The sequence below is a fragment of the Hyperoodon ampullatus genome, assembly GCF_949752795.1.
Source record: "Hyperoodon ampullatus genome assembly, chromosome: 14".
Lineage (NCBI taxonomy): Eukaryota > Metazoa > Chordata > Mammalia > Artiodactyla > Ziphiidae > Hyperoodon > Hyperoodon ampullatus.
Genome location: NC_136927.1, coordinates 83253141 through 83316367, shown reverse-complemented (window position 1 = coordinate 83316367; position 63227 = coordinate 83253141). Strand labels below are relative to the sequence as shown.

Here is a 63227-nt window from a genome sequence, read left to right as displayed (position 1 = left end):
TTAGTTTCAAATGAGTTTCTTTTAAAAGTGAATTTAGTTCTATCCTTTGTACTATCAAAAATGAAAAAAATTTGCATATGTACTCTGCACGATAATGTGAAATAAAATACACAGAGCTACAAGAAGGGGCTGTGGAGACTGAATGGGCAGGCATATAGGAAGCACTTTGATGGACATCAACGATTCTCTGGCTATGGATGGGAGAAAAATCCATCACCGGTTTGTTGGAAGATGGGCTCAAATAAACGCAGGCCAAATGATAGGCCATTGCTCCACTGAGGCTCTGGAGGCCCACCCCAATCCTGTCCTCAAGAAAGCTTTCTTCTTTATTTTTTGTTTCCCGGCATCGAAATATATTTATACACAATCAGCAAACATTATATTTTCATTAAAATTTTGAAAAAAATTAAAAAGTAAAAATAAAACAGAATGAAATTTCCTGGACTAGTGTAAACCATGCCTTAAAAGCATTGGTGAACTGCAAATGATTTTAATCATCCGTTGGCTCCAAACTTGTATTTATTTTGTATCTAGCTGGAGAACCAACTGCTTGTGGAGACCATCAAAATCATTATTCTCCATTCAAAAGAACTTATTGAGATGAAATTCGTACAAGAGAAAGTAACCCCTTTAAAGCGAACAATTCAAGGACAGGTGGTGGGTTCACATCTCCTACTGAGTTTCTCCTCTCCCCTCACCCCCTTCTCTGTTTCTCCCTCACCTTCCCTTGCCCTCCACCTGCCTTACAGGAGAGGTTCTGGAGAGAACTTTAGACTGTCTGAAGAGCCGGGAAGGATGTAAAGCTGTTCGGGAGTCCAGCCCCCTCTTGCTTCCACCAAGCCGTGTCTTCCTTCTGGCCTCCTCGTATCTCCTCCACAGCCCGCCCTTCACCCCTCAACGTCTTTTACTCCACTGACCTCCATTTCTCACCCCCTGGCCATGGCCTGGGCTCACTCCTGTTCTCCATCACGCCCGCCGTGTTCCCCCCTCCCTCCCTCTCCTCCCACCCTTCCTCTCCTCCGCCATCCACCCCGCGCTCAGCGCTCGGCCCTCCGGAGCCTCCAGCGGGTTCCCTCCTCCCCCTTCCACACGCTCCATCTCTCAAAACCCCTTTCAGTTGGTTCTCTCCTCCCCTCCACTCCCCCCCCCACCACCAGCACCCCCTGCAGGTCCCCCTCCCCTCCCCCCCATCCACCTCCCCCCAGGTCTCGGCACCCCCTGCAGGTCCCCCTCCACTCCCCCTCATCCACCTCCCCCCAGGTCTCGGCACCCCCTGCAGGTCCCCCTCCACTCTCCCCTCATCCACCTCCCCCCAGGTCTCGGCACCCCCTGCAGGTCCCCCTCCCCTCCCCCCCATCCACCTCCCCCCAGGTCTCGGCGCCCCCTGCAGGTCCCCCTCCACTCTCCCCTCATCCACCTACCCCCAGGTCTCGGCACCCCCTGCAGGTCCCCCTCCCCTCCCCCCCATCCACCTCCCCCCAGGTCTCGGCACCCCCTGCAGGTCCCCCTCCACTCTCCCCTCATCCACCTCCCCCCAGGTCTCGGCGCCCCCTGCAGGTCCCCCTCCACTCTCCCCTCATCCACCTCCCCCCAGGTCTCGGCACCCCCTGCAGGTCCCCCTCCCCTCCCCCCCATCCACCTCCCCACAGGTCTCGGCACCCCCTGCAGGTCCCCCTCCACTCTCCCCCCATCCACCTCCCCCCAGGTCTCGGCGCCCCCTGCAGGTCCCCCTCCACTCTCCCCTCATCCACCTCCCCCCAGGTCTCGGCGCCCCCTGCAGGTCCCCCTCCACTCTCCCCTCATCCACCTCCCCCCAGGTCTCGGCACCCCCTGCAGGTCCCCCTCCCCTCCCCCCCATCCACCTCCCCACAGGTCTCGGCACCCCCTGCAGGTCCCCCTCCACTCTCCCCCCATCCACCTCCCCCCAGGTCTCGGCGCCCCCTGCAGGTCCCCCTCCCCTCCCCCCTCATCCACCTCCCCCCAGGTCTCGGCGCCCCCTGCAGGTCCCCCTCCACTCCCCACCCCCCCATGGGCTCTCAGCACTACCTGCAGCGTCCCCTGCAGCTCCCACCTCCTCTCCTCCACATTCCGCCTGCTCCATCAACCCCTCCCCTGGCCCCGCCCCTTGCACGCCGCCCCACTTTCCTGCCCTGCGCCTGCGTACTGCCGTTCTTGACCCTCGAGGCCAGGCAGCTCGCTGGCGGCCGCAGGCCTGCAGCACGCGGCACGAGGTGGAGCTCACCGGGACTGGCCGGCCGGGTGCCGAGGCCACGCTTCCCGGGTGAGGGGCCGCCCCCGGGGGCCAGACTCCAGCCTCTTCCAGAGCCGGAGCTGCCCCGCGTGGGCGCAGGCAAGAGAGGTTCTGGTAGGTGGCGAGGAGGGGGTCGGCCAGGGTGGAGCCAGGAGGGGGGAGGTGCCCCAGACCAGGAGGGGCGCATGCTAGACCTGAGGTCTGCACAGCCAAGGCTGCATGGGTAGAGGCTCGAGGCAGAAAGCCTCCGTGGCTCAAAGGGTGCTGAACCTGCAATTGTGCCCTGGTGGGAAGCTTGTCCAGGCCTCCCTTCTAGGCCTAGAAGGTGCATTTGCTGGAAGGCTGCCCAGGGTCAAGCGTTCCAGGCCTGGAATGTGCATTTGTTGAAAGCCTGCCCAGGCCCAAATCTGTTGGTTCTAGAATCTTCTGGACAAATACCTGCTTTAGTCTCAATCCTACTTAGTCCAGCCCCTTCTAGGCCTAGGCTGAGTTAACTTAGTCCTGAGCCATGTGAGCCCCAAAGCCTTTGGGGGCTGGAAACTTGTCAGGCCGTGATCAGCCCCAAAGCCTGCAAGGCCGAACCCATTGTGCCCACCCACACGGCTTGCTTCTTTCTCTGACAGACCAAGTCACAATGTCAGGGACCGAGATCTCTGTCCCTCTGGAGCAGTTCACCAAAATCAAAGAACCAGAGTTGATAACAGAAAAAACCCTGGAGGAGGAAGAAGAAGGCGTGTGCAGAGTGAGGGAACACCCAAGCTCTGAAGAGCTAGAGGCCGAGAGCACCCACGGGGCCCTCCAGGCCAAGATCCCGGGGGTCGAGCTGGAGCTCGTGCTGGCCATCCTGGAGGAGGGCGAGAAGCACATCCTGACCCTGCAGACGGTGCACTTGACCTCCGAAGATGCGGAGCTGCAGGACCTGGCACCACAGCACAAGGAAGAGGTGCAGGTGATGGTGCAGCAGGCTGGTAGTGGGTTGCAGTTGCTGGTGTGGCTTGGGGAGGGGTCCCCGCAGAGCCTGCACCGGTGTGTCACCATTAGCATCCAGGAGGAGGTGTACTCGCTGCAGGAGGTGGAGGTGATGCAGTTCCATGTTCTGGAGGAGAACGTGACCGGGGCCAGTGAAGACAGTGAGTGTGCAGTGAGCCTGGCAGAAAGCTCTGGATCTATAAAGGTACAACTGGTTTTAATAAAATGGGGGGTGGGGGAGGAAGCCAGAAAACTATTTTTTAAAGTTACCCTTCATGCAGCATTATGTATGGACAAGCAGTTTAAAATTTGCAATTTAAAATTAAATACAGTAAAAATATTTCCCAGGAAAATCTTGGGGGACCTCATGTTGTTGTTTTTGTTTTGTTTTGTTTGCGGTACGCGGGCCTCTCACTGTTGTGGCCTCTCCCGTTGCGGAGCACAGGCTCCGGACGCGCAGGCTCAGTGGCCATGGCTCACGGGCCCAGCCGCTCTGCGACATGTGGGATCTTCCCGGACCGGGGCACGAACCCGTGTCCCCTACATCGGCAGGCGGCCTCTCAACCACTGCGCCACCAGGGAAGCCCCCTCATGTTGTTTTTTAACAGTTTAAAAAGTTACACTAATTAGAATACGATGAGATTCATCGAGTTTTTAAATTGTGCTGTTTCGCCACCGAAACCCTTGATGCTTAGTAATTACAGTTTAAGCATTTTGGTTGCAATGGACAATCTTCTGTGCTTCTTTAATTTGTGTTTTTCTCTATGGATTCTATGGTTTCATCAAAGCAAAGAGTTGAATCAGGCTGTAATTAATAGTATTGTACTTGTTTGAATACCTGTTTTTGTGTATTAGCCTGAGAAAGGTCAGGAAGAGGAACAGCTGCTGGCTGAAGGTGGATTCAGTGAAGAAACAGAAGAGTGGTTTCTTCTTGTGGAAGTGAGACCAGGAGATGAAGGAAGAGATGAAATTGTTCTGACAATTGCAACCTTAAATATTGAGAAACCGGCGCTGGGTCAAGCACATGTTGAAAAAGCCAACGCTGCAAAAAGTCAAAAAAAGGCAAAGGGTAGGCCAGTTCATTTGTAAGAGACTCTTCAAACAACAGGGCTGCTGATTCTCTTTAGGGGAAGGGGATGGCATGGCAGTTGAAGTTTGAAGTGGTTGCCTTAGTCGCTTTCAGAATGTCAGGAAATGGGAGAAATTTTGAACATTCTGTATTGTGAATCAAATCCAAAAGAGTTTTGCATCTTGTGGGCAAATGTTTTGAAAGCATAGAACAGAGGCTTCCGAAAAGGGCCATATGCACATAAATAGAAGTTTGGGCCCCATCAGCCCCGGGGGGTTAGGGGGTCTGACAGAGACCAGAGCAAGTGCTTCAGGCCCTGGAGAAGGAAGGAGTGATGCCCAGAGGGCAGCAGAGGTGCCCTTTAAGGGGAGGGGATGTTTAGGTGAGGCCAGGAAAGAGGATGACTCTGACCCTCGAAAAGTATTTGTTCAGCTTTTTAAAAAGTATTAGTTTCTCCCTTATTTAAATCAAGAGAGTCCACCCTTGAAGTTTCAACTTTTAGCTCATTTATAAAAAGTCATATCTGGCCACCCTCGGCTGTTTCCTCCTTCTAGCAACAGCTAGTCAGGGTTAGAAAGAGACTCAGCTTAGAAAGCCACACTGCCACCACTGTCCCTTCTTATGCGTGGTTAACGTTATTCATTTATGCTGATTGCCTCTGGCTTCAGTAGCTGGTTGCATTCGTAACCTTTGCTATATATTAGTTTCTCATATATTTAAATCAAGAGATTGTACTCCCAAATTCCCAGCTCCTAGCTCATTTTCAGGTTTTTTAATATATTCACAATTCTGTGCAAGTGTCACCACTGTCTAATTCCAGAATATTTTTATCACCCTATAAAGAAAAGTGTACCCATTAAAGTCACTTCTGGGCATTTCATTTAATGGACTCATACCCAGGTAACACGTGGCCTTTTGTGTCTGGATTCCTTCACTTACCATAACGTTTTCAAGGCTCATCCACGTCGTAGCATGTGTCGGTACTTCATTCGTTCACCCCTGAACAACATTCCATTGTATGGATACATACCGTATTCTGTTTATCCAGTGATCTGTTGATCCAGATTTAGGCTGTTTTTACCTTTTAGCTATTGTCCATGGTGCTGCTACGAATATTCATGGACAAGTTTTTGTTTGCACACCTGTTTTCAGTTCTTTTGGGTGTATACCTAGGAGTGGAATTGCTGGAAACTTTATGTTTCACTATTTGAGGAGCTGCAGCTGCACCAATTTTACATTCCCACCAGCAATGTAGGAGGGTTCCACTTTCTCCACATTCTCACTATTGTCCATTTTAAAAAACTACAGCCATCCTAGTGAGTGTGAAGGGGTACCCCATTATGGTTTTCATTTGCATTTTCCTAATGACTCATGATGTTGAGTATCTTTTCATGTGTTATTGGCTGTTGGTGTGTCTTCTTCAAAAACGTTTATTCAAATCCTTTGCCCATTTTTAAATTGGTGCCTGTGTTAGCTTCCCAGGGCTGCCATAACAAAATGCCACAAACTGGGTGGCTTAAAACAACATAAACATATTCTGTCACAACTCCGGAAGCTGGAAGTCTGAAATCACAGTGTTGATACAGCCATGCTCTGTTGGAAGGCTCTAAAAAAGAATATGCTCCATGCCTTTCTCTTAGCTTCTGGTGATGCGGCAACCACGGCATCCTTGGCTTGTAGATGCATCCCTCCAAGTCTCTGCCTCTGTTGTCACATAAAGTTCTCCATGTGTCTCTTTCTGTGTCTCTGTTCTCTTCTTATAAGGGTACCAGTCATATTGGATTAGGACCCGTCCTAGTCCAGTGTGATCATCTGAAATTGTCTTCAAAGACCCTATGTGCAAGTAAGGTCACATTCATAGATATTTGCCATTAGGACTGCAACGGATCTTTTTGGGGAACACAACTCAACCCCCAAACCTTCTATTCCAAGTTTGTTGACTGTTTCATCATGAAAGGGTGTTGGAATTTGTGAAGTGCTTTTTCTGTACCTATTGAGATGATCATGTAGGTTTTTTTCTCCCTTTCTTTTGTCAGTTTGGTGTATTACATTGATTGATTTCCATCTCTGTTCAGCCTCTCTTCCATTACTGTGATAAATTCCATGTGGTCAAGGTGCACAATCTTTTAAATATGCTACTGGATTTGGTTTGCTAGTATGTTGAAGATTTTTGCATCAGTATTCATAAGGGATATTGGTCTATAGTTTTGTTTTGGTGTCTTTTTTTTCAGTATCAGAGTAATACTGGCCTCATGAAATGAGTTGGGAAGTGTTTCCTACTCTTCTCTCTTTTTTTTTTTTTTTTAAGAGTTTTAGATGTTAGGGGAGTTTAGATGTTTTTTAAGAGTTTTAGATTGATGTTAATTCTTTAAGTCTGGTCTCCAATGATGCCATCTGGCCCTGGGGGTTTCTTTGTTGAACGTCTTTGGATTAATGACTCAATCTCTTTATTGATTGTAGGGCTATTTAGATTTTCTATTTCTTCTTGAGTCAGTTTTAGTAGTTTGTGTGTTTCTAGGAATTTTCCATTTTGTATAGGTTTTCTAGTTTATTGGCACACATTTGTGTATTCTCTTATAGTCCTTTTTATTTCTGTATGGTTGGTAGTACAGAAATAGTAGTACACTTTGCTTCCCGGTTTTAGTTATTTGACTTATCTTTTTTTTTTGGTTACAAGTCTAGAGAAAGTGTCATTGTTGGTCCTTTAAAAGAACCAACTTTCAGTTTCATTGGTCCTCTCTGCTGTTTTCTTATTTTCTATCTCACTTATCTTCACTCTAACCCTTATTATTTCTTCCTTCTGCTAGCTTTGGGTTTAGACTTCTCTTATTTTTCTAGTTCCTTAAGATGTAAAGTTATGTTATTGATCTGAAATATTTTTTCTTTTTTAATGTAAGTGTTTACAATTAAAAGTTTCCTTCTGAGCACTTTAGCTATATCCTGTAAGCTTGGTATGCCATGTTTTCACTTTTATTCATCTCAAGGTATTTTACAGTTTCTTTGTGATTTCTTCTTTGACCCATTGGTCCTTTAGGAGTGTGTTGTTTAACTTCTATATATTTGTGAATTTTCCAAATTTCCTTCTTTTATTGATTTCTGACTTCATTCCATAATGGTCAGAGAGCAAATTATTTCTGTCTTTTAAAATTAATTGACACTTGTTTTCTGATTTACGATATGGTCTTTCCTGAAGAAGGTGCCCTACGTACCTGAGAAGAATGTATGTTCTCCTGTTGTTGAGTGGAGTGTTCTATAGCTGTTTCTTCTGTCCAGTTGGTTTATAATGTTGTTTAAGTCTTCTGTTTCCTTGATGATATTCTGTCTAGTTCTCTTCATTGTTGAAAGTGGGGCATTGAAGTCTCCAACTGTTATTGAAGCATCTCTTCCTACTTTCAGTTCTTTCAGTTTTTGCTTCAAGTATTTTGGGGATCTGTTATTAGGTTCATGTATGTGTATAATTGTTACATCTTCATGATGGTTTGACTCTTTTATCATTGCTTCATGTTCTTATTTGTCTCTTGTAACAATTTTTGTCAAAGTCTGTTTTGTCTATTAGTATAGCCACCCAGCTTTCTTTTGCTTACCATTTACATGGAGCACCTTTTGTTCAGTTACCACATTAGGTGAGAAAAGGATGTGTGTAGTTACTTTGTATTTAAGTGGAACTTGAACACCTAAAGAAAGGTTTTTACAAATACATAAATTTTGTCTCTCCATCCTGCAGAAGTAAAACGAACCTTCCACTGTGACATCTGCACGTTCACCTCTTCTAGAATTTCGAGTTTGAATCGTCATATGAAAACTCACACCGGTGAAAAGCCCCATATGTGTCACCTTTGCCTGAAAGCTTTCCGTACTGTTACTCTCCTTCAGAATCATATCAACACCCATACAGGTAAACAGCTGAGAGGGATGTTTCCCTTGAATGATGTGTGTTGAGGCTTAGGTAAGAATGCAAATCCATCTGTTTGTATATTAAAATAATACATTTTTTTAGACTTTAATTTTTTTTTTCTTCAATTTTAGTTAAAACCGTTGGATGTTCCAAAGATTTTTCTCATATCTTTCCGGGGCATTTGTGGTTTAAAGAGCCTCTTAATTTTTAAAGCATTTTGAGACTGAGTGTCATTTATAAGTTATGATTCCCTAGGAAAATTGTGGTTAAATCTTGCTTAAAAGAATAAACTATGTGATTTTACAGGAACCAGGCCCTACAAGTGTGGTGACTGTGACATGGCATTTGTCACCAGTGGACAACTTGTCCGACACAATCGTTATAAACACACTCACGAGAAGCCCTTTAAATGTTCTGTGTGCAACTATGCTAGCGTAGAGGTAAGTTCACTCTTAAAGTTTCGTAATGTCGTATTAAGAAGCTGCTGTAAAAGTCATGTTAAGTCAAACTACTAGTAGAATCTCTTGTAACATCTCTGCAGGCAATAATACTCATGTTGCTTCCTAAATTTAATTTTTTAAATGTGATTTCCTTTTTTCTTTGATTATGGACTAGTGAAAGCAGTATGTAGAGCTGTACAAATTACAAATAATCTGTGGTCCTTGAGAAATAATTCTCATATTTGTTAAAAAGTTCTACCCTGCATTCTTTGTAGGACTCCTTCCACAAAATCAAAGTGTATTTGCTCTAACAGAACAGAGATCCAATCTGAATTTTTGCTGAGATTTTTGAGCTTTCCTCAATGGCACTTGATTCGATGCAAAGCAATGTGCTTAAAGATTTAAACATGGCCATTTCCACTCTTAATGACAGAGGCCAACTTTTTAAATCTTCAGTTATAAGTCGTGTTCATTTCCACTAGATCGGTTTATTTATACCTTCCAGCAGATTTAGCACACCCTCAGTGAAACAACAGAACAGCATATTTACTTTTGAGTGTCACTTTTGTACAATTAATCTTTAAGAACTCCACTATCTAGCAGAGCGCGTGCTGGGTCCTGATTTTGAGCCCCATTGGGAAAGGCCGATACACTTGAATTGAACTGAGTTAAAGGGGATGTGGCTAACGTTTAAATACAGTAGCGATGAAACTGCGTTTCATCAACTAGGAAATTTCACAGACAGGGCAGAATTTGATTCCAAAAAAAAAAAAATTTTTTTTTTTGCTATAACTATTTTTAAAAATTATTTGTCATCTGAGTTAAAGGTTGAAACTGTACTGTGAAAACACAAAATGAGGGTTTCAAAGAACAAAGCCATCTGAGAATCCTGAGCCTAGAATAGACTTTTGTTTGGTGTCCTGCCAGTTCTCAGTACAAATTTCCCACGTTCGCTGAGACCCTTCTCCAGGGTCGACCTTGACATATGGACCCTCTGTTTCTGCCATCACCCTGTTTTTTGCATGTTCCAAGTCCTAGCATGCTGGTCTGCACTAAGGGGGAGTAGCCAAAGCCCCCCACCCTGACGCCACCCCTTTATGCATGTGCCAGCAGGGATGTGTGAAGCTGGGATGCAGAGTCCACCAACTTGTGAACTCCCCTCGTGCCCCCTCCTACCTTTCAAAGCCGTCCAGAGAAGGTTTACACACAGCCTTCTTGGATCACGCACAGCACTCAGCTTATCAAACCTCTCGCTACAATTTTAAAAATTCCTTTTGTTTTGCTTTCCGATACACTCAGAGATATCTTTTTTTCTTCTAAAAATCTAAGCTAAATTTTTTGGTTTGGGTCTTGTTCTCCATTCCGAGTCTTCCTTTGTTCTCGAATGTTCTTTAGGCTTCTGGGTACTTGCCGCACGTTAGGGAACCAGGCCAAGTGGAGCCTTCCTAAGATCACAGACAGGCTGCCGAGGGCTTTCCCACGTCTGTAGCCCAAGCATGGTTCATGACCTCTGTTTCTGCTAAAGGTAGAAAAGAGCCTGAAATAAGTGAATACAGAATAAGAACAGTCCTAGAAGGTCACTACAATAAGCCAAAAACATGATAAAATGGGCATGTTTGCCTTTTAACTAATTGCCTATGATGTGTAATTAATCAAATTAGAATTTATTTTCTTCTACTTAAAAGTTCTTACAGACTGCTACTGTGTAGAACCTATTCTTTTTTTATATATAAATTTATTTATTTGTTTATTTTTGGCTGCATTGGGTCTTCGTTGCTGTGCTGGACTTTCTGTAGTTGCCGCGAGCGGGGGCTACTCTTCGTTGCAGTGCACAGGCTTCTCATTGCGGTGGCTTCCCTTGTTGCGGAGCACGGGCTCTAGGCATGCAGGCTTCAGTAGTTGCAGCACACGGGCTCAGTAGTTGTGGCACGCGGGCTCAGAAGCTGTGGCTCGTGGGCTCTAGAGCACAGGCTCAGTAGTTGTGGTTCGCGGGCTCTAGAGTGCAGGCTCAGTAGTTGTGGTGCAGGGCTTAGTTGCTCCGCGGCATGTGGGATCTTCCCAGACCAGGGCTCGAACCCGTGTCCCCTGCATTGGCAGGCAGATTCTTAACCCCTGTGCCACGAGGGAAGTTCCCGCGTAGCATCTATTATTATTATTTTTTTTTTTTTGCGGTACGCGGGCCTCTCACTGTTGTGGCCTCTCCCGTTGCGGAGCACAGGCTCCGGACACGCAGGCTCAGTGGCCATGGCTCATGGGTTCAGCAGCTCCGCGGCATGTGGGATCTTCCCGGACTGGGGCACGAACCCGCGTCCCCTGCATCGGCAGGCGGCCTCTCAACCACTGCGCCACCAGGGAAGTCCCCGTGTAGAATCTATTCTTAATGGCAAGGAAGGTGTTCCTCCATCCCTGGGCTGTTTAGGGTCCACAGAACTTGGAACTGTGAAGTGCTTCCGATGGATGTCGGTCCATTCAGGAGCTCACATTTTCAAGTTTCTCTATTTATGCAAGCAAAAAATTTTCTGGCCTCTGCACTTCTGCAGCATGATCTAAACTTTGCAGCTATTGAGAGGCCGTTGCCTTAGAAATGAAAATAAGATTGTGGATGCCACGGAGCAGGTAGATTTCCATTTTCCTTTGTAAAGTGAAGCTGAAGGTGAGAGTCTCTTGAACCTCCTGCTCACTATTGCCCGAGGGTCTTACACACATGCATCAAATGCAGAACATCATCCGCCACAGAGAAGAAGAAGCAGTGGCTTTAGCATGTTTTCTTCAGGGTGTGAGGTAGGCTCTGCTGTTATGATCGGACTCGTTTAGATATCTTTTATAATGCTGGTTTATTGAAGACTCCACAAGTTTGAAGTTTCTGTTGCAATCATTATCTTTCATTTGTTTATCAGGCAAGTAAATTGAGGCGCCACATCCGTTCACACACGGACGAACGCCCCTTTCAGTGCCATCTCTGTAGCTACGCCGGCAAAGACGCCTACAAGCTGAAACAGCACATGAGGACGCATTCCGGTAAAAGTTTCTCATGCTTAAGGCCAAATAAGTAAAGCGTAGTTTCCTTCTTACAAGTGACCTTGTCAAAGTTATCTTCAGTGCAGAATTAAAGTTTGAACGTCAAAGCGAAGTTTTGACACAGGAACGTTGCCTTTGCATTTATTTAGTGTTAAGGGAACATAATTCAACACATAAACACAGCACGTAAATACCCCGTGGTGACCCCACTGTGAAAATTAAACACCGTCAACTATTTGCTCCCATGGGTTTTCCAGGTTTTTAAAAGTTGGCGCCTTAATTCATCCTTCAACGTTAAGGCAAAACAAAAAACAAAGTGTACTGATTACGTCAAGCACTCTCTCTATATTTTGTTGTATAAGGACTCTGATTATGTGTGCCTCTGGGTTCTTTACACCAAAGGTAGGAACTAGGTGTGGGTCTTGAACTGTGAGTACCACCAGATGTTAGGAGAGTTGCCCATCTGGGCTGCTGTCCACACAGCTGGACATCACGTTGCCTGGGCTTGATTTAGGAACCTGGCCCTAGTTGGGGGTTAAACACATGCGAAAGGAGTTGCAAAGGGAGTCTTTGGGGGGGAAAGAAAGGCTTTCAGCTCCAGGTGTCCTTTGGGGAGCGCCAGGGGTTTTGGGGTGAAGCCCCTAGGCGGAAGGTCATTGTTGTCATCCGTGTCCCAGGTGAGAGGCCCTACGAATGCCGCATCTGCCACGCGCGCTTCAGCCAGGGCGGGACCATGAAGATACACGTCCTGCAGAAGCACAGCGAGAACGCCCCCAAGTACCAGTGCCCGCACTGTGCCACCATCACTGCAAGGAAGGGCGATCTGCGTGAGTGTCTGGCGTAGAGAACTTCCTTTAGCTGCCCCACGGGCCGGCTCTTCGGGAAGCCTGTGGAGCCCTGGGCCTGATTCCAGGGAGGCAGCGGGATTCAGGAGCTGCTCCTGGGTGGTTTTTTTTTTTTTTCCTGGACGTCCTGTGGTGCCATCTTGTGGCTAGATCTCATAAGTGCAGTTTCAGAGTCTGGCCCAGGCCCGGTCCAGGTACACAGATGAGCTCTCACGGGCATTTGAGCTCATAAGGGGCTTCCCCGGATATTATTTTATTCCATATTGGGCCTGGTTTTACAGATGACGAAGCGGATAAGGGACAAAAAGCGAACTGCCCCAGAGTCTCGTGACCAGGTGCCAGGAGGTGGCCTGACTGCAGGTTCTGACTCTCTATTAAATGATCTCTCCCGTGACACTCAGCAAATTTTTCTTAAACCCTTGCTGTGACCCTAAACAATTCTGGGAACCAAGGGTGCAGGGGCAAGAAGCAAGACGTGGTTCTTCCCATAAGGAACTCGCTTCAGTAAAATAGCCCGCTTCACGGGCCGTGAAATCTGTACGGTGACAAGGCAAACCCTCCTAACAATACGAGGCGCCTTGAGCAGCTCCAAGTGTCAGATTGGGAGCTGGGATTGTATCCTGCCTGCAGGGGAAGCCGGCCCTCCTTAGCCGTGGGCGGTGGTGGGGGTGACGGTGAGTGAGCCAGCCCCTCTCCTTTGTTTCAAGGTTCCTGGTCTCTCATTTTCTTCTTTCTAAAACACATAACACTGTGACACTCAGAATATGTGGGCAGAAATAGAGTCCCTGGTTTGCCCAGAGAAATTCTGGAGATGAGAGGCACAAACATTTGCAAACATTTGCAAACATTTCTGAAAGGGTAAAGGTGTTTAATGAAGTCTTAACTTTGCGTCCAAACCCTTTGTCAGTTGCAAAACAGCCCAGTGAGACCCTGTAGGGCACAAGAGTCTTGAGCCAGTTGCCAAGAAAGGACATTTCGACACCACGGCAAAGAAATACAGGTTACGTCCCACCCAAGTCGGTGGCGCACTCCCTATACCTCCATATACCCGTAAGATGCTTTGTACACAAGCTAAGTCTTCCTTCCTGTCGCTATATGAGACACCAAGCTCTTTAAATGACCGAGGCGGCACGGATGAGGTGTGTACCTCTGCCCTGCAGAGATGTCTTACACAAAGGATCACAAAGCCACCACGCTTTAGACTTCGTTGAGCAGAAATCATCCTAGAGCGCGCCTCTCAAGTACGACGTAGGAAAAAACAGAACACTGGCCTCTAACAGAACGTCGGGGCTTTATTTGAAGCCAAAATACAGAAGTTATATCTTTGTTATGTAAAACCATTTAAACATTATCCTAAAAGTCCACCCACACTGTAAGGTTCTCCAAGTGCTTTGTTAAACGAACACGCTAGGTCCGATATGCCTTACCTTATGTAACGCTTAACTCTATATGAACGAATATTAAAATGAGATGTCCGTGTGGTGTGCCTTTAGAGCAGCAGTCTTTTAGCTGAGACTGATTTTACCTCCCAGGAGACATTTCGCAATGTCTGGAAGCACTTTGGTTGTCACAAGTGGGGAGGAAGGGATGCTACTGGCACTAGAGGGTAGAGGCCAGGGATGCTGCTGAACAACAGGACACCCATCCAGGAAGGCATCAGCCAGCCTCAAGTGTTAATACGGGCAGACCTCGTTTTATTGCACTTTGCTTTCTCGTGCTTCTCAGATACCCCGTTTTTTACAGATTGAAGGTTTGTGGCAACCCTGCGTTGAGCAAGTCTGTTGGCACCCTTTTTCCAACAGCATTTGCTCACTTCTTGTCTCCGTGTCACATTTTGGTAAATCTCGCAATATTTCAAACCCTCCACCAGCAAAAAGATTATCGCTTGCTGAAGGCTCAGATGATGATTAGCTTTTTTTAGCAGTATTTTTAAAGTATGTACATTGTTTTTTAGACATAGTGCTACTACTGCATACTTAATAGACTACGGTATAGCATGAACTTAAATTTTTTTTTTTTTTTTTTTTTTGCGGTACATGGGCCTCTCACTGCTGTGGCCTCTCCCGTTGCGGAGCACAGGCTCCGGACGCACAGGCTCAGCAGACTTGGCTCACGGACCCAGCCACTCCGCAGCATGTGGGATCTTCCCGGACTGGGGCACGAACCCATGTCCCCTGCATCGGCAGGCGGACTCTCAACCACTGCGCCACCAGGGAAGCCCATGAACTTAAATTTTATACACGGGGGGAAACAAGGAAATCCATGTGATTCACTTTATTGTGATGGTCTGGAACGGAACCTGCAATATCTCTGAGGTCTGCCTGTAGTAGCAAGGGTGAGAAACCCTATTTGGAGCGTAGGGGGAAATCGACCTCACAGAAAGTAACCGTATTCTCCCACGTGATGTTCTGTTACTCTTCTAGGTGTCCATTTGCTCAACATGCATACGTACAAAGCTGCAGAGATGAAGTGCCGCTACTGTTCCGCTGTCTTCCACGAGCGCTATGCTCTCATTCAGCACCAGAAAACTCACAAAAACGAGAAGAGGTTCAAGTGTGAACACTGCAGCTACGCCTGCAAGGAGGTACTGTGTTTCAGGCACTTTGGGAAGGAGCCGAGAGTTGAAAGCAAGCGTTCTTCAAGTGTGGTTCACAGACCCCTAGAGGTCCTTGAAACCAATCAGGATCATAAGATCAAAATCACTGTTATTAACTAGTTGTAATGCCAACACATTATTTGCCCTTTTCACTAGGTGACATTGGCACTGATGGTGCAAAAACAATGGAGCTGCTTTAATGTGAGTCAGTGCGGCGACACCAAGCAGGACCGCTGTGTTCTTGTTCTTCGTGCACTGGCAGCAAAAAGAAAGTGCAGTTTACTTAAGAGTGTCCTTGACAAAGCGGTGAAAGTTATTCACTTTATTCTATCTTGACCCTGAATGCTCTTTTTAATAGTCTGCATGACGAACTACGAAGTTGGCATAAAGCACCTCCACTGTCCTCCAAAGCATGGTGGTCATCTGGAGGAGGCATCTGTGGGACTTTTGAGTTGCCAGCTCAACTAGCCGCTTTTTCATGAATCACTATTTTTTCTTGAAAGAACAGATGACAAACTCTACTTATTCCATTATTGGGTATTTGGTAGACGTTCTCTTGAAAGCAAATGACGTGATCCTGCCACGTCAAGGAAAATGGGTTGCCAAGAAAGCAATTCCCACTTGGAAAATTATATCCATCAGGGTGAACCTGGCAGCTTTCTAATACTTAAGACTTTTCAAATGAGATTGAAGTGATTTTAAGAAAGCATTTTTAATCATATATATTCAACACCTAGAAGCTCTTTATAACTCAGTAAGCTGATGTTTTCCAAATGACCCGCCTGTTGTTTACAAAATCATGCGTGGGTAAAAGATCCATTCAAAGTATAAAAAGATCAACACATTTTAACATAACAAAGCACAAAAAGTTCATTGGTGTGGTTTCAGGCCCCACATTTTAACCAACTTTTAAGAAATTACTTGTTGAATTTTGGTGTAATAGAGAAGAATATCCACAATTATTTGAAAAAAACTATAAAAATTCTGCTCCCTTTCCCAACTACATATCTGGGAGAGCAGATGTTCTTCATCTACTTCAGCCACAATAACACAGCCCTGCAGACCGAAGGCAGAAGCTATTTCCTTTGAATAAGGTTGCCAGACTTAGAAACAAAAATAGATAATGACCAGTTAAATTTGAATTTCAGGTAAACAACAAATACTTTTGTATACAAGTATGTCCCAAATAGTGCAATCTTATATATGAGGCAAGACATTCGTTTTTTTGTTTTAAAAAAATAGATAATAGACATTTACAGAAGTATGTTAACATAGTTGATTTGTTGTTATTTTTAAATGAATTGATAAATATTTTTTATATTTTTAATTTCTCAATTGATTTCTAATACAGTCAATATTAATAGATATCATCCCCATAAACAAAAGCTCCTTGGAGTTGGCCATGATTTTTTATGAGTATAATGGGTCCTAAGACCAAAAGCTGAAGAACTGAACAGCAGTTTTGAAGCATTGTGTGCTACTGTGAATAGTTTGCCACTGGTCACCAGAGGTGGAGGTCAGTTCTTACTGTGTTTCAAAGTGTGGGCTAGAAATAGTATATGCTTTGAATAAAGGAGAGGGAGTTTTTCTCGTAGATTTTGAGCTTTAGACTGTTCGGATGCCTCAGGCTCAAATTTGTGTAAATGAACTAAGAGAGCTTCCTGGAAGATGGATGAGACTTGGGAGGTGGTCCCAGGGAGGATAGAGCCCCAGGTGTTTGGGGAGCAGAGAGCAGACAGGGGTACCTGGAGGCCAGGGATGAGGCCGGAGCACTGCTGGGTGCACTGAGCCGCTTCGGTCCTGCAGAGCAGCCCTCCCAGGTGGACCATGACTCCCAGCAGGAGACCAGGTGATGCTTACCTGGGAGAGAGGGATGAGCTGAAAGGTGTGTGGCGGGGAGGTGTATGTTCATGAGAGAAAGATTGCAGGGAAGACCATCAGTTAGGGCATTAACAGTAATGCAGAAGTGGCCATATATTCCATCTGAATAATCATGCCACTTTAAGTAAAACAAATCAAACGTGTACTTTTGCTTGGCTCTCTCTATATTCTTGTCCTCATGCCCCAAATGATTTACTCATATAAATCTTAGTTAAAATTTTTGGTGATTTCTTTGCCAAGAACAATTATTTTCACCCAAATGCTTTTTTTTTTAAAGGAATTTATTAAATTTATTTATTTATTTATGGCTGCGTTGGGTCTTCATTGCTGTGCATGGGCTTTCTCTAGTTGCAGTGAGTGGGGGCTACTCTTTGTTGCAGTGTGTGGGCTTCTCATTGCGGTGGCTTCTCTTGTTGCGGAGCACGGGCTCTAGGCATGCGGGCTTCAGTAGTTGTGGCACATGGGCTCAGTAGTTGTGGCTCTCGAGCTCTAGAGCGCAGGCTCAGTAGCTGTAGCTCACAGGCTTAGTTGCTCCGCGGCATGTGGGATCCTCCCGGACCAGGGCTCGAACCCGTGTCCCCTGCGTTGGCAGGTGGATTCTTCACCACTGTGCCACCGGGGAAGTCCCCCACTATGCTTTTAAATCGATATGAAGATTTGTAACACTATCAGGAAGTAGCCGGGAAAATGTTTAGTTGCTTAATGTCCTTCAGACCCCAGAAGTCTGCTGAGTTGAAACTCTAACAATAGATTTTCAAGTTCGCAGGTTCCATCTGCCCTTTATAAACTCAGGTCATGGCAAATAATTATAGAAATAGGGCTGCAAAGACATAAGCTCTTTGGGAGGGGAAATTGATTACGGTTTCACTCCCCAAGATATGTTCTACTGCATCCCTCCTGGGACTGTAGGACCAGCTGGGATTAATCATGAGAACTTGGTAACCTGACGGCAGGGACCGTGTAAGCTTCTTTCCTAGAGGCCAGACTGCGCTACTTCCACGGTAGTGCTGTGTCAAGAATGCGTTTGCTTTGTTTTTTCTTAAAAATGCCCACATCTTTGGGGAGGAAAATAAAAAGGTATACAATAAATAACATCTAATGCTAAAAAATTCCTGTCAGGGCTTCCCTGGTGGAGCAGTGGTTGAGAGTCCGCCTGCCGATGCAGGGGACACGGGTTCGTGCCCTGGTCCGGGAAGATCCCACATGCCGCGGAGCGGCTGGGCCCGTGAGCCATGGCCGCTGAGCCTGCGTGTCCGGAGCCTGTGCTCCGCAACGGGAGAGGCCACAGCAGTGAGAGGCCCACGTACTGCAAAAAAAAAAAAAAAAAAAAAAATTCCTGTCAGTAGCTCAGCCATTTGTCTTCCTTCCCTTCTAGGAACGTCATATGACAGTTCACGTACGCATCCACACTGGAGAGAAACCGTTTGCCTGCCTCTCCTGCAAGAGATGTTTCCGACAGAAGCAGCTTCTAAACGTGCACTTCAAGAAATACCATGATACAACTTTCGTCCCGACGGTTTACAAATGCCCCAGGTGTGGCAAAGGCTTTTCCCGCTTGGTAAGCTCACTCAAGTCCCAATAAATCCTCTTTGAAAAGATCCCCGTGTCCCAGGCACCGTGTCACACTTGGGCAGTTTTATCCTGATTATAGAAACTTGCCAGGATTTAAGATAGCATCTGTCATGCGTTAAGAAAGTGGTTATGAGTTTTTTGGAGTCACAAAACTCTTGAAAATCTTTTAAACATGTGGTTTCCCTTCCATGAAAAAAGACACTCCTGCAGACAGAATCTTGCAAATGGCTTTAGGGAGTTCTCAGACTCCCAAACAATCTACAAAGAACCCCTGCTTTTAGGGTAACATTTTTAAAATTGTCCCTGTGGATTAGATTTAGGCTACTTCACAGAGAGAATGCAATTTTTTTTTTTTTTTTTTTTTTTTTTTTGCGGTACGTGGGCCTCTCACTGCTGTGGCCTCTCCCGTTGCGGAGCACAGGCTCCGGGCGCGCAGGCTCAGCGGCCATGGCTCACGGGCCCAGCTGCTCCGTGGCATGTGGGATCTTCCCGGACCGGGGCACGAACCCGTGTTCCCTGCATCGGCAGGCGGACTCTCAACCACTGCGCCACCAGGGAAGCCCGAGAATGCAATTTTTAATATGTTTTGTAGATATTCTTAGAATAGGACTCTCGGTACTGTGCTCAGAAATACACTTACTCTTCAATTTTATTTTTTTAGGTGTTATATTAGTTATCTATTGCCTAACAAATTACCTCGAGACCTAGTGGCTTGAGACAACCAACATTTGTTATCTCTCATTTTCTGTGGGTCGGGAAGTTGGGAGTGGCTCAGCTGGGTGGTTCTGCCTCTGGGTCTCTCGTGAGTTGCTGTCTGGATGTTGTCAGGGGCTGCAGTCATTTGATGGCTTGACTGGAGCTGGAGGTACTGCTTCCAAGATGGCGTGCTCAACATGTCTGTTGGCAGGAGGCTTCAGTTCCTCACTATGTGGACCTCTCCGTTGGGCTGCTCAAGTGTCCTTGTGACCAGAGCGAGAGAGAGCAAGGAGGAAGCCACAGTGTCCCCTAATCTTAGAAGTGACACAACCCTACTTCTGTTCATTAGAAATGCATCATATAATCCAGACCGTACTCAAGGGGTGCGGGGTAAAGTCCCTTTTGAAAGAAAGAGTGCCAAAGAATTTGTGGACATTTTAAAGCCACCACAGATGATTAGCTAGATCCCTAGATGATGTGGGTACTTTATAAAAGTTTAAAATTATCTGAACTTGACTATTTTTATGGAAGAAGCTATCTTTTCTCTTAGAAGAAGATGGTAGGGTAGTTGTGTTTTTTGGGTAGTGTGTGGGACAGTTCTAGAGTGTTAATGCTGCTAGTTCAAAATTTCAAACAGAAGCGGTGGCAGTGCTCCAAAAACAGTGTCATTCATACTGAGTTAAAATTGTAAAGAAGCTGCCCTTTGGTGTGAGAAACAAGAAAGCAGAGAAAAGAGTAAGTCAGCCTCATAGAATCCTTCAGAACATAAAGTCAGAAGTTTTGAAACTTTTCCTTCCATTCAAGAAAGCACATTGGGGCTTGCATCTAGAATATAGAAAGAATTTTTACAACACTATAATAAAAAGTTAAATACCCTATTAAAAACAGGCAAAGGATCTAAGTAGTCATTTCTCCTAAGAAAATATACAGATGGCCGATAGGCACATGAAAACATTCGTCACTAAGGAAATGCAAATCAAAATCACAGTGAGATACCCCTAGGATGAGCCATTAGAATGGCTGTGATCAAAGAAGGCAGATAATAAAAGATGTGGGAAAACTGAACCTGTGATACATTGCTGGTGGGATTTTTAAATGGTGAAGTCACCTTGTAAAACAGTCCGGCAGTTCCTCAAAAAGTTAAACATAGAGTTACCATGTGACCCGGCAGTTCCACTCCTAGGCATGTATCCCAAAGAGTTGAAACATATGGCCACACAAAAACCTGTACACAAATGTTCACAACCGCATTACTCATAATAGCCAAAAAGTGGAAACTACCCAAATGTACATCAACTAACGAACAGATAAAACACGGCCCGCGCATACACTGGAATATTATTCAACCACAAAAAGAAGTGAAACACTGATACATGCTATATAACATGGGTGAACCTTGAAAAAAGCCAGACACAGAAGGCTACATATTATATGATCCATCTTGATGAAATGTCCAGAACAGGCAAATTCATGGAGACAGAAAGTAGATTAGTGGTTGCCTGGAGCTGGAAGGAGAGGGAATGTAGAGTGTTTATGGTATAGGATTTCTTTCTGAAATGTTCTAAAAGTGATTGTGGTGGATAGTTGCACAATTCTGTGAATGAACTAAAAACCTTGAATTATACATTTTAAACAGGTGAATTTTATGGTATGGGAATTATATCTCAGTAAAGCTGTTTATAAAAAATAAAGGGATTTCCCACATCTGGTTCCATGTGTAAGGAACTTGGAAGTCACTACTTCATCCTAACAAGTAAAAAACTGAATAGAGTGAAAAATCAACAACTCTTTAGGATCCGTAAAAGAGGTGAGGCCACAGGGCAAACCGCTGCCCCCAAGCTTGGAGATACAGACAGGTGAATGCAGGGAGTCCCCTCTTACCTGAGCAGAGACTTAGAAGCAGGAACTGCTGTGGAAGCCAGTGCCGGTGTAGGAAAACCAGAGCTGTCATTGATGAATTGCTGGAGGCTCGGTGTGGACAACTCTGAGTGTTGAAAGGTGCAGGGGGATCCAGACATAGGGGGATCTCCACAATATTGTGAGCTTTACCGCCAGGAGTTTAACAAGGTTCCCACAGCGAATATCTAAAAAAAAAAAAACACAAAAAATCTCCTTCTGCCTCCTGCAGGGGGAGTGGAAAAGGAACCATTCTTCTTACCAAGGCCTGTCCTGGGGTAGACTAGTTAACCAGTGCCTAATCTGCTGGGTTTTTTTTTTTTCCTAAATTCTTTTTTTTTTTAATAAGATGTTGGGGGTAGGAGTTTATTAATTAATTTATTTATTTTTGCTGTGTTGGGTCTTCGTTTCTGTGCAAGGGCTTTCTCTAGTTGTGCCAAGCGGGGGCCACTCCTCATCGCGGTGTGCAGGCCTTTCACTATCGTGGCCTCTCTTGTTGCGGAGCACAGGCTCCAGACGCGCAGGCTCAGTAGCCGTGGCTCACGGGCCCAGTTGCTCCGTGGCATGTGGGATCCTCCCAGACCAGGGCTCGAACCCGTGTCCCCTGCATTAGCAGGCAGATTCTCAACCACTGCACCACCAGGGAAGCCCTCTGCTGGGGTTTTATCAGAGCCTGACTGACCTGGGGAAGGGAAATACCCAAGTCCACCCCATTCTAGACATTCTGTCCCGCCCAAGAGGGGAGAAAAAAGAAACTGAGAAACCACAGCCCAGAGGCACAGGCTCACGAAAAGGCTGAGCCCTCAACACAGGCTGGAGAATGCACCCCACACCACCACGTTACTAAAGACTTATTTACAGCAGCTTCTTTTATCCAAAAAAAAAGAAAAATTCCAAGGCGTGCCAAACAGCAAAAAACACAATTTGAAAAGACAGAGCAAGCATCAGGAGGGGCAGGGATGTTGGAGTTACCAGGCCAGGAGCTGAAAACAACTGTGATTCCTACGCTAAGAGCGCTGACAGAAAAAGTAGGCAGCACGCAATGTAAGCAGAGCCGGAAGTCCAAAGAAAGAACCACAAAGAAGTGCTAGAGATCAACAGCAATGTAACAGAAATGAAGAATGCTCTGATGCAGGAAATCAAAGAAGAACTAAATGGAGAAATATTCCATGTTCATGGACAAGAAAACTCGATATCATCAAGACGTCACCTATAGATTCAAAGCAATTCCTATCCAGACCTCAGCAAGTTATTTTGTGGATGTTGACAAACTGATTCTAAGGTTTACAGAGAGAGCAAAAGACCCAGAATAGCCAACACAGTATTGAAGGAGAAGAATAAAGTTGGAGGACTGATGCTACCCGACTTCAAATAAAGCTTCAGTAATCGAGAGAGAGTGCAGTATCGGTGCAAGAACAGACAAACAGATCAATGGAACAGAATAGAGAGCCCAGAAATAGACCTCCGTAAATATGGTCATCTGATCTCTGAGGAAGGACCAAAGGCAAGACAATGGAAAAAAGATAATCTTTTCAACAAATGATGCTGGAACAACTGGACATCCACGTGCAAAAAAAAAAAAGGAATCTAAATACAGACCTTACACTCTTCACAAAAATTAACTCAGAATGGGTCACAGGGAGAAGGGGAAGCTGGGACGAAGTGAGAGAATAGCATTGACATATGTACACTACCGAAGGTAAAATGGATGGCTAGTGGGAAGCTGCTGCATAGCACAGGGAGATCAGCTCCATGCTTTGTGACAACGTAGAGGGGTGGGATAGGGAGGGTGGGAGGGAGGGGATATGGGGCTATCTATACATTTAGCTGATTCACTTTGTTGTACAGCAGAAACTGACACAACATTGTAAAGCAATTATACTCCAATAAAGATACAAGAAAAAAAAATGGGTCACAGACCTAAATGTAAAACACAAAACTGTGAAAGTCCTAGAAGATAACATACGAAAAAAATCTAGATGACCTTGGTATGGTGATGACTTTTTAGATAAAACACCAAAGACATGATCCATGAGAGAAAAAACTGATAAGCTGGGCTTCAGTAAAATTAAAAATTTCTGTGAAAGACTATGTCAAAAGAATGAGAACATAGCTACAAACTAGGAGAAAATATTTACAAAAGTCACATCTGATAAAAGATTTATCCAGAATATAAAGAACACTTAAAACTCAACAATAAGAAAACAACCCAGTTAAAAAATGGGCCAAGGACTTTGACACCTCACCAAAGAAGATATACAGATGGCAAATAAGCATGTGAAAAATTGTTCTCCATCATATGTCATCAGGGAAATGCAAATGAAAACAATGAGATGCCACGACACACCTATTGGAATGGCCAAAATCCGGAACACTGACAACACCAAGCGCCACCGAGGAGGTGGAACAACAGAAATTCTTCTTCATTGCTGGTCTCAGTGTAAAATGGTGCAGCCAGTTTGGAAGACAGTTTGGAACTTCCTTATGAAACTAAACCTACTCATACCACGCAATTCCACAGTCGTGCTCTTTGGTATTTACCCAAGAGTTGAAAGCTTATGTCCACACAAAAACCTACACACAGGTGTTTATAGCAGCAGCTTTACTCATAATTGCCCAAACTTGGAAACAACCAAGACTTCCTTGAGTAAGTGGATGGATAAACAAACTGTGGTGCATCCAGACAGTGGAATATTATTGAGCACTAAAAAGAAACAAGCCATCAAGCCATGAAAAGACATGGAGAGGGACTTCCCTGGCAGTCCAGTGGTTGGGACTTTGCCTTCCAACGCAGGGGGTGAGGGTTCGATCCCTGGTCGGGAAACTAAGATCCCACATGCCTCGCAGCCAAAAAACCAAAACATAAAAAAGAAGCAATATTGTAACAGATTCAATGAAGGCTTTAAAAATGGTCCCCATCAACAGTGAGACCCCTGATTGAACACCTGTATCGACCATAACCTCCTGGACTTTGGTGGATTTTGATCCACCTCTTGGATGGCTCATTGTGAGCAAACAGCAGTAAGATGGAGAAGGTGGAGAAGTTTCGTGGTCTGCATACCTTCCTTTTCTTTTCTTTTCCCTCCTCTCCCTTGTCCCTTTCCGACTCCTCCTTCTTTAGTAGATTGTAAGGAAAATGTTAGCATCAGAGAACTAGAATTGGATTCAAAGGGCTTCCAAGAATGGAGAGAAAAGCTTTGGTAGAGGACCAGATAAGTCAAGGGACCTTAACCACGCGGCAAGTGTGTGATTTGTCTTGGATGCCACCAGAGTGATTTTTCTGGAACTGCATCATTTAGACAGTGCCACATATGCTCATTTAACACAAATTTGTGAAAGACTTACTAGGTGCCAGGCTCTGTGCTAGCCCTAAGGACGCCGGATTCATAAGATTGGAGTTATATCTTTGAGGATCATTAAATCTATTAGTTCCCTAACATTGTCACTCTTTTTTTGTTGTTACTCTTATTTTTTTAATTAAAAACATGTTTTAGATAGAGAACTTCTTATTAATTCCCTTTATATAATTTAAAAAGCAGGTTTTTAATGTAGTAATTTAGCGTGGCATAAATGTTTAGCCATTACAGTTGGAAAATTGTTACTCTTATTTTTAAGAGAAGTTACAAAAGTTAATGGTAATCCGAAACCAACAAAACAATGGCAACAACAACAAAAAAATTAATATCAAAGAAAAAATTCTATTTTGAAGATGTTATCTAGAAAGAGTGAATACTTTAATTAAGTGAAATAATGATTATTTATGGACTTATGGTTACTTATTGGTTTTTGTGTGCCTAGTTCTTTAGAGATCTAGCATGACCAGTGCTGAATACTTCTATTCAACTTGTGATTCCCAAGAAGAGGAATGGGTGTCACTTTCATCTCTTTCGCTGAACTTGTAAATATAAGAAGTGACATTGTTATCAGTACATTATCTTTGTCGAGGAGGACGGCAGTATACTTTGAATTAACTTCCTGTGTTAGGAGTTCATAGTATACACAGTAATACAAAATGAACTGCAGCAACTGTGGGGTGAAGGATTATAAGTGTCCCAGATTAATGAAAATGGTGTAATTCTCCTCAGATTTCCCTTTTCTGAACATGAGAGCAGCCGGTTATTTTCCTGTTGAAAATTCTCAGATGTTGTATGACAGCGAGTGGAGTGAATCTATTTCTTCATTAAGAATAGCTATTAGGGCTTCCCTGGTGGCGCAGTGGTTGAGAGTCCGCCTGCCGATGCAGGGGACACGGGGTCGTGCCCCAGTCCGGGAAGATCCCACATGCCGTGGAGCGGCTGGGCCCGTGAGCCATGGCCGCTGAGCCTGCGCGTCCGGAGCCTGTGCTCCGCGGCAGGAGAGGACACAGCAGTGAGAGGCCCGGGTATCGCAAAAAAAAAAAAAAGAAAAAAAGAATAGCTATTAAACTTATATTTCTTTTCTCTCTAAAAAATATTTGATGGCACAGGCATAAAGAAAGAACTACCGACTAAATACTTGGTTTTCATTCTTAGCCTCACAATACACAATGGGCAAAATATAACAATTAGATGGTAGAAACTTAAGTTAATATTTACTTTCAAAGTTATGGGGCAGGACATTTCAAGAATTGGAAGAAATTTTATAAAAATTGTTCATAAAGAAAACCTCAAATTTCTCTTTAGCTTCCAAAATAGTTGAAATTGCAAGATCATGTTTTTGACCATTGCAAAAAAATTGTTTTAAGTCAACAATACAAATGTGAATGTTCAAAATCACTCTTTTATAACATTATTAGGACTAAAGGAGAAATCAAGAATAGAATTAAAATTATATTTAAAACTTATGAATAGCACGTGTCCAAACTAAGGGGATGCAGCCAAAAACTACAGCTATTCGAGTCCTTTGCATTTCCATTTAAATTTTAGAATTAGCTTGTCAATATTTGTAAAGTTGTAGCTTTAAATGAGTTTATAATACAAAATGTAAAAGAGGAAATAAACATTTACATTAATATTTTAGAAAGAGGCAAAAAAAAAAAGGTCCACATCAAAAAAATCTTCCAAAAAAAAAAAAAAGACATGGAGGAACTTTAAATGCGCATTAATTGAAAGAAGCCAATTGGAAAAGGCTCCATACTGTATGATTTCAACTCTGTGGCACTCTGGAAAAGGCAAAACTGTGGAGACAATAAGACCAGCGGTCGCTTGGGGTTGGGGTTTGGGGGAAGAAAGAATAAGCAGACAACAGGGGATTTGTAGGGAAGAAAATCTACCTCCCTCTCAATTTTGCTGTGAATCTAAAACTGCTGTTTAAAAATAGACAAATAAATGAAAGTATATCTGGATACTCAAATTCAATTTAATTTTTAAAAAGTATATGATTCACAAACTTCCATTCTTTAGCCCACAGTGGTCCCAGTGTATCTCTATGCCAGAATGTCACAGGGCCACCCCTCTCCACCCCAGTAAGGACCCCTGCTCTGGATTCAGAATACTGGGCACCTCTTCTCTTGAGAAACATTTCCCTGACACAGATGTTTGTTATATTACTTTGCCCCCTGGGCAGTAAATGTCCATATGTTTACTTAAAATCTTACCCCACTTACTTTCTAAAGGCTGGATGTGTTTTTGTTTGTTTTGTTTGCTCATCCAAACTGGTGTCGGAGTTCTTAACCATGAACTTTGTGAAGTGGTAGGGAGACTGTGTATGGAGATACACATGCCCTTTGCTGGGGAAGGAGCCTTGCTTTTTATCATATTCACAAAGGAATCCTTGACTCCAAAAGGCTTGGTTTTGTATACTTCATCATCCTATAAACCAGGGATTGGCACACTTTTTTCTGTAAAGGGCCAGAGTAAATATTTTCAGCTTCACAGACCAGTTTCTGCCCCGACTACTCAGGTCTGCTGTTGTAGCTCAAAAGCAGTTTGCCAACCCCTATGGATAAGCATAAAATGGAAGAAATTTAAATACCATCCCCCTCCCCTTACATGTGGATCCTTCCTCTTTCCCCCGACGCACCAGGACAGTCCTGAGCACCACACTGAAGTCTCAATGGAAATTAGGGGTCACATTTTATATAATCAGCATATTTAATGACATGCTGCCAGTATCTTACTTTAGCATATGGACTTAGTGTAAGTGTTCTCACTTATTTTAAGCCATCCTGAGTGTTCATAGACAAAAATATACCGTTACTAGGTTTGATAGGAAAGCTCTGAGCTGCCTTTTTAATTCCAAATGTTGTACAGTCTTAATACCTCCATGCACAGTGGGTCTGGAGGGAAGCTGGCAGGGCAGTAAAATGCCCATGGTATATTACTGACTTTCATAAAATCGAGGGTATATTGAATTTTTCAAGCCTCACTTCAGTAGAAGCAGTCTAGGAAAATAAATTTTGTCCTCTCATTGACGTCCATGACTTTAAAAATATTTTAAAATAAGCTGGGTTTCGGCTAGACCGAAACACAACAGGAAAGGGTCACCTGTAAAAAAATCATCTTTTTTGTACAAGATTACCCAAAGCGCGCATTCCTCCCCACTTCCCGTCTCTTTAGCCGTGGGTTTTCCACGCCATTCCTAGTGATGCTGGCTTTCCCTGTGCTCTTATTTCTCCGGCAGAGTAACATGAAGAGACACTTGAAAAAGTGTGGCTCCAGGCAAGAAAAGCCAACCGCCTCGGAAAAAGGAAGACGAACGAAAAAGAGGAAGCCGACCATCCCGAAAGAGACGGCCAAGGAAGACGGTACCTCACGTTACATGAATCAGGTTTTATTTTGACGGTGGTTTTCTGGTTGTACGTTCCCCTGGGTGCTGAGCATTACTGTGCAGGGGACGCATCCAGAAACCCTAAGTGTCCGACCCCAGCAGGCGCCTGGTCCCAGCAGCCATTGCTGCTGCTGCCCCAACGGGCGGGTTGGTGAAGTGGGAGGATGTGCAGAGGAAGTGAGCCTGGGGACCCCGGTGGGTCCACACCCCCCGTCACATGGGGTCCTGGCAGGACGTGAGAGCCAGGCGATGACGCTGCACATGCCCCCGCTGTCCTTGGTCGTGCTGGTGGACCGTCCCTGTGCCTGGCGGAGCTATGAGCCTGTGTCCATCTCCTGGGGCTGCCGCAGCAAATGACCACATGCTGGGTGGCTTAGAACAACGGGAATTGATTTGCTCATAGGTCTGGAGGCAGAAGCCCTAAATCAAGGCCATCAGCAGGGCTACGCTCCATCTGCACACTCTGGGTGGGGGGGGGCACCTTTCCTTGCCTCTTCCGGCCTCCGGTGGCCCAGGCGCCCCTGGGCCTGTGGCTGCATCACCCCGTCTCTGCCTCTGTCTGCCCGTGGCCGCATCCCCTGTATCTGCGTCTCACCTTTTCTGTCTCATACCGACACGTGTCGTTGGCTTTAGGGCCTGCCTGGAAGATCCAGGAGGATCTTATCTCGAGGGCCTTCATTACATCTTCAAAGACCCTTGTTCCAAATAAGCCCGAGTCCCGGTTTGGGGGTTAGGATGCGGACGTGTCTTTTGCGGGGCTGCCATTCAACGCACGCCAGGCGTCAGTCTTTTCCCTCCGGCCTCAGGGAGCAGATGTGAGTCCCCAGGTTAACACAGGGGCTGTCCGTGCCCTGTCGGCCCTGTGAATGGTTCTGCTCCACGAGGGGGAGGCCCCGGCTCCTGTGCAGCTGTTCTGTATGTTTTCTGTTCCTTTCGTATGAGAATCTTAGACTTAGAGTGTGATTGGAAACCAAGGCAACCTTCAGCAAAAACAAATGGAAAATGTTTGCATGACATCCTCATCCTTTAAATTCTCTAGATTTTGATTCCAGCCCCAATCCTGGACTTGTGAATGTTCCCACGGATAGCTGGAAGCCTCTTCTTTCCTTCAAGGGTTGTCAGATAAAGTGGAGGACACGCCCAGTTAAATTTGAATTTCAGATAAACAATGAATAACTTTGTCGTATGAGTATATCCCACACACTATCTGGGATAAACTTATGCTAAGCAATGATTCAGTGTTTATCGGAAACTCACATTTAACAGGGTGTCCTGCAGTCCGTCCTTTTCCCCTCTGTGCAGCGTCCCTCATGGCAGTAACTGTCCACATGCCAAACTCCCTGGTTCTTTTTCCACGTCTCACCCACCTGGCAAAGCTCAAACCCTGGAGGCATCGCGGGAGCCAGGTCCTGGAGGGCGGGTGACCTGGCAGGACCTAGGGGTCCTCAGTTGGTGCACAGCTGCCCAACTCAGTTAGAACCATCCAGAATCGCACCCACGGCCCGTCTCTGGAGCACTGGCAGGACCTAGGGGTTCTCAGTCGGTGCACAGCTGCCCAGCTCAGTTAGAACCATCCAGAATCGCACCCACGGCCCATCTCTGGAGCACCTGTTTTATCTCCTGCAGGAGTTAAGGGACACGTGGTCCCTTTTACCCTGAGTGCAGCCCCACACCACAGGCCTTCATCCCGTCCGCCAGTGGAGAACCGGGTGGCAGAGGCCACAGCCCGCCCCGGGCTCCCGTGGACACCCCGTGGCGCCTCTGCCTGGCACCTCTCCCACCTGCTCACCCCTCCATGTTTCTCTCCTCCCTCCCCAGCGGCCAGCTCGTCCGGTTCAGCCAGATCCTTCTCGCCAGCCTCAAATATACTTGTGTCTTGAGAAACAATAAATACACTGGCAGGACTCGCAGCTCCACTTGGCGCCCTCTTGTTCCCATGGACTCCCCTCTTCCCTGGCCCCTCGGCCCCTCCACTGGGCTTCTAGCCCCATCACGCCACCCGAGGTCACTGCGTTCCGCCGGCCTCTCCCTGCTCTCCACGGCCCTCGCACTGCTGACCGGCCATCTCTTGACCTCCAGACCCACTTGCTACAGGCGGAGCCTCCTGGCGTTTCTCCTGCCCCTCTAGCTGCCCTCCCCCGACCCCGCTTCTAACCACAGCTCCTCCTCCTCCGCAGTCAGCCTGGTGTCCATAGAGGACCACTGCCCCCATGCCCACACCTGTGTCATGTCCACACCTGCGCCATGTCCACACCTGTGTCATGTCCACACCTGCGCCATGTCCAAGTTGCGTCATATCCACACCTACACCCACACCTGCGCCATGTCCACACCTGCGCCATGCCCACACCTGTGTCATGTCCACACCTGTGTCATGTCCAAGTTGCGCCATATCCACACCTACACCCACACCTGTGTCATGCCCACACCTGCGCCATGTCCACACCTGTGTCATGCCCACACCTGCGCCATGTCCACACCCGTATCCACACCTCTGCCCTTATGCCCTCGCCCTCGTCCACAGCTGTGTCCACACCTGAACCGCATCCACACCAGGCCCACGCCCTGTCCTGCGGCTGCAGTTCCTTCAGACGGGTCACTGGTGTCCAGGACTGCAGCCCCCCGTAGCCTCTGCAGACTGGGGGTGAATATTCAGCTGCCTGGTGAGCACGTCTGCTCAGCTGTCTCAGACTCAGTCCATCCAAAACTGAAGTCTTGACACCCCTCCGCCATCCCTGCCACCCTCAGCCTTGTTCTCTCCCACATCCCCGACCCACACCGGCGTCTGGGCCCCTGAAGCCGCGGCTCGCACTGGCAGCCCCTCTCGGCCACATCTGGAGGCAGCCGGTCCTGGCACCTCAGCCCCCGCTCATCCCGACTCCACCCCTGCCTCCGCCTGGCCCAGGACACCGTCTCGCAGCGCCTCTCCCGGCCGCTGGGGCACCTTTCGCACGTGCACGTTGGGCCCCTCCATCCTCACCGCCCACCTCCCGCAGCCCCTTCCCTGACCACCCTCTGCTCCAAAGCCCAGGACCCCAGACACGGCCCCCCAACTCCAGCACCCAGCCACGCTGGTCCCCCCTCCCATCCAGGCCAGGCTCACCCTCTCCTTTGCCGGGAATGCCTGGGTGACGGTGCCCCGGTTCCCCAAGCTCCCACCTGTGCCTCCCTGAAATCTCAGCTCTGAGCCCCGATCGGGTCAGCTCCCTTCGCATGCCCCCAGGACTGTGTCTCTGCTCTGCAGATCCTCACCCGGGGCTGAGTTTCACGTTTCTCTGACCCTCCGGTGAGTGCCGTTCTCAACTTCACCGTGCTCCCCTGCAAGGCGGGCCCGGCCGTCAGGTCGGTCCCCAGCTCCCCCCGACCAGGCTGGCGTCAGTGTCGGTTCATGCACCGCTTGTTAAATAAACCAGCGAGTCATGAGCACAGTCCCTTATGGGCAAAGTCAAGCAGGTGAAATCGACTCGAATCCTTCAACCACGGAAAAGAGATCCCGAGGCCAGGTTCCCCGGACCCCTCGGCTGGCTCCCAAGATGCCGACATGAATGTGTGACTTCCTGGCTAATTAGGCACCTAAGCCCGCCCCCCCATACATAAATGCAGTATTTTCTTTGTGCCTAAAAGGTTTGGCACAATTCTTCCTGAATAAGAGTAGCCTTCACTAGCGGCCTTGAAATCGTTACCCTCGGTTGGTGACATTCCTGCCGGGGAGCGGAGTTCAAGCCTAAGGGCTTCCAGCCTGGACACCGGCCTCCGCAGTTGCGGGGCAGCACCTCACCCTCATTAATCCCGAGCTGACGTCTCCCCAACGTGCTTTCTGGACGTTGACATTGAAAGAACAGAAAAAAAATTTTTTTAGTGATGGAGAGTGGGTCCCCACGTGCGCCTTCTCCCCCATTTACTTACACTAGTCTTTGAAACAGGACCATTCTGTCGACGAGCTCTGGGAGGGGCCCTGGAGACACGGCTGGCGTTGCCTGTTCATGAGCCAGAAGGGCAGAAAGGGCAAAGCTCTTGCAGTTTTAAAAATCGGGGATGAAAAGACTGGATATATTAAAACGTTTGTCGTATCGAAGAGGGTCAGCTGTGTATTCAAAGCAAAGTGTGAATTGAGACAAGTAACCTGACTTGTATTAGCCAAAAACGGGACCTGATTTGCACTTCAGGGTTTTTTTTTTTTTTTTGGAACCTACATCCTCCAGGTAATCGTCTCGTTTCTACTTTTGCTGTGTCAGTGGGTCAGCGTGTCCCCCACCAGGTCCTCGGTAGATTTCTGCAAGTTACTGTGAGACGGCACCTATTCGGCGACTCTTGTGTTCATCTTCGTACACAAGGCCTGGGTCTTATTCCTCTCCCCCCTCCCCCCCACAAGTGCTTCAAGGAACCGTAAGCAAAACTATGTTGCAACGCGTTTGAAGTCACACGCGGTAAACGCCTTCTTCTGGGGGGGGCCCTCTGTCTCTCATTGCCCGTGCCTCGTCAGTGACTTTCCAGGGGTCTTCTTGGGGAGGAATTTGGAAAATGGGTAGGGGGTTGGCTGTGGATGTGAGCCTCTGTTTTTAGACTCCCAAAGTTGGGCTGACTGTTTAGAAGCTGCTGGAAGGAGGGCAGGGATGGTCACGGATCTGAGTGTGGCTCATAGCGTGTACCTAGCAGGACGCTTGACCCGGAGGTGACTCGGGGTATGTTGGTTAGCTGATGGGACAGGCGTCCCGAGAGCAGCTGGCCTTTTTCATTTCATCAGTGTCATTCCGTGGGCACCAGGACAAGACTTGTGTAAGCGGTCCGGCCAGTAATTCACAGGATCTGCATTCACCTTAAGCTGTGGTTCTCAGCGGGGGGTGATTTTGCCCACCAGGGCACAGGTGCCTGTGTCTGGTGGCATTTCTGGTTGCCACAGCTGGGGGAGGGTGCTTCTGGCACCCCAGAGGTCAAGGCCAGGGAGGCTGCTAACCACCTAACGGTGCGCAGGACAGGTTCCCACAGCAGGGAACCCTTCGGGCCTAAATGTCTGCAGAGCTGAGGTTGAGAAGCCCTGACCTAAAGCTGAGGTTGAGAAGCCCTGCCTTAAAGCTGAGGTTGAGAATAAAAATTCAGCGACTGTTTCCAAAATACAATCGCACCGTTTATCAGTTCTGATGTCTTGGCTGCTTTATTTTAAATTTGCCAACGCTGTGCCTTTTCCCCAAGAAGCCGCTGCCGAGGAGGCCTCCCTGGTGAGCGGAGAGCAGTACCTGGGAGGGCTGGTTCCCATCGACTTCGGAGAAGCCACGGCTGGAGGCGAGGACCTGGAGGAAGACATGACCTGTGAGATGATCCTGGCCGTGAGGGAGAAGTGATGGCGAGTCCGGGTTCAGTGTTACGACATGTCATTCTTAATGCACGTTACGAGGGTTTAGCACTGTCTTTGAAACAATTAAATTCATGACAACGGATGGTCACAGTTTTTCCAGAGCTTGTGGTAGTACCTAGAAATGTTTGCCTATTTTCAGTTGGGTATTTCAGAAACACTGCAGGTATTTGATAAAAGGCCCAAATCCTGAATTGGAGGATGAAACCTCAAACCTATAAATTCATTCACTTGATACTGGCAGGGTGGCCCACAAGGAATGAGCAGTGATTTTTGGATAATAGTCATTTCCATGATAACGTAGACTACTTAGTGCTTCAGCAAACAGGCAAAGCTGGGAAACTACAGGTTGAATTGTACACACCCATGATGTTTCTGATATTATGAGGTTTAAACATAAAAGACGAATTTTATGTCCCTTTTTATACAAATGAATTATCCATAAAATTTAAAGCTACCATAATACTTTTAATTACTTCCAAATTCAGTGCAAAGGATCCTAATGGTATTTTTAAAAACTGAGTAGAAAAAGAGACACCTCAGATTAGACTGGAAAGTGATGAGCAATTTTTCTACTGTGGCAGGTCAGCAGGGCTCGCTTTGAGATTTTGTATTCTTTCTTAATTTTCTTTGGCAGGTATGAAGTCCCCCCGTTACATTCCGTTATAGCTTATTAGTATATCAGTTTGTCACCCTTTTGTTTTGCTAAAACGCCTTTGTTTATATTTTTAAAATAATTGGCCGAGAAGAAACAGAAAAATCTGATAATGAAAATGTGTACTTGCAGAGAATTTGTACTTTTTTAGAGCACCTATAATGAGTATTTTTTTGCCACACCAAAGAGATTTTCCCACATTCGAGCAGCGCGTGAAATGCCTCTTTAGTACTTAAAATTAACTAGTACCTATCTTTATACTGAGTCGTATTTTTCTTCTTTTCTTAGCTCAGCAGCTGCTTTTGCTGTGAGCTCCCTCCACCCCATATTTTAAAGTCATTGATAGGTCCTAAGTTCAAATTCTTTTTTTTTCAGCTTTATTGCGATATAATTGACAAATAAAATTGTAAGGTATTCAAAGTGTACCTTGTGATGACTTGATATACAATTTGATCTGTGTATGCATTGTGAAAGAATTTCTCCCATCTAGTTGACTAAATTCAAATTCTTAAAATGCTGATCTGCTGTTAAAATACCCCAAGTTCAGAAGTCCCATGTAAGGTGAACATATGGAAGCAATTTCCCAGCAGGAAAGGCAGTATATTCTTTTTATGACAGTGAATTAATTGAAATCACATAATAAGACTAACCCCATGGTCTGTTGTATGCTGTAATTGGGCCTATTTGAACTTTTGCAGTAGTTTCTTATTCTTTGACTGTTGTTTAAAGAGGTTTTTGCAAAACTCAATAAAATAAAATGACTTAAAATTGCCTTTCTTTGTTTTATGTGAATGATGGTTCTAAAAAAACGTCTTCTCTGCCTGGTGGGGATGTGGAGAAACTGGAACCCTTGTGCATTGTTGGTAGACTTGTAAAATGGTGCAGATGCTATGGAAACACTATGGTGGTTCCTCAAAAAATTAAAAACAGAATTACCACGTGATTCAGCAATAGGGGATAGACCCAAAAGAATTGAAAGCAGGGTCTTGAAGAGATATTTGTACACCCATGTTCATAGAAGCAACATTCACAATAGCCAAAAGGTGGAAGTAACTCAGATGTCCATAGATAGACAAATGGATAAACAAAATGTGGTCTGTCCATACAATGGAATATCATTAAAAAGGAAGGAAATGTTGACACCTGTTACAGCATGGATGAACCTTGAGGATATTCTGCTAAGTGAAATAAGCCAGCCTCAAAAGGGCAGATACTGTATGATTCCACTTATGTGAGCTCCCTAGAGGAGTCAAGTTCATAGAGACAGAAAGCAGAATGGTGGCTGCCAGGGGCCTAGGGGAGGGGGAGGGGGAATTATTGTCTAATGAGCACAGTTTCAGTTTGGGAAGACGAAAAGGGTTCCAGAGATTGGTTGCAAAGTGAATGTACTTAACCCTACTGAACTGTACGCTTAAAATGGTTAAGATGCTAAACTTCATGTCATGTGTTTTACTAGCATGTAAGTTTTTTAATTTAAAAAGAACAGATAACATAAGAAACATGGTTTGAAAATGTAAGCCCAGTTGGTATGTAGACACCATCAAAAACTCCCCAGAAACAGTCTTTCATAGGTAGTTTTCAGTGTTTTGCATGTATAACATCTGGATGAGCTATTAGGTAGAATTAAGTTCAGATGCTCGGCTTTGATTCCGTTATGTGCCCAGATTCCCACTGACGCCTGGATCAAAGGAGAAATTCCCGATGCCTTTGACTTCTGTGACAGGAGCAATGACACTAGTCTCCACAAGAGAGCAGTGGTTTCTTTCTTTTCAAACACGGAGACGGACGCCAGACCTTGGAGACAGTTAACAAACCCAAGTTATAACAAACAGTCTTGGCGATTCATTTGATCACTTTCGTACGACACAGAAAAGTGAGTAAAAAGCTGTGTCTTTAATAGTAACAGGAGGGTTTCTGGCCCTTGAGGTTGCTCAGTGAGAAAAGGGCTTTTCCAGGACCTGGAAGAGAAGACACTCGTGGCCCTGGGGTCAGGATGCCCAGAGAGAGGCCGCCTTCGACATAGTTCTGCGAATCCAGCCGGAAATCATTCTGGAATGCACACCTCTTGCACAATTTAATGCCTCCTTTTTGGGGCAAGGGTGTTCAAATTACAACATTGTTTGACAACAGTTCTACTATATAAAGGATGCTTTTTAAACACACCTGAGACTTGACTGTTGCCTCTACTGTTTGAGATCAGTCACTGAAAGGGTTGGGACCACAAGGGGGGTTAAGACCTGACGGAAGTCGAGCAGCTTACATTATAAAGGTCGACAGCCTTGTGAAAATGGCAGGAGCTTCTTATTTTCCAGATATTATTTCCAGTGTAAATGTGATGCATTTGGCTAACCATTGATAATCTTACTGAATAGCCCCTGGGAATGTATGCTTTATGACGATCAGTCTTTAGTGGGCAGTGTTACTTAAACATGTTCAATGAACATGAGCCTTAGGACCTTTGGCTTATCAAACCGACTGTTTCTACATTTCCCCAATTTTTTTTATTGCAGTTTATTTTTAATTGAGTGTATCAGATAAAACAGATTTTAAGGGGCAGCCTCATTTACGGTGCTAACTTAAGTAGCTTTTGTCTCATTTCCAAGGCATGGCTGCGATGATGAGCCTCATTTCCATAAATCATTGTCTTTTATAGTATGCACAATTTAGGATGTCAAAAGACATACATGCTTGTTTTTCTGAGCAGTTGCAGGTAAGTACTGTACAGGATGCTCACCATGCTTGTTGAGACAAAAAAATGCAGTAAAGGAAAAAAAACTCTGAGCCACAATGGCTGGGAGCCAGCCACGGGAGACCATATAGGAAGACTACAAATAGCTCTCATGGTGGAATATTCCTCAGAGAAGCAGCCAAACGACAGCCGGCACGTGATGTCATTTCCTGTTAATGAAGAGTGACAGTTTGTTGAAGAGTCCAAAGGTCGCCGATTAAAAGACTCATCCAGATAATTATTATAATTGTATCCCAAGGCCTGAACTATAAGTATCAGGAAAGTAATAACAGAAAACAGCACGCCAGACACTGAATTACTTTAAATCAATCAGCATCTGTCACTAACTTGATTGGAAAAGCTGTGTTTAACCTTTTCCGAGGTAGCCCTTTCACTTAATGGCCACTTGAAAACTTTAAATGAATTTGTGGAGAGAAGTTCATCTAGTATTTCAAAGCATGAGAACCGCTTTACCCCCTAAAAATGAGTAACATGCTTATGGCATTGAAATCGTCGGTGAATACTGACAAAATAATTCTAAAAGGGATCCTAGGATTTTTCTACGACATAAAAATATGTTGTCAGTTAAATAATTTATCTTAAGCAGAAAAAAGAATTTCACTACACAGGCACCCCCAAGGTTTGCTGCTGGTGCAGAAGGGTTTAAGTACAGCTGCCCCAGATGTCAAAAATCAATTTTAAATGGAATATAGGAACACATAGGCTTTTTCTGACCTGGCCACAGAGTGCCATTAGCAAGCCTGATGCCAACTCCCTAAATAAAAAAGCTAATATTTGAAAGTAGGAGTCTTTCGAAGGAGCTAGAGGAAGTTGAAATTTTATTAATGGATGTGCCCAACTTAGCAGTGAAATCCCTGGAACATTTTCTGCTGGGACAAGCCCTGGAGACCGAAGTGTCACCCGGCATGACCGTCTCCCTAGAAGCGGCCACAATTGTTGACCACTCTTTTTCAACTTTGTGCGCCTGGATTTTAGAACGTGATCCCAAAGCTGTGGATATTCAATATCGTATGCGTGAACCCGTGTTACATCTGATTCCTGAATTCCCTCGGAAGCCCCAGCACGAAATGGAAGTAATGTTTCAGGACGTGGGAAGGACAGCTGCGTTCACGAGCCACAGCGGGAGCCTGGCACCCCTGCTGGAGGCGGGGGGGTGCTTTCAGGGATGGATGGCATAGCTGGAGCTGCAGGTGGGCAGTGAGGACAGTGGGACAGCCCCGCCTGGACTGAAGCCTGTGTCTGCAGGCAACACCCCAGTCCTCTGGGGGGCTTCTGCTCCAGTGGCAGCCTGTCTCTGCAGAGGGCCTGGGTCCTGCTCGGAGCAGCGTCGCCTGTTGCTCGGGCGTGTACTTCTCACTGCACTGGTCACCTGGTCCCCCACTGGCCTCGGCCAGCGTGAGGCCCCTCCTGAAGCGTGGCTCTACGTCCCACCACACGACACACCTAACCGTCACCTGCTCCCGTCACGGGGGCGGGGGTGGAATCCCAGCTCCTCCAAGGCCCTTGACCATGGAGCTTCAGAAATCTCTCTGGGCGTTGGGACTGTCCAGGGGCTTGTGAACTGGACACCCCAGTCCACGGAATTAGCAGCTCCAAGTGGCACTGGAGAATCAGGCAGTATTGTGGCTACGCCACCTCGGCATCATCTGCCCTCCAGGCTGGGTGTCTTCCCTGTTTTCACCAATGTCGGGAAAACTGAAGATGCTTTTAATACCGGAACCTAAGCATTTCACTCTGGGTGGTTCTACCCCAAAGAGCAACTCAGCAGCTCTCAAGTGGCCTGTCAACTGGTTTTTGTCCCATAGGGAACGGAAGAAGACAGAGCCTCTGGAAGCGACGTGTGAGCTGTGTTCTGGAATTTGCGGGGCCTCCTCCGTGGTTTGGCACCGAGATCGCACACTCAGGTGGCCTGGGACAGCTGTTTTACGGTGGCAGCGCGTGACCCATGGCAAGGGGAGGGAGATGGCAGGAAGATCCGGGACCTGCCAACGGTACAGCAGTTACTATCAGGCTGCCGGTAAATGTGTCACGTAGAGCACGAACGTTTGAAAATGCATTTGTCTGACTTTGCAAACTTTGCATGTGTCCTGTGTCAGGCTAAGAGTCCACTTTGGATAACACAGACCCATTTCAGAATAAGAACAGCTGGATCTTCTTAAAAATTATTCTTACCATTTATTGCAACAGTTAGGATAATGTCAGGATGGATGGATGGATGTGTACAGGTAGATACTTGCTCACATTTTTAAAAATTTTGTTTTTAAAAAATTTCATGAAGAATCAGAAATTAGTCATGGGAATATGGGGCCTTTAAATGTTGGCCAAATAGAAATTAATTTACTAATCACAACTTTTTATCTAAGTGAAATGGATATTAGAATTCTTCTTAGTGCTATTTCCAACAATACATTTTTTTTACATATTTTTAATTTTTGAGGTGTAAGTTACATAGAGTGAAATTCCCCCTTTTAAGTGTACAATTCTGAGTTTTGACAAATGAATGGCCATGTAACCACTGCCCCAAATCCCACTGTGCTCCTTTGTTGCTACCCTGCCCCCAATCCATAGCAACCACTGGTTTCTTTATGTCCCTACAGTCGTCATTTCCAGAATGTCATATAGATGCAATCATATGTTTCCAATCAAATACACTATATATTTGAGTCTGGCTTCTTTTATTCAGTGTAATGACTTTGAGGTTCAGCCTTGCTGTTTCCTGGATTATTTGTTAATTTCTTTCTACTGTGGGATAATATTCCATTGTATGGCTATTCTACAGTTTGCTGTCTATTCGCCAGGTCAAGGACATTTGAGTTGTTCCCACTTTGGGCGGATTATGAATAAAGCTGTTATAAACATCTGTGTACAGGTTTTGTGCAAATATATATTTTCATTTCTCTTGAGGTGAGATCTCTAGGTCATAAGACAGAAGTTGTTCAACTTCATAAGAAACTACCAAACCAGTTCCCAAAGTGGACACACCTGTATTCCCACCAGCCAGGTATGAGTGGTCAAGTTGCCCACATCCTCGCCTTCACTTGGTATTGTCAGGGGGTTGTTTTGTTTTGTTTGAGCTGTCCTAGTAGGTGTGTAGTGACATCTCATTGTGGTTTTAGTTTGCATTTCACTAATACCTAGTGAGTCTGAAAATCTTTCCATGGGCTTACTTGCCATCTGCGTATCTTCCCTGATGAAATATCTGGTCAAATCTTCTGACCATTTTTTAAATTGGGTTGAGAGTTATTTATAGATTTTGGACACAAGTTCTTTACCAGACATATATTTTGCAAGTATTTTCTCTCTGTTTTCTCTTTTCATTCTCTTAATGGTGTTTCTCAAAGAGCAGATTTTTAAAAAAATTTTTTTGATGATGTCTAATTTCTCCTTTTTTTTGGTGGTGAATCATTCTTTTAGTGTCCTGGCTAAGACATCTTTGCATAACGCAAGGTCACAAAGGCTTTTTTCTAGGTTTACTTCTAGAAGTTTCGTAATTTTATGTTTTGCACGAAAGTCAAGGATCCATTTTGAGTCAAATTTTGTATATGATACAAGGTGTGGATCAAGGTTTCTTTTTCACATATGGATGACCAATTGTTCCAGCACCATTTGTTAAAAAAACCATCCTTTGTCCATTGAATTCCCTTTGCAGCTGCGTTGAAAGTAAATTGGCCACACGTGGAATCTATTTCTGGATTCCATTCTGTTCCACTGATCCAGGCTTTCATCAGTACCACACTGTCTTGATTACTGTGGCTTTATAGTAAGCATCGAAATTAGAAAATGTGAGTCCTCCAACATTGTACGTCTTTCCCAGAATTGTTTTGGTTATTCTAGATCTGTTGCCTCTCCATATAAATTTACAAATCCATTTGTTGATTTGTACAAAAGATGTACAAATTTGTACACTTTGTTGGACAAAAGTACATTTTGGAGGGGATGAATTTACAGATCTGTTTGGGAAGAATTTATCATTTTAACAATATTGAGTCTTCCAATCCATGAACACAATATATCGCTCCACTTATTTAGATTTTTGATTTTGTTCATCACTGTTTTGTAGACTTCAGTGTACAGATCTTGCACAGATGTTAGAGCTTATACTGAGTTTTCCATGAGGTTTTTCTTTTTTTCGTACTATTGCAAATGGTACTGTTTTTAGAATTTCAGTTTCCTATTGTTCATTGCTAGCATAGAGAAATACAGTTGAGTTTTGTATATTGACCTTGTATCCTGCAACCTTACTAAACTCACTTGTTATTAGTTCTGGCAATTTTTTTGTAAATGCCTTGGTATTTTCTAAATAGGCAATCATGCCATCTGCAAATAGAGACAATTTTATTTTTTTCCCCTCTCCAATCTATGTTTTTATTTTCTTGCCATATTGCTCTAGCTAGGGCCTCCAGCATGATTTTGAATAGGAGTAGTGAGAGTAGACATCTTTGCCTAGTTCCCAATTTACAGGGAACTCAATTTACATTGAGCCTTTTGCCATTAAGTAAGATGTTAGCTGTAGGTATTTTGTAGATGCCCTTTGCTGCACTGAGGACATTTCTTTCTATTACCAGTTTGCTGAGAATTAATCACGAATGAGTACTGAATTCTGCCAAATGCTTTTTCTACATTAATTAAGATGATTATGTGCTTTTTATGTATCTGCCAATATTATAGATTACACTGACTGATTTTCCAATGTTGAACAGCCTCGCATTCCAGGATGAACTTCACTTGGTCGTGATGTATTATCTTTTTTATATTTTGCTGGATTTGACTTGATAATATTTTGCTGAAGATTCTTTTATTTATGTACACTAGCAATACTGCTCTGTTGTTTTCTTGTAATATCTTTGGTATTAGGGTAATGCTAGCCTCAAGAAATGAGTTGGGAAGCGTTCCCTCCTCTTCAGTTTTCTAGAAGAGTTTGTATAGAATTAGGATTATTTCTTCCTTGAATGGTAGTATTTACCAGTGAAGCCACGTCGTCTGGAGTTTGCTTTGTTAGAAAGTTTTAACTGTGGATTCCATGTCTTTAATAGCTATGGGATTATTCAGGTTGCCTATTCCTTCTTGAGTGGGCTTTGGTAGTCCATGTCTTTCAGGCATTTGTCCATTTCACCTAAGTTGTCAAGTTTTAGGACATATAGTTGTTCATAACATTCCTATAGTATCCTTCTCATGTCTGTAGAGTCTATAACAATGTCCTCTCTTTCGTTCTTAATACTGCTAATTTCTGTCTTCTCTGTTTTTGGCATGGTCAGTCCAGCGAGAGGTTCATCAATTTTGTTGGTCTTTTCAAGTAGCCAGCTTTTTGTTTCATTAATTTTCTCCCTCATTTTTCCTGATTTTAATTTCATCAATTGCTGCTCTTATCTTTATAATTTCATCCCTTCAGGTTAAATTTGCCATTCTTTTTCTAGTTTCTTAAGGTAGAAGTTTGGATAATTCATTTGAGATGTTTCTTATTTTCTAACATAAGCACTTGATGTTATAAAATTCCCTCCCAGCACTGCTTTAGTTGCATTTTACAAATCTTGATATGTTATATTTTTATTTTTAGTTCAGAATATTTTCTACTTTCCCTTGAGATTTCCACTTTGACCCATGGGTTACTTAGAAGTGCATTTAATTTTTAAATATTTGGGAATTTTCCATATACCTTTCGGTTTGTGAACTCTAGATTTATTACATTACGTTCAGAGCATGGATTTTGTATTCTATCATTTCTCTTAAATTTGTTAGGGTTTGTTTGGTGGCCCAGAATATGGTCTATCTTGGTGACTGCTCCATGTGCACCTGAGAAAACTGTGTATCCCGTTGTTGAGTGGCGTGTTCTAAAATGTCACTTAGGTCACATTGTTGATAGTGCCGTCCAGGTCTTTTATATCTTTACGGATTTTCTGTCTGCTTGTTCTTTCAATAACTTAGAGAAGAGTGTTGAGGTCTTCAACTATCATTGTGGATTTGTCTATTTATCCTTTCAGTGTTTCTTCATATATTTTGGAAAGGCTTACCTGCCTCAGCTTGGGACCTCGTGTTATTATTAAATGCTGTGCCCATCACTTGCTAAAACCATCTTGCATGGTTGCAAGTTGTTAAGAAATGGGTGCTCAGAACAAAGGCCTTGAACATTAGGGCCTCTGGGAGGAGCAGAGTCTCCTTCATGGCTGGTGGCAGAGCATTTGGACTCAGCTGCCAGCAGGGCCTCTCGGTCTTCCAGGTGTCAGAGGTGAATGGACAAGAAGGACTGATTCCCAGGTGGGGCAGGGGTTCTGAGCTCAGGACCCTATACCCCACCACCAGGTGACCTTGGACCCTGATTTCCTCAAGTCAGTTGACACCCATAAATGGAATGTCCTTGCTAGATGCTGGGGAAACCAAAGGAGGTCAACTGTGGTTCTTGCCGCGAGGATGCTACAATCTCTCCTTCCTGTTACTTGGGGTCCCTGAAGAGCAGACGGGGCCCTGCATGCCTTATCAGGCCTCCTTTCAGCACCATGCCCATAAATGTTTAACCACAGTTTGGGGCAGGGCAGACATATGTGCCGCGTTTGCCAATTTCCATGGTGTGAATACTCCCAACCACGGCAGGTTTCAAGCTACCAGCATGACTCACTGTGTGTGAACCGGGGAGACCCACAGGCACACGCTGTCCTACAGCATTTCCACTGTACAGAGACAATAGAGATAAATAACCCCAAGGTCATGGATAATAGCAAAGTGTAGTGAAATAATTAAGGAGAGGTAAGTGCCGAGTATTGATTACCTTTGGTTTTAATATAACCCATTTAATGGTAAGTTCATATAATTTAGTTTTAATATTGGCCATGTTTGACAACTGCTATGCAAAACTCCTGAGAATTCAGCCATCAGCTTGTGTGGATTCATAAGGGTGCTGCCTCATTTGCTTGCAGAGACCCAATCACGACTCAGAAGAACCTCAGACGAACCTCAGACAAGCTTGGCCAACGGGAATGAATTCGTTGGTGTGACAGAGGTTCCAGAGTAGCTCTTAAGCAGAGGGGCTTGGGTTCTCCGTTTTTAACAATGTCTGCAGTAACCTCTCTGCTAGCTGTGAGACCTAGCCCTGCAGAACCAAGGCCATGCAGTCCTCTGATTGGCCAGCCTTGGCCACGCCCCTCCCTGTACCTGGGGGTGGAGTCAGCAACCAGTGGACCAGAGCAGGGAGCAATAGTGTCCCTGGCACATCTGAGAGCATTAGGGCAGTGGTCCCCAACCTTTTTTGGCCCCAGGGACCAGTTTCGTGGAAAACAATTTTTCCACGGACCGGGGTGGGCGGTGGTTTCAGGATGATTCAAGCACATTCCATTTATTGTGCACTTTATTGCTATTATTATTACATTGTAATATATAATGAAATAATTATACAACTCACCATAATGCAGAATCAGTGGGAGCCCTGAGCTTGTTTTCACTTGCCACTCACTGATAGGGTTTTGATATAGTCTGCAAGCAAGTGATTTATTATGGTCTCTGTGCAGTCAAACCTCTCTCTAATGATAATCTGTATTTGCAGCCGCTCCCCAGGTCCACCTCAGCTGATCAGGCATTAGATTCTCATAAGGAGCATGCAACCTTGATCCCTCGCATGTGCAGTTCACAGTAGGGTTCACGCCCCTACGAGAATCTAATGCCACCGATCTGACAGCAGGCAGAGCTCAGGCGGTAATGCGAGCGATGGGGAGCGGCTGTAAATACAGATGAAGCTTCGTTCGCCCTCCGCTCACCTCCTGCTGTGAGGCCCGTTTCCTAACAGGCCACGGACTGGTACCGGCCTGGGGGTTGGGGACCCCTGCATTAGGGAATGGGCAGTGGATGTCCAGTTGTCAGAAACAGTGAGGGACCATCACACAAAGCCTCAGAAACCTTCAGCTAACTGTAAAATCCCATGTGAGCATTTGGCTTGTGGCTTTTCAATCTTGGGATATATTTAAACTTTTTGGTGCTCAAGGTTTTCAAATTTCAGAAGTTATCCACACTTGTTTTAAACAGTAAATGTAAAGCTTTGCTTGTATAAATATAAAGGACAGAGTTACTCATCTCCCCAGCCTCCAACTCCACACCCTAACCCACCCTACCCCCCAATTCCCATTGTCAGCAGCCTGCCCCATGCCCCTCTCTGGGCTATGCAGTCCCAGACACACATACACATGGGGGGTTGTTTTGTTTTTTGCAGAAGTAGACCCAGACACACATGTGATTCTGCAACTTGCTTTCTCTCACTGTGAGGTAAATCTTGGGTGTCTCACCAGTCAGTAGACAGACCCCGGCATACGTTAGGGTGGGCTCTAGCTGGACTGGTGGGGGGAAGAGGGGCTTTTCATTCATTACTCCTACCAAGGGCGTGGAAGTGCAAAGATCTCTTGTGATTTCTAAATTTGGTCAGAGTGTATGAGGCTGTGCAGGGTGCCTGTGTGCTAAAAATACCAGCCCGGGTCTGGGGTGGAGGCTGCACATTCACAGAAGACAAACTGGGGACGCCCAGGGTGGCAGCGCATCTGAGGTCCTTGGCAAAGCACATTCAGGCTTCTACAAAGAGCCTCAGACTCTCTAGTCTGAAACCCACGCTTCAGGCCACAGTGGTGACCTGGTGACCAGGTCACCAGTGGTCTCCAGGTGAGCAGGGTACGTATTCTAGAAGCTGTGCCCAACTGAGTCACCTCCCCGCCCCACTGTTGGTTATGTTAACCTGTCATTCAGTACCACCTCAGGATTTGGGCCATATCTGGGTACCACTGCACAGATACTTACTTATTTCCAACTCACTTTTTAAAAATCAAATACATTTATTTTTAAATAAAACTTCACAACTACAATAAATGGAAAACCAAGATCGCCTGTCATAAATAGTTATGATATATAGATAAGTAGATAATGTACATCATGATAGTATATAATATTGTTGTTGTATTAACGCTTTTGAGCATTTGCTCTGTGCCGGGCTCTGTTCTAATCTAAACATGGACTCATTTAATCCTTACAACAGCTCCCCGAGGGAGGTGCAGGGTGACCCCCTTTCTACTGTCCCTCATCTTGCAGATGAGAAAAGGAGGTTCAGAGTAGCAGCACCTTAAAATAGACAGGTCACTACCAAAACCAAAGACAGGGACCACCTCGATCGTCCAGGTGCCTGTGGGCGGGGAACCTCAGCTGTGCTGGACTTTGAAGTCGTTTCCGGCATTTGCTTCACTCATTCATCTCTTCAACAAGTGTTTACTGAGCACCTACTGTGTGCCGCGTGCTGGGGATGGGGTGGGGGGATTCTGTCTCTGCCCTCCACGAGCTCTGCCTGGTAGTGGAGAGAGTGCATGTTGTGGGTGCTTCAGAGCTGCAGAGCGGGGGAGGGGAAAGGGCATTCACCAGCCTAGGCTTCGGGTGTGGGTCTGGGTGCTGGACCAAGTTTCTAAACTTTTCAAGAAGAATAGGAGCTGGGTGAAATAAGGGAAGAGGAGAGGGGAACATGGTGATTCAGGTGCATTCAAAGGATGAATTCAAGTCAGTTTCATGTCCTCACCGGAGACCCCTATTGTGAACAGACTGAGAGAAGGAAACCTCAGTTTCCTCATCTGTAAAATGGGAATGATGGTACCAGCCTCATAGAGTGACATCTGTGAGGATGAATGTGTCACACAGTTTGTAAAGCATTCTAGCGGTTCCTGCCACAGAGTAAATGCTCAAAATGTCACTAATAATAATGATGATAATTATTACTGTTTCTGGCAAGTGATGGTGTTTTCCATTTACCAAAGCAGTGTTGAAAAGTTCTTTTTAAGTATTTTTGATTCAAATAAGTGAGTTTAAAAGTGGCACGCTTCACCTGAAACTAAGACAATATTATAAACCGACTATAATTCAAAAAAAAGAAGTAAAAAATAAAAGTGGCCCTCTTGCAGTGAGTTTAAGTTAATATCCATATTACCATGTTTGTCTTCATTTGCATACATCCTGAATTTTACAAGCACACAAAAAATTAACCTGTAACTTCCACCTGTCCTTTTGTCTTCCTGAGGCTTTATTTAGAAAGAAGTGGAAATCCAACACCATTCTTTCAAACTAATAGCAATTCATTTACTTGATGGGGGATTTAAATTCCTTACCAAATGGCACCAGCAATCTAATAATGAACAATATTTCTAAGTAGCACAGCTCACAGCGTGGGGCTCCCTAGATCTGACCTAGACGGCAAGACATCTATCTTTATGACTAAAGTTTCTCTTCGCAAAGCCACATAGTTTTGCAAGGACATCTATTGGAGTAGCCAATAGAAGCTGAGTTTTTCTTCAGCTCTTCCGCCTCCAAACATGCTCACCTGGTGTCTGTGAGGAAGGTGGTATCTGGGGGGAAATTAAAAATCTGGAAGTGTTGTTTAATCAGATGACGGAAGAGCGAGCGTAGGCTCTGAATAAGACCAGCCTGACCTAGGATTCCAGCTACCACCTCCCATTTGTAAGGGATGACAAACTAGTTACTGCCTCTGAGCTTCATCTCCTCGTCCGAGAGGTGGGTTACTAAACCTCTCTGTGCCTCAGTTTCCCTCTCTGTAGGACAGGCCACCTCTTGGACTCTTGAGGTCGTGAAACAAGACAATACAGGGAAATGCGTTTGGCACAGACCTGGTGCTTAGCGCCAAGCAAATGTTTTCTGTTATTGTTACTATGTTAATAACGTCTATAGCCTGAGGACAATCCCACGTGGCTGCAGGGGGTTTGAGGGTGACATGGGGTGATGCTGGACAGCACCTGCCCTTTAGAAGCAACTCTAGAATTTTGGACAGAGCTGTGAATAGGCATCCACAGCGCTGAGGGGGGTGTTGAAATCTGAGGTCAAAGCCATCTCAGGTGGACTGTAAAAGGCAGAGAGTTCAATGGAAAGAGGATGGAGGTTGCTGCTTTTTAGAACTTTTATTCACAGGAAATGCAAGCCTGGGAGACACTAGTGCCCCCCCTCAACTTCCCTGCACCCACCCTCTACCCCCGGCCACCATGCACACACGTGGCCCAAATGAAGCCCACAGCTGATGCAGGGTGCCCACCGAGCCCACAGCTGGAGTGTGAGCGCAGAGCTTTAAGCGTTGTCCTATAACAGTAATAATAGTAATCAGAAGCCCATGGGTGATGGGCTAGTCCTAGTCCAAGGGGTTTACACTGATTATCTCACCTCATCTTCACAACCATCCCTTAGGGGAAATGTCATCATTATTCACCTTTTGAAAATGCAGAAAGCAAGGCTCAGAAGAAGTTAAGAAACAAGCCCCAGGTCACACAGCTCAAAGATGGAGCCAGGATTGCAACCTGGGCAGTGAGACTCCGCGAGGCTCTAGGGGAGAATCCATTTGCTTGCCTTTTCCAGCATCTGGAGGCTGCCCAAATCCCTTGGCTCATGGCCTCTTCCAGCTTCAAAGCCAGGAAAGGCCAGTCTTGGTTTTCTCACTCTGACACTGACTGTCCTGCCTCTGTCTTCCACATTTAAAGGACCTTGTGATGACATTGGCCCACCTGGATAATCTAGGACAATCTCCCTGTTTTAAAGTTAGCTGATTAGCAACATTGATTCCATCTGCAACTTTAATTTCCCTGCCACATAAGGGGACGTCACAGGTTATAGGGATTAGGACAGGGACATCTTTGGGGGGCCGTGATTCTGCCTACCACAGCAACCCTGAGTAAATGACTCCAGCTCTCGGAATCTCTTGCCTCATCTAAAAAGAGCAATAGGGGCTTCCCTGGTGGCGCAGTGGTTGAGAGTCCGCCTGCCGATGCAGGGGACACGGGTTCGTGCCCCGGTCCGGGAAGATCCCACGTGCCGTGCAGCGGCTGGGCCCGTGAGCCATGGCCGCTGGGCCTGCACGTCCGGGGCCTGTGCTCCGCAATGGGAGAGGCCACATCAGTGAGAGGCCCGCATACCATAAAAAAATTTTTAAAAATAAAAATAAATAAATAAATAATAAAAAGAGCAATAATGTCTAACCCCCATGGATACTGCAGTGAAGAAAAGCGATAATAGACATGAAGCCAAGATGTCAAACTGGCCACCGACAGGCTACATCCAACCAATGGACATGACTACTCACTCCCCCACCACCCGCCTTTAATATGAATTAATTGCTGGTGTTTTACAACGAGCTAATTTCCCACTAAAATTCAGAGTTCCTGTTTCTCTTGACTCATCAGAAGCCCTCACCCACTGGGCCTGCTTCCCAGGACACTGACCGTCGTCTGCAGTGGGTTTGGCTGCCCCTTTAGGACGGGCCATGGTTCCCCAGTTCACCACAGTCCCCACCACTCCCTATTGCCTCTCAGTCCACTTCCTACAATTACATGGCCTGCACTGGCCCCTGGAGGGAGCCCAGTTTTGTGACATTTGCCCAAAAAACACCCAGTATGCAGAAGATGTTAGATAAACAATAGTTAAACATTATTCCCATTCACAAAGATCCATTAACACGGGGATCCTCACGTGTGGCCGTGCAGTAGAATTCCCTAGGGAATCCTAGTGTCCCAGCTGCATCTAGACCAGACCCTCTGGGGCAGGACCCAGCTCGGTATTGCTGAAGTTCTCCGGGGATGCCAGCCATGGTGACGGCCAAGAACTAGTGCATTCTCGGATGCTCACTGAGGGTCAGATCTCAGGCAACCTCAGAATCTGCTCAGTGACTCAGAGAGAAAAAGAGTGAGATCTGAAGTCAAGGGCTGTGGAGCAGACCCTTCCGGAAGCTTCCAGCACTCAGGCAATCCTTCGCAGTGGCTGGGATGGGCTCCTCAGACCAGTGCCTGGCAAACTACTTCCGTTTCTTCTATTCTCTTGCCCCCTGGAGCCCCTCCTGGCTGCTTTCTGAGGGATCAGGGTCCTCTCTGCTTTCCATTCCAGAGATGGGAGACCTCCATGCTGTTCCTTTGCTGCTTGAGGCGGGTGCCGACATCTGAATGTCCTGGTAACTCAGATGCAGGATCAGAGTGTGTTTTCGTTACTCACGATGAGAAAGAAGCAAGCCATTTATTCAACGTACTGTTCGCATCCACAAGTATTTATAGAGTACCTGGTGTATGCAGAACACTATGTGCTGGGGAACACTATGTGCTGGGGAGAAAACAGACTGAGACCCTCTCCCTTGGCAGAGCTTACAGTCCAAGAAGTAAAGAAAGAAGTAAAATGCCTGGTGGGCAGAGGGTGTTCTGTGCTGTGGAGAAAAATACAGCAAGGATGGGGTAGGGAGTGCTAGGGAGGGAAGGATGGATTTCATGTGTTTTTTTCAAAAGATGGCCCAAGAATTTGACATTTGAACAAAGAGGGAGTGATTTGTGTGAGAGAGGGATGCCAGGCAGGGAGAACAGCACGTGCAAAGGCCCTGGGGTGGGAGTGGCAATACCCATGATGCCCTCATCACAACAGCCCCCTGTGGTTGGTAGAATGACCACCCTGACTTTACAGACAAAGAGGCTCAAGAGGGCTGAATAGCTAGGCCAAGTTCAGCCAATGGGATTCTAAGCCAGGATTCGAACTTGGGCTCTCCAGGTGTCATCTTGTCTCTGCTGAAGGCTAGGTTGGCCTCTCTTGCAAGTTAATTAGCATCATCACTATAACCCTACCCGCCCCCCCAACCCTGTCCCACAGCCTGTGGGGGAAGGAAGGGGCTGCAGAGAGTTCCAGCCGCTTGCTGGGCAGCAGAGGAGGCCGGAGGGCTTCCACTCGTGTTGCATCTCGTGTTCTCCGGCGTAAATCCTGATGTTTCTCCACGTGGAGGCATCCTTTGGAAAGGACAGCCTGGGCTGTCAGGTCCCCACAGAAGGGGTCGGGGTGAGGAACAGGGTGGGGAGGGGAGGGAGGAAGAGAAGGAGAGGGGAAGCGGAGAGAGACACACAGACACACAGACAGACAGAGGGACAGAGAGGAGAGAGGAAGCAGAGCAGGAGGGAAAGCCAGCAGCGGCTCGGCTCCACCACCCCACGGGGTGCGGGCTCCCCTCCTGCCCTTGGTGGAGGACCCCTAACTCAGCTCCTTGGAAGGACGCAGTGGCCGCAGCCTCCCCTTCCAGAGCAGGTGGCAGGAATGGTGCTGCCCTGGCCTGGGGAGGCTCATGGCTCCTTTGCATATGCAAAGAGGCTCCGTGTCCAGAGGGGAGGCCAGGCCAGAGTCTGGCAGATGTTGGGGGGCTGGTTCAGGGATCTTCAGCCCCCATCCCCACCCCCAGAGATCCCCACCCCCGAGCTGTTTGTCCTGACACCCAGCCTGGCCCCGACAAGGCTCCTTGACCTTGAAGCCAGGCCTGCCACAAAAAAATCACTCTACGGGGCTCCCAAGAACCTCACCTAAGGAGCGAAGAAAGGAGGGGGAGAGGGCGGAGGAAGGAAGGAAAGAAAAGGGAAGGAAGGTTGTGGGTGCAGCACTGCATTGCAATTGCCGGAGAGCAAGGCAACATCAAAACAGCCTGAACAGTGAGCGGGAGGGACGCCGAGCTGAGGATGCCACCTGGGGGGTGGGCTTGCCTACCCCAGCCCTGAGCTCAACCCACCACCGCATCATCTCCTGGATCCACGCAACCACCTGGAAGGTAGGTCGCCATGCCCATTTCACAGATGGGGAAACTGAGGCTCACCAGTGGGAGAAAGAAGACGGAGAACCCAGGACATGGTCACCAATGCTGAGGACCCCCTCGGAAAACAGCCGCTGCCCATGTGTGCATCTTAGGACAGTGACAGCAGCCGATCCGGCAGCCACTTTGACCAGGCCTGTTATTCATCCTGGTGCTTTGAGGCTCTGGTGGCGCCACAGGAAGGGAATATGCAAAATCAAAGGCAGCTGAGCCTGGGGTGTGTTTTACAGCGCTCCCCTTTAGAAAAATGTCCTTAAATTTGCTTTTAATGTTTTTTAACAGAGAAAAAGAGAGACTTTGAGAGACTGAGTTAATTTGAAGGGAGAGGTGTTTAAACAGAAGGGAGAACTTTTCAGCTGGGAGGCAGTAGGATTTCTAAAGGGACCTCACACCTGAGCTGTGAACTTCCGCGCAGCCAGAGTTCTCACGTGTAAAATGAGAGGTTCAGCTGAACCCCCAATCCCACCCCCCCCACAGGAACAAGTCACCCCAGGGCCGCAATTCAAATGCCCCCTGGCAGGTGCAAAATGGGTGAGTAGGGAAAGGCAGGAACTGCATTTTCATGTGAACATTCCTCTTGATTCTAACGTATTAGGAGCTAATTTGCAATTTTCAGAAACAATCCCATTTGCTGGAAAATGCCGTCTGCAGCTGGATTTCCCTGTGGGCTTCCATCTCCCGTCTCAGCTGCTCTGGGTTCCCTCTTGGTCCCCCTCAGAGCTGTGTGTCTCCCCGAGGCTTTCCAGGACCCAGAATAGCTAGGAGCAGGCTCTGTTACAGGACTCTCATAGCACAGGGCTGAAGAGCTCCAGGGCCAGGCCGGTGCTGGGCTTGGAATCCTTATCGGCCTTTATCACCCAGCTCTGAGCCGCTGGACTCGGGGTGCCTGGAAGCATTCGAGAAGCCCAGGAATGTTACCACTGGCGACATCTGCTGAGTCCAGGCAGCCCGTGGAAGGTAAAAATAGGACATCAGCCGGCAGGCCGCAGGGGAACCGGTTCCTACTCCACAAAGCCCTCCATCTCTTCTTCTGCCAGAGCCTCAGGGGCCCATTTCCCTAACATTTGCATGGCAGTTGTCTGGGTCCACAGTCAAAGTGCATGCAAATCCAAGTTCTGTGCCCCAACTTCACTCCTGATGGGCGCAGTTCTCAGGGCAGCCCTGACCCGAGGTGCCCGGGGAGAGAGGGAGCAGATGTTCTTTCATCCCCCAAATCCATACTAAGCACCTACTATGTGCAGGCAATGTGCTAGGGGCTGGGTACTAGAGCGAGAGGCCAGCCCAGCCCCCTTGGGGCTTCCAGTCAAAGGGGAGACAGCCAGACAGATCAACCGCGTGCCTACTATGTTAACTGGGGATGGATGTGAAGCGCGGGGTGATGCCTAAAGCAGGATTGTGCGAGAATGTTCTTAGCAGCTTTATTTATAAGAGCCCCAAACTAGAAATAATCCAAAGGCCCATCAACAGGGAATGGGGAAACAAAGGGGCGTGCATCTGATGGCGGAATATTCCCAGTCCCTGAGGACAGATGCAGCACCAGCTACAGGGATGCATCTCCTTGTGAGAAGGAGGCCAGACCAGGAGAACACACTGTGTGCTTCCATGCTTAGATCATTCGAAGGCGGGAAGAGTCAATGTGCGGAACTGAAAATAAGGACAGTGGTAACCCCAGGGTGGGACAGTGGGGACCAGAGGGGCACGAGGAAGCTTCTGGGGTCACGTCCTCTTTCCAGATGTGATTGCTGGTTACCCATGTGTGTTCCCTTTGTGAAGATCCATGCATCTGGTCGGTTAAGGTTTGTGCCCTTTTCTGTTTGTATATTTTACACCTCAATAAAAAGTTTACATAAAATAATAAAGGAGGGAAGTGGAGAGAGGGGAGGTGGTCCAGGAAGTAGGGGTGCAGATAAAGCACAGGGCGCCCAGTGAAATGTGAATTTCGGATAAACAAGGCACCCTTGTTTAGCAGACGTAGGTCCTGAATATTGCTGGACCCACCAGGCGTGTTACGGGGAACCACAGCCCCAAGAACTGGGACCCCTCCGTCACCTCTCATGGCCTCGGGTGGAGGTTTGTAAACATCACATCTGCTCCCCAGATGGGCCGCATCGGGCTGCTGCCCAGCATGAACCCCAGGGCTCTGGGGACTCCCCAGGGCAGCTCAGCTCTGCACCAAGACCTGGAACTTGGGGTCAGGAAGTGGAAAACACCAGCCAGCCCCCCCACACGGACCCCCCTGTGTCCAAATGAAAATACAAAATGGGAATAACGTCAGAGCTGGACTCTTTGGAGTCTAATGGGTAACGGCCGCAATGCAGGTCCTGAGTGTTCAGCAAACATTATGAGCCCCTGGTTTGGCCAGCAGCAGCACTGATTGAATGCTGACTGTGTGCCCACACGTGGGTGCGTGATTCCAGCCCTTAACCCAGAGGAGATGCTTTGTAAGAAGTCAGTTGACTGAATGAGCTCTCCCGTTGCTTCAGTAACCCTCCTGGGGGGCTGTCACAGCCCCCCCACCTACCACTTGGGTGGTGGCTTTGGAACGCTCCCCTGCTGAAGCCTCAGTTTCTTTCTCTGCAAAACAGAGATAACAATAGTCACTGCCCATATCCTCAAGTCCATTCTCAAGTAGGTCTGTGTCTTTATTCCTGTTTTACCCCTAGGCTCTTCATGACATTTTTTTTCCTTAAATTCCATATATATGTGTTAGCATACGGTATTTGTCTTTCTCTTTCTGACTTACTCCACTCTGTATGACAGACTCGGTCTATCCACCTCATTACAAATAGCTCAATTTCAAAGCGAGAGAGAGGCATGGACATATATACACTACCAAACGTAAGGCAGATAGCCAGTGGGAAGCAGCCGCATAGCACAGGGAGATCAGCTCGGTGCTTTGTGACCGCCTGGAGGGGTGGGATAGGGAGGGTGGGAGGGAGGGAGACGCAAGAGGGAAGGGATATGGGAACAGATGTATATGTATGACTGATTCACTTTGTTATAAAGCAGAAACTAAAAAAAACCCAAAAAAACAAAAAACTATAGTCACTGGCTCACTAGGCAGGGTTTCTCAGCCTCGGCACCACGGCCATTTGGGCTGGATCACTCTGTGCTGTGGGGCTGTCCTGTACTGGGCGGGCTTTGCAGCATCCCTGGCCTCTACTCACAGGATGCCAGTAGCAGCCCCTCCCGGCGGTGACAAGCAAACTGTCTCCAGACATCACCAAGTGTCTTCTGGGGGACAAAATCACTGGCTGAAAAAGCCTCTGGGTTAATATGAAGACTAACGAGACGATGTCTGTGAGGGACTTAGCAGAACCCCCAGCACTTGACGGTCACCGTCAAACTGAAGAGCCCAAAAGTGCCAGGACGAGGATTTGAACTCTGGTGTGTCTGACCACAAAGCCTGACTGTGCCCAGGGTTGCCCCGGGAGGCTTGCCGGGTGCGGATCTGATGCAGCACGTCTGGGGTGGGCCCGAGATGCGGCCCTCGTATGAAGTGCACGAACCCTTGCACTCGACGGCCTCCGGGGCTGCCCGTGGCCTTGAGGAGCTTGTGGTCCAGAGCAGAGATAAAAAGGACACACACCACAGGATCTGCTGTACTACGTTCTTTCACCTTTTCCGCATGCTGGAAAGTTTACATAATAAAAATTGGGTGGCAGTCAGAGGCATCACATACATCAGGTCTTCAGTTCGAAAATTCAAATTGGTAAACTCCAGCCCCCAGGCCGCCATCTGTTTGTGTAAGTCATGTTTATTGGCACCAGGGCCGGGTTTAAGGTGAGGCAAACAAGGCAGGATGGTGCCAGCGCAGGGCTGCAGCCTGTCTGTGTTAAACAGTTTCATATTTTTACATCATGGATGTTGTTTGGCATTGATTTTGATACTTTTTAATTTGGCATCGTATTTATCTTGATGACGGCGCTTTCTGTGAGCAGGGCCATGCCTCACTCGCCTCACCCTAGCCCCAGCCCTGCCGGAAGGGTTCCAGAAGGGCTCTGTGCCCCCGGATGGAACCAATAGGGGCTCAGATGTGACAAGGCCCTGTGTCTACACCCCACTTCTGCCCCCTGCTGGCTGTGTGGCTTTGGGAAGCAGCCTGAGCTCTGGGGTCTCAGTTTCCTCCCTGTGAAATGGGGCCAGTGAGGCTCACACCACCCAAACTGGCAGGGATAGCGCAGGAATTAAATGAGATAATATAGGCAGAAGCTTTTCAGAGAGCTGAAAAATACTCATTATTGTCAGCTAGAAAGCAAAGTCAAGTTCACATCCACGGCACGGAGGCCAAGAAGATCCAGGGAAACCTTCGTGTGGCTGAGCTGGGTCATCGCAGGTGACTCTCGAAACAGGTCTGAAGGAATAAAGAAGGGCTCAGACAATCCAGAAAGACATTCGGGTGAGGGAGACCTCAGAGGGCCAGGCTTAGAGGAAGGAGTCCTCCCAGCAGGCGGGACGCAGACAGCCACGCGCAGGGGGGGCAGCCGGAGCTCAGCACGTCCACACATCGGCAACAGAGGTCCTTCTCTCTGTGACCAGGAGGGAGGGGAAGTCCCAGGCCGGCATAGATCACAGTGGAGAGCAGTCACCACGCCGGCAGCAACCGGCCCACCTGCCAGAGCCTCAGCAGGTGGGGAAGGACTTTCCCAGCACAATCTCCTTTGCCATGAACACCACGTGCCGTTTCAGAGGTGAGATCACGTGCCTCTGATGGTCCAGGCCTGCAGGGAGGGAGATACAGACCAGGGTGGCCAGGATGCAGGAAACCAAACTGAAAATACACAGCAGAGGATTTGGCAACGGGCAGCAGGAGACATGGAGCCGGTGGTGGCCAACCTCGGAAATTTCAGCTGCAGACAGGCTGCGTTTCAAGAACCGCAGGGACCCCATGTGGGGTGGAGACAGGCCTGACAAGTTGTTCTCTGGATTGGAAGCAGCAGGTCCTGCTGGGGGCCTGGTCTGGGTGATTATCCCCCAAACTTCCCCAGAGGTGGCCCCAGGGGGCGTCCCCTTAAGTCACACAGGGCTGGCACGTCTTAAGATGCACCGTCTTGGGATGCCTTCCCTCTGTGTCCACAGAACTGGGTTGCACAACTCGGGGGCACCGGCCCAGGGTGTTCTGTAGAACGTCAGCCTTATCTCCTTGATCTGTGCTGTCAGCACCATTATGATCTCCTTTTGCGGCTGAATAGAGTAAGGCTCCGAGACGTGGTGTAACTTGCACTTTGGTCAACAGCTAATACAGGTGGAGAGGGGTTCATGGCCAGCTCCGTCCGCTCCAAAACAAGTGCCTTCTACCCCACTGGCCTCTCCCCTGATGGTTCACTTTTATCCATATCCCCTCAAAAGATGCTAAATATTCTCCTGCACCCTCCAGTTCCTCAGCCTGTGAGAGTTGGAGTCCGTCCTTAGGGAAGTCCCCAGGACTTAGGGTTTCTTGGAATTGGAAGAAATCGCTTCCCCAGGACAACACAACTGAGCCTTCTCCCCTTGCATCCACCTGGGCCTGTTGGGGAGGTGCAGCCTCCAGGAAGTCAGGCTGCTGGGGGTTCAGTGTTGTGCTGAGGTCCGATTTCAGCAAGGAAATTGGCCAAGTCAGATGGCAGGATGTCAGGGAAGTTTCCTAAAAATCATGTAGCAAGAGCGGTAGAGAGGTGGGCGATACACCTTCTAGGGAGCAGCCCGGGAAGGCGTGGGTAAGGGGACATCCATAAACGCACGATGTTCCCAGCAGCGCAGGGAATCTGCACGCAACCTAAACTGAGACGGGGATGTGAGCTCTGGTTGGACGACAGGGTGGAAGGTTAATTATCATCACAGCCATTTACGGCACCTGTATTCGTTTTCCTGTGTCTGATGCAACAATGCAGCACGAACCGGCTGGCTTAAAACAACAGAAATTTATTCTCTCACAGTTCTGGAGGCCAGAGTCCAAAGTCACGCTGTTGGCAGAGCCTCTGTCCCTCTGCAGGCTCTGGGGGAGGGTCCTCTCCTGGCCTCTTCTGGTGGCCCCAGGGGTCCTGGGCTTGTGGCTGCCTCACTCCAGTCTCTGTCTCCATCGTCCCATGGCTTCTCCCTGTGTGTCCCCTCCTCTTCTCTTCTAAGGACACTCGTCATTGGACTTGGGGTCCACCCTGATCTAGGGTGACTTCATTTTGAGATCCTTAACTTGATTACATCTGCAAAGATCCTTTTCCCAATAAAGCCACATTCACAGGCTCCAGAATTCTCCAGGTGTACGTAGCTTTTGGGGGCCACCCTCAACCCGCTACTAAGCCCTTCCCGTGTGCCAGATGCTGAGCGGGTAAGGGAGGGGTAAGGGAGGGCTTCCCGAGCACAATCTCATTTGCAGGCGCTGTTTTGTATATGAAAACATGAGCTCCGGAGAAAACAGTGAGCTGGCTGTGAAGCTGCAGCTGTGTCGGTTGAAGTCATTGCCTGGGGTTTCCTTCATCACCGAGTAAGGGGGGCGGGGAGGGAGGGAGCTTGCAATGGCATATTCACTACCCTTTTGAGACGTTTTATATGGGAGGAAAACGTTGCACACCTGCACGCATACAAGTTTGAAAGCCGAGCCTCTGGTCATTTTACAGATGGGGAAACCGAGGCTGGGATGGCTGGAGGGAGGATGACCGGAAGCCAGAGAATCAGAGTGACAGCCTCTGAGCCCAGGTGAGGTTGGCTGACCCCCGGGGGCATTTCATCCTGCCTTGAGCCTGGTCTCAAAAGGACATCCTCAAATGCCTCCCAAAACTTTGGTTGAGAGGCTTCCAAGAGAAAATCCACGCCTGAAGCCTTTTTCCTCACACTCCTGGGCTGAACCTGTGTCCGAGCAGATCCAGGCCTGCTTCTCAGAGCAGAGTTGAGGCAGGCGCTCCACAGACGGCATCTGTTTGCACTCCTGGAATAAGCTTATCTTGCAGAGATTAAATCCGCTCTCAGGGCTGAATTAAAGTTTGATGAAAGATATTTCTTAATGCCTTGCTGGCCTTCCAGAGCCCCGTGGGAGACAAAGTCCTTCAAAATTCCTTCCCATGAGCCCCTAACCTCCCCAAATCAAACAGGCACATCATCCAAGGTAGGGCGCACCAGAAGCTGCCCGAAGGAAAACACAAGTTTTATTCCGGTGGAAAGTTTGGCATCTCCACTACCACGATTAAAATTCTGGCCCTGTTTCAGACTAACTGAGGAGCAAAGGCTATTCTCATTCATTCATTCATCCATTCATTTATCCGCAAGAATTTGTTGAGGGCCTACTTAGCCCTGGGGCCCGAATGACCTCACTGTCTAGAGGGACGGCGGACAGTAAACCAATAATCACACAACCGCACAATCACGCCATGGGAGCGTTGAAGGAGAGACGCGGGCTGCTGCAGCGTGGGACAGGCGGAGCTGACAGATGCCATTGGGAGGGAGACCCGTCCCAGAGGAAGTGACACTTGAAGTGAAACTTTAAGGACAACTAGAATGGACCCGGGGGAAGTGGACCTGCAGACGGGGGAGCCCTCCGGGCATGGGAACCGCACGTGCAAAGGCCTTGAGGTGGGAGGACACCGAGGTAGGAGGGCCTGAAACAGCCCCGGGGGAGAGGGGTGTGTGGACCACAGGTGGGAACTCAGGTGTGTGCTGGGGCGGGCGGGGCCAGAGCACGGAGGGGCTTGGATTGAATTCTGGGGACAACCAGAAGCATTTGGAGCATTTATTTTAAATTAAGCTTTTAATTTTTAGATGACTGATCCCCATGCAGGGGTAAGAAATAATTCAAAGAGAACCTGTGTACCTTTACTTAGTTTCCCCTGGTGGTAACACCTTGCAAAACTATAGTGTAACGTCACAACCTGGATATTGACGTGGCTACAAGCCACCCATTTTATTCAGATTTCCCCAGTTTGCTTGCACTTGAGTGTATGTGTGTACGTGTGCATGCGTGTATATGTGTGTATTTGTGTAACTATGTGTGTGTACATGTGTATGTATGTGTATACATGCACGTGGTTAGTTCCGTGCAGTGAGTAAGCTCCTGGGGCTACTCACACGTTCAATTACCATTTCATAGAAAAAGCAAATAGCTTGTAGAAATGAAAATACGACAGAGGGGTTGAAGTCCCCAGTGACCGCTCCCATTACTGGTCCCTGTTGCCCTCCCTCAGAGTGACCCTTGGAGATGACTTTGCTGTGGAGACCTCCACAGCTCCGAGAGACAGATGTACACACCTCCACACTTGGGGTGGAAAGGTGTAGTATTATTAGTTTTCCAGGCTGGCTAACAGGTAAAAACAATGCCATGTGGATGTCAGGTAGCCCGTGGCAGATGTGACAGGAAGGGTATTTCACCTCTGTGGCTTTCTTTCCTGAAACCCCAAACCCTGGTCTAACCATGAGGAAAACATCAAGCAGACCCAGATCGGAGGACATCTCACAAAACACCTGAGCTCTACAGCCCCAAATGGCCAAGATCACCAAAAACGAGGAACGACGGAGAAACTGTCACAGACCAGAGGACTAAGGAAACATGAGCGCTAAACGCAAAGTACATCCTGGATGCGCTCCTGATGCGGACACACTGTGGACTCGAAATCAAGTCTAGCATTGGGTGAATGACGACGCACCAGGGTTGATGCAGACCCCTGGTCATGTAGAATGAGAGCGTTACGGGAAATTCAAACTGAGTGAGGGACGTATGCAAACACTGTGCTATCTTTGCAACTTTTCTTCAGAGTTCAAGGGCACCCCTTGAAGTTCTCAAGGGCCCCAGGGAGCTTATACATACAAAAGAATACAAAGCCCACAATTCAAATTTCCTTTCCAATCTTCTTCCCCAAACCCACTCTCCAGTAGCTAAAACATGATATGTGAGTTTCCCCACCTTCAGGAGTTCTTTTAAAAGAATCTTCCAATGCCTGATGGAGTCCTAAATTTAGGAGTCCTAAATCAGGGCGGGGTCTCTGGAAAGATCCACACTTGGTCATAGTTCAAATACGACCGTAAAACCCACATAGTCGGAGCTTCTGCCAGGGACCAGGCCCTCTGCCTCCTAACCCCAGCCCACCAAGCAGGAACTGTCATTAGCCCATTCTCAAGAGGAGGAAACTGAGGCCCTGAGTCCCAGCCATCAATGATGGGGCTGGGATTCGGTCCTAGGACTCCGATGGCAAAACCTGTACCAGTCACCACCACACAGCATCACCCCCACCCCCTGGGGCTTCTCTTCCACACAGTACATGCCCCCTCCCTCCCTCCCTCCTTCTCTTCCTTCCCCTCTCTCTCCCTCCCTCCCCACCTCTCTTTCTCTTTTCCCTTTTCCACTTTCTTTCCTTCTCTCTCTCTCCCTCTCCCTGGACCAGCAGCATCAGCACCACCAGAACGTGGATTGTAAGGAACCCCTGGGACACTGGTGGGCACATACAGTCCTGAGAGGTCTGCTCAGAGCTTCTCCCCTCATAAGGGACACTAAGGAGAGGTTCCTGGGCCCGTTTCACTCCAGATGCAGTGCCGGGCCGTGGCAGAAACTCGAGGAGGCTCCAGGACTGGGCTCCAGGACGTCTGGGTCTCACGCTTCAGCCAGGCACTTAATTGGCATCCTCCTCTTTCTAGCCCAGGAAATGGCTTTAAAAAGCTCCTTAGAACCCAGCCCTGGGAACCCTGGCTCGGCCGGTGCCTCATGTCCCCAGGGAGGCCACTCTGCCAGCCCAGGCAAGGTCCAGGCTGGCTCCTGGTACTAACCACACGTGGCCCCCACTGACGGGTCCCATGAGTGGCCAACCCCACCCCAATGATGCAGCCGTGGATCCCGAGCACCTCAAAGTCTTGCACCAACACAGAGCAAGCACTGGGGAAGGGAGATTGCAAAGGGGAGGAGGATGTGGACCCAGGACACGCTCTTCTCTCCTCCGACCTCTGTGGTGGAGACCTCTGCCCTTTGTGGGTAGGAAACATCTGCTAAGGGTCTGGGCTCTGCAGCCTGGATTCAGGGCTGTCTCAGCCTGTTGCATGTCTCCAAGCCTGTTGCATGTCTCCCAGCCTGTTGCATGTCTCCCAGCCTCAACTTCCCCATCTGTAAACTAGCCTGACGATTGTTTCCATCCCCTGGGGGTGTTGTGAGGACTAAGAGGGATGCTGCAGCAAGAGAGGTCAGCCTGGCACCGGCTCAGACTCGATGAATCTATGGCCAGAAAAAGGTCGAAAATTAAAGAAAAAGCTGGAGGATCAAAAATGGGGTGCAGCGGGGCAGCTCTGAGGGGGCCCCTGAACCAGAATGAACGAACCGCCCCCAGTGGGGCCACATCAATGAGATAACTCTCGGGAGGAAGTAGACATTCGAGAATGTCTGGGAAAAACAGGGGCTCTTCCCATGGTGGCAGGGGGGGCAACCTCAGAACCCCAACCAGCCCCATAATCCAAGGGCAGGGCCCAGCGAGAAAAGGAAATTTGGGGCCCTTGTTCAAAAAGTATTGAGAATTTCCCAACAGTGACAGCGGAGCACTAAACCAAGCATGGGGTCCTTTAGGGTTCGAGAGCCTGTGTGACTAACCCAGGTCACACGCTCCTGAAGCCAGCCTTGCTCAGGGGTCTCTCAGCCTTCAGAGAGTGAAATGTGGAGACCGCTGTTAACAGATGCCTTTACGCCAGCAGCCTGGCCACCCCTGCTCCCACCTCCCCCGGTAGCTCCCCAGTGGTCAAAGTGCAAATCGATCTAGAGGTCAGAGTGGCCCTCACCATTATCAGGAGGGGCAATGGGAGGAAGGGAGGGGACTCTGGGGAAAGTCAAAGTGTCACCACGCAGCTCCAGGAGATAAGCCCATCAGAGGCCGTCAGCCAGCAGCTGCCAGACATTTGCCGTGATGCCAGAAATGGCATTGCTCTGGTTCCCGTGGTCTTCGAAGAAAATCACCCCCCACACAGGGGACGTCTGCTCCACTGCCGGCAGTGGGTGGGCACTTTGAGTTCACACTCCCCCAGGCACACTGCAGGATGGAGCCAGCATCTGATGGGACTGCAGAGCACAGGGACGACCTTCTCAGAACATCCCTGGGATGCCTCTGGCCACTGGCAGCCAGAACAGACCTTGAGCCTGCAGACTCGTGGAGATGCTCCTGACTGAGGACCCGGGACCTGCTGGAGGCCTTCAGATGGGGACGCACAGAGGGAGCGAAGGCGGTGGGCCCCTCAGAACAAAACGAAAGGACTCTGGCATCGGTGACCCTGCAGAACAGCCAGGGCCCTGCGGCGGGGCGGGGGCGGGCGGGGAGGCCGAGTCGCAGGAGGAGCTTGGGAGTGCACGACCGGGGTTAAGTCCTCACCTCACCCCCCACCCCCCCGCGAGGCAGTGCCAGCAGAGGTGGCCGCAGACAGAGGCCAGGCCCCATTCTCCGGGTGTCCCGACTCCGGGGTGATTGCAGACGGACAGCGCCCCCCCAGCAAGCATGCCCCACACCCTGCACAAGTTCCCCCAATAGACACGGAGAAACCTCAGAGCCCAGCAACGCGGCCACTCCCAGTGCTGCTCCGTGCGGGCTCAACCAACCTGTCAATATCAGAACCTACATCCTGCAGAGAAGGAGCCTGAGGGTCAGAGAGGAACTGTCTCTCCAGGGTCACACAGCTGATCAATGGCAAAAGCAGTGTTTGACCCAGATTTGAATCACATTCAGGTTCTTCTACCTTTGAAATGAGGCTTTGAGCCCAGCAAGTGCATCTCTCCCCTCTGGCACGGGCGAGCAGGGTCCGTCTTTCTTCCTGCTGCCGCCCAGAAAGAGATGCGACCCCGGGGCGGAGTGCCTGGCGGGGAGAAGGATGCTGCAGTGGAAGCAGGAGGCATCACTTGACTCGATTCTTCTAAGTCAAATAAAACTTGATTTTTGGAGGGAAGTGCTGGGCTCCTCCTCCACTGCAGGGCAGCTTCACACGTGAGCACGGCCAGGGAGGCACGCAGCCCCGAGCTCAGAAGGGCCTGTGCTTGGTTTGATACTCTGCTGTCTTGAAACCCTTAACAG

At 47.4% G+C, this 63227-nt stretch overlaps 1 protein-coding gene across 1 annotated transcript; it reads left to right on the top strand.

The window, feature by feature from the left end:
* Positions 1–2885: 2885 nt before the first annotated feature.
* Positions 2886–28232, top strand: CTCFL (CCCTC-binding factor like; the record flags this gene model as incomplete). The annotated part of the gene is made up of 10 exons (XM_079719110.1): positions 2886–3425; positions 4076–4289; positions 8014–8184; positions 8491–8624; positions 11522–11642; positions 12320–12469; positions 14911–15071; positions 18340–18522; positions 27729–27852; positions 28108–28232. The coding sequence occupies 10 exons, from the start codon at positions 2886–2888 to the stop codon at positions 28230–28232; spliced, it is 1923 nt and encodes a 640-aa protein (XP_079575236.1).
* Positions 28233–63227: the final 34995 nt, after the last annotated feature.